This window comes from Camelus ferus, chromosome 32 (genome assembly GCF_009834535.1).
Source record: "Camelus ferus isolate YT-003-E chromosome 32, BCGSAC_Cfer_1.0, whole genome shotgun sequence".
In the NCBI taxonomy this organism is placed as follows: Eukaryota; Metazoa; Chordata; class Mammalia; order Artiodactyla; family Camelidae; genus Camelus; species Camelus ferus.
The window spans coordinates 21,361,625-21,431,907 of record NC_045727.1 but is presented as its reverse complement, the minus strand read 5'-3'; the positions used below and the strand labels follow the sequence as shown (position 1 = coordinate 21,431,907).

General features: G+C 54.0%; 2 protein-coding genes and 1 pseudogene across 3 annotated transcripts; 1 reads left to right on the top strand and 2 right to left on the bottom strand.

Moving 5' to 3' along the window:
* Positions 1 to 41,243: 41,243 nt before the first annotated feature.
* LOC106729565 lies at positions 41,244 to 62,079 on the bottom strand. Of its 2 annotated transcripts, none has more exons than XM_032471603.1 (4): positions 61,668 to 62,079; positions 45,037 to 45,135; positions 43,042 to 43,250; positions 41,244 to 42,552 (listed from the first exon to the last, which is right to left on the bottom strand). In XM_032471603.1, exons 1-4 carry the CDS (start codon positions 61,754 to 61,756, stop codon positions 42,518 to 42,520), a joined length of 432 nt encoding a protein of 143 aa, XP_032327494.1. In that variant the 5' UTR covers positions 61,757 to 62,079; the 3' UTR covers positions 41,244 to 42,517. The 2 variants fall into 2 exon arrangements, with proteins under 2 accessions (XP_032327494.1, XP_032327495.1); XM_032471604.1 differs by lacking the exon at positions 61,668 to 62,079 and adding an exon at positions 46,531 to 46,577.
* Positions 54,956 to 55,371, bottom strand: LOC106729569 (annotated as a pseudogene).
* On the top strand, positions 61,792 to 68,558 carry LOC116660863. The gene is made up of 3 exons (XM_032471210.1): positions 61,792 to 62,004; positions 62,323 to 62,443; positions 66,852 to 68,558. Exons 1-3 carry the CDS (start codon positions 61,792 to 61,794, stop codon positions 67,400 to 67,402), a joined length of 885 nt encoding a protein of 294 aa, XP_032327101.1. The 3' UTR covers positions 67,403 to 68,558.
* Positions 68,559 to 70,283: the final 1,725 nt, after the last annotated feature.

The window sequence follows — 70,283 nt, the reverse complement described above, 5'->3', positions numbered from 1 at the left end:
TTGGCTCAGAGTGGCCTCACAGCAACAGCTATGAGACAGCCTCCTCGCCCCACCCTGGGTGAGGGCTTCCCCTGAGGACCGGGCAGATGACAGCGCCTCCCAGGGTCAGCTTCCTCCATCGGCCCCACCTTGGCAAGGTGTCCACAGCTTCGTCAGCGCTGGCCCACAGCAGGGACAGCATCCTCAGGTCACTCCAAAGGTGGAGAGGAGAAAATGCTCCCAGGACGGAAAGTCCAGGTGCAGCACCGCTCTCCACCGTTTCCTCAACAACCTCCTCGTGAGGGACCCCGGCCCCGTCTTTCCTCGGAGCTCTCAGGGGTGGGTGCAGGAAGCCCAGCGCTGCCCCGCTCCTGGAGGGCCCCCCGCCCCCCGCGCTATCTGAAGGTCTCTCAGCAGCCACAACACCCCAGATAAGCCCTCTTTCCATTAATGAGAGGGGCTCTTGGGAAGGGCTAGGCAACAGGACGTAACCGGGGAAGATCTGTGAAGTCAAGGAGGGGTCCGGGCAAGTTTTTTAGATCTAAGATAAGGCATCATTGCAAAATGTTTACTGCTCCTGTGATGCCGGAAAGGCAATGTGCATGAAAGTTATTTTACTTAAACATCCTGATGGTCGTCTCTGGGGAAGGCTGAAGGATAACGATTTAGGGGTCTGACGCAATACACAAACAAGGACTCAGACCAATGCTAAGCGCCCCAGGCTTTCCCACAGACGGAAGCACGACAGCCAAGCTGCCAGCCCTTCTCTACCCGCCACCCATTTCCAAACACGCGGTGTCTCCCAGAGCCTCTGGCTCTCACGCTAAAAGGAAGCACTGGGCCCAGATCTGATCCTTCTCGAATCTTATGACCGAGTCTGGGGCTGCGTCAGCTTGTGTATGTGCTGCAGCTTGATACAGTCCACGTGCGTGCATCTGGGGCGGCGTCTGTGTTACCGGCAGTCCGGCCCCATGTGAACTGCCTGTGGGTGTGACGCGGGGGCTACCGGTGTGCCTCACCTGTTTGTCTTACAGCTGTTCCGCTGCGTGTCACCCACGTGCCGTCCTCTTGTGCTCTACGGGCTTCTTACGTGTGTTCCCGGTGACTGTACTGTCAGCCTCCCACACACCGCTACCTGGATGGATGCCATCTTTGTCTACGTGACCCGTGTGCTACCTGGGCCCCGTGCTGCTGTGTGATACATCAGTGCTGCCTGAACGTGGCAGTACCTCGCGTCACTTTCACATGTCGCCTGTGAGTGTCACTGCTTATCTGTGTTGCCAAGAGTCTGCTCTGAGCCCTGTGCGCGTCCACCTGTGCGTGCGCTGCAGCTGGAGGCTATTACTCTGCGTTGCCCACAGACCGCTGTGTGCCCGCAGCTCCACGTCCCCCTACGCGTGCCCAACTCCTGGGAGTGGTTTCCGGGTGACCCCCACCCCCCGCGGCCCCGGCGCCCCTGACCCCCGACCCCCAGGACGGGCTCCCTGACCCCCCCTTCAGACGGGACACCGGGGCCAGGGCGACGGGAAGGGCACAGTCCCCGTTCTGGGCCCCGCCCCGCCCCCTCTACTAACGAGGACTCCTCGCCCCAGAGGGGCAGAAACGCACCTCAAATTTGCTCAGGAAAAAGCGGGGCGGTTGGTGCGCTCCTGACCTGCGGTCTCGGCAGCGCAGGCCCAGCTTCAGGCGCGGCTGGATCCAGGGCTCCAGTGGTGTCGTCAGAACTCAGTCTGCTCCTTCTTCCAGCTCAAGCCTTTGCCTTCATGCGGCCTGGCTTCGCTAACAGGCCCCAGTCTCCCCGCCGGGCTCCTCCAGGATCCTCCACAGTGACAAGGTGGCGGCAGCGTCGCGTCCCCGCCTCCTCTCAGGGCCGAGGCTCTCCTGTCGGCCCGGGGCAAGGCCTGGCGCTCCTGGTGATTGGACTGAACGAGGTCATGTGACCGTCCCTCACCCAATCAGTGCAGCCAGGATACAGCCAATAGAAACTGTAAGAGCCTTTCTAATTGGCCCTGGGACAAACCCTAACATTCACTCTGATTGGACATGCTGAGGTCATGTGACCATTTCTCACCCAATCAATGCAGCAGGATACAGCCAGTGGAAGTGTAAGAGCCTTTCCTATTGGTCCTGGAGCAAGTCCTGATGCTCACTGATTGGACACACAGAGGTCATGTGACCAGCTCTAGCCCAATCACTGAAGTCAGGGTAGGGCTTCCCTTGACCCGCCTGGGTCACAGCCCCATCTGGAACAAAGGGTGCTCCAGCTGGATCACAGGTTTGAGCGTGGGGCACAGATTCCCTGGTGAAACTTGGGGTGCTCCTAGAAGGAGAGGTGGATGCCGGGAGCCCGCCACAGGTGTTCTCTACAGAATCTGGATTAGTGCCCTGGAACCCCAGCTGCACGCACCTAGGGACCCTGGAGGGAGAAGAGAGGACTCCGATTGGAAGGGAGGAGCGCTCCCTCATGAAATGCAGAACTCTAAAGCCACCCCGAGGAAAAGATGAGAAACTCGCAGGAACGCCGCCTAGACGTCAGGCCAAACACGGGGATACAATAGCGCTTGCGTCCAGATGAAGCGAGCACACTCCCGCGGTGACAGATTTGTCCTTAGGTGGTGAAGTTGCCTGGACTGGTCCGCCCTCCGTGCTGCTGGGATGAATCCCCATCAGCAGTTAAGGAGCAGGAAACCGAAAAGGCACAGGCTGAGCCCTACACAGCGCTCAGACCTCCTCCCGCCTTCAGAAACGTCTGAGGCCCAGCCTTTCATGACCTCCCCTTCGTGGGCAAGGCTGCCTCACCTGAGCCCCCCGGGAAGCCCTGCCGGACCCCTCCTCTGACCCTATGCACCCTCCTCTGAGTCCCCACAGTGTGGGGCGGAGCCGCATTGGAGAGCTTATCTCATTTCCGTGTCTTGGAGTTAATCTCACCCGCCTGGAGTGATGGGATTGCTGGGTGGAGGTCAGGACCCACTTCTATCCCAGAGCATCTGAAGTCCTTGGCGAGTTCCTCCCCGCTCTGACAGGGTGACCGTGCCCTGGGGCGACTGGTGAGCAGAGCACCCCTGTCAATCAAGATTGACACGAGGCAGGGGAGAGAAGTGGGTGGTTATTTTTAGTCACAGAGATGAGGGGATTTTATGAGACTGCTGCCAACCTTTATGTGCATTAGTCAAAAGCAGCTCCTGTAATAGGAGGGAGTGACAGGCAGCTGGCAGGGTTTCCTACACAACCACGTTTAGCTGGTCTACTGCATGGGCTTGGGTTTCACCCCTGTGTCTTGCATTCCCGGGCTCAGAGCTGGAACCCACACTTCCTAGAACACCCTCTTCTGCAAGGATTAGGGTTTATTAATTATTTACATCTGACACATCTATTTGTCCTAATGTGTTTACTCTTCTCATCATTTCTAATTGCTCTCTCAAATTTTTATTTACCTATTTGTGCACAGTAGTCGACTTTGGTTCCAGATACAAGCTCTTTACCAGTCACCTCCCCGTCCAGCCTCATTCACCCCTCCCCCACCAGTTCTCCCAAACACATGGCTTGACCTTGAATCTTTACTCTAGAACTGCCTCTGGGCGAACGTAACATGAGATGACATACACTAGAGGTCAACCCTCCAGGACTTAAAAGAAATCAGATGTGGGATGTGAGGCAAAGAGCAATGTCATGGACGAAGCCTAAACTGTTGGCCTGATGTGAAGGCAGCGCTGCTGTAAAGATGTGGGTTATACGGAAAAGGACCATTACAGAACTGGGGACACGTCAACCTTGATGGTCACACTACCTGAACTCTTCCTCGGCAGCCACAGAATAAAGAGCTGTGAATATTTCTGGAATTTCAAAAGCCCTAAACTTCTGATGTCCCCAGTGGATCTTCAAGTCTGCCTTAGAGCATCAGAGAATCCCTCTTTTTATCATTTATCAGCAATGGATTCAAATAACTCCCAATGAGCACCGTTCATTCTGTGTAAAATGTCCAGCCACTCCCAGAAATAATTTCATTAGTCACCTCATTGTCAGCCACACATGACTTTATTAAGGTTCCTCTTAGGGATTAAATTTCCATGCTTGGTCTCCAGCTGATGGTGACCTCATTGCAGAATTTAGTTCAATTTGTTTCAGTCCTTTGTGAAGTAAGAGAATGTGCACTTGTAACCAGTAAATGGGTTTTTACAACTTTATGGTTATACATACCTGGGAATATTAAAAGCATTCTGGCTGGGAACTTTACCCTTTTTTTCCCCAAATGTGCACACTACAAGAAAAAAGGGGGTAGGTTTGGCAAGAGCTCTTCTTTCGGAATCTTCTCCAATAAGCTATTACTCCAAGTACACAGATTGCTCATTACGCACCCGCCTTGTTCTCAATGCGCTTGCAGGTTAAATAACCCCACTGAGGCAGCCACCCGTCCTGTACGGCTTTTGTTTTGTAGAGAGAGAACTTCACATATCTTTTTCTTTCACATGCTAGGCCATAAAGCAAGTTTCAACTAATTTAAGAGGACATAAATTATATCAAGCATCCTTCCTGATCACAAAGCTAAGAAAACAGAAATCAATTACAGAAAGGAAAATGGGAAAAGAACAAACATGTGAAGACCCAACAACATGCTAAAAAACCAATGGGCCAATGACTGGTGAAAAGCTAAAAGCTTTGGTTCTAAAATCCGGAAGAAGACAAGGATGCCCCCTGTCACCACTTCTGTTTAACGTAATACCGGAAGTCCTAGCCACAGCACTCAGATGAGGAAAAGAAACAGAAGGCATCCAGGTTGGAAAAGAAGCAGTGAAACTGTCACTTTTTGCAGGTGACTTGATGCACCTTTACATCAGTTCATACTCACTGAACGGACCTTTGGAAATTAGAGACTGCTCTTGACCTTAAGAAAGTTTGACCCTCAAGTCAGACAAAGGGGACAGACAAGCAGTTCACCAAATCACAGCACAACTTCCCATCAGGGGAGCAGAGTGGGAGAACCTTGATTCATGTCCATGATGGTGTGGCTGGTAGAATGATGGCCCCCAAAGGTGTCCAAACTCCAACCCCCAGACCCTGTGACTGTGTTACCCAATGTGGGAAAGGAGGCTTGCAAATGTAATTAGGGGTCCAGAGCTTGAAATGGGGAGTGTATTCTGGATTGTCTAGGTGAGCCCAATCTAATCCATCACTTCTTGAAATATGATAGCCTTTCACTGGTATTAATCCTCTGTGGCCTGTAGCAGGTGACCTTGGCCCTCCAAAGATGCACAGTGAGTTCTTAGAATGATGCTGAGAACTGTGTCCAAGGGGTGGGCACGGCCAGGACTTGGATGGTAGACCTGGACCTTGATCCCCTCCCAAATTTCCCCGACATTCACTCTTTCTACTGACTGTCTTGTGGGCCAGGTCCTCCCTGGGTGCTGGGTGCGAGCACCAGCGGGAAGATCAAGTTCTGCACATCAACCCATGTGTCAGAGATTCCAGGAAGCAGAGACAGTCAGGAGCGAAGAGAGGAAGTCTGCCCCATGTAGATTCCAGGATGGAGGTCATTTTGGCTTCGCCCCCGACATTATCAGTTGGATTCCCGGAAGACGGGTGCGTTCTCACCAATGTGACCAACCTCTGCTGTGTTCCACAGCTGCCGGCCTCACCCCTGGCATCTCCCTGAGTCTGGGAGAAGCCGCAATGATCTCCTGGGGGCTGGAGGAGACAGACCTTCCTGAGAGGTCTGAGGTCTCAGAGAGCAGGGATGGTGCTGGATGGTGGGAGGCGGGAGTAGGTGTGAGGTCCACCCAGAAACCAGGGAAGGGGAGACGCCCTGCTGTCAGGCTGCTGGGGGATTCCTAGATGGATGGCTCATTGCATCTGGAATCAGTTGAGTTTGCCTTCCATGTGTGACTATGAGAAAGAAATATGAGAGAGAGAGGATACTAGCTGACAGAGGATGATGCTGAGGGAACACAGAGAAGGTTGAGCAATGTCACCTCTCCCTCGGGTATAAATTAAAAACCATCTCAAGTGAATGGACCCAACTCAGGGTGACTCTCTCCTTCCAGGTGACAGGCAGGAGAAAGGAGATACGAAGAAATGAAAGGGACTTACTGTTACTGAGATTTTTTCTTCTGTGTTTGGATTCTCAGCTTCCTCTGCTCAACACCGATCGCCCCACCACCCGACAGCTCTGCCCTCCCCCGTCGCTGGCCTCCATTCCCGCTGCTCCGACCAGATCCCAAGCTAACCTTCCGTTCACCCCGGTGACTCAGGGGTGTGCGCTCGCCCCGGCCCCTCCACCCTCCGCATCCCGAGGCACTGCCACGGACCGGCTGAGGGCCCGGGCGGTTAAAGGCGCCTTTTAAGTGACAGTGCCTTGCTGTCCCGTCACACCGGTATTTTGTACACGCTGGGGGCAAGGAGAACTGTGACCCTGCTGTCCGGGAAAGGGCACTTCGGCCAGACCGTGAAGACGCTGCACCCGCAGCGGCTGACGCCCCACGGCGGATCGGTTCTGTCCCCGGAACGGTCCCCCGGGAGGAGCCCCGGGTCTCAGTGGAGCGGGGAGACGCGCACGGAGGGGCCTGCGGGCCGGGCCGCCGGTGAGGCCCTCCTCCCGGGGACACCCCCTCCCGCGGGGCTCCCGTCCGGTCCCGGGCGGACGCCGGAGGGCCCCGCCACGTGCCCCGGGCCGCCAGCCGGGAGCCCCCGGGAGCCTCCGCTCCGGAAGAGGAAGCCGGCGCTGCGGGCGCCCCAGGGGGCCGCGGAGGACCCGGGCCTGGGGTGGGGGTGCGGGCCGGCGCGCTGGGGCCCGGCGGGCGGCTGTGGGGCCCGGGCGCGGGGCGGGCGTGCGTTCCGCCGCTCGGCTCGGCCCCCCTTCCCTCTCCGCCTGGCGGGCGCCTCCTGAACCCCGTCTTGGTGCGTCTGCACCGCCTCTGGGTCTCCCCTCCTGTCTGAGGTCCAGGACCCCTGGATCCGCCCACTTATGTCCAGGGGGACAGCCAGTGTCTGGCCCGGAGCACAGTGGGCGCCCCCGCCCACACGTGAGCGCAGCCCCGCGGCTCGCCGGGGCGCGGCCTCCCGCCGAGCCCCTCCTCGGGGACCCTCCCGCCCCAGGCAGCGCGTCCTGCGGCTGTGGGCGCTTCCTGGGCAAGACACGGATGCCCCCGCCCCGGTTTTCGGGGAGAACGAAGTGAGGGCGAAGGCGGGGCTGGGAGGAGGCTGGACCTCGACTGGAGTCCGGGAAGCTGACTGGGCTGGGGGTGCCTCCAAGCCCAATGCCACAGCAGGAGGACATCCGGTCAGTCGTCCCAGACTGGCCGGGCGCCTGGGGTTGTAGCAGGGCCGCGCTGCTGTCAGCAGCGCCGGCAGAAGAGAAGCTTCCTACTGTGGGAGGGGCCGCAGGCAGCCTCCGCACCAGGGGCTTATTCTAACCAGGAGCCCGCCGGGTCCGGCTGCGCCCCTTCTGTCTACTGAGACCTCAGTCTCTTGTCCTCTCTGTTTTTATGTCCCCTCTCCCTCTTCCTTTGCCCCAGGCCTTGTCTCCACACTCAAGAGCCAGTCTGAAATACTAGCTGTACTTTTACTTCTTTATGTTTCCCCAAACCCTGTTCTCCTGTACCTTCCAATCCCACATCACAAATTACAAAGGAGTAAAATTTATGCAGTCTCTACAGAGGGCACTGACGGGATTCAGGAGACCCCAGCTCTGGGTCCGTGTCCACCAAGATGGGGACAGGCACCTCCCACCACCCCTCAACCTTTCCCACACACTCAGTGGACTGATTTCCCCTCCAGGATCCTGGCGTCTGGGTCATCTAAATAAGCCCAGGTCCAGTCCATTGTTTGAATTTCGAGGGATGTTCAAAGCCAAGGGACACCTCCAAACAAATCAGGTTGTAAACTGTGGAGTAGTTGACATGCGAACATGTTAACAGTTCACTTCCTTGTACTCTGTCAGGAGACACAGGGAGCCGGGTGCGCATCCGTAATGCTGAGATGGCTCTGGATCAGGTGACAATGGCCAGTCATCCAGGGAGCAGGTGGAACTTCTCTCTGTGACCAGGAGGAAATCGCCAGGGTGCGGGTGGGGGTGGAGGTGGGGGACCTTGGCACTAGGTGAACATCCTGTCCGTCCACCTTTCACCTGTTGGTTCCCCTCAGTTATAAGCCTGGCCTGTGTCAACAGTCAGTTCTTCTCAGGTTTATAAAACAATGCCTTACCAAATCCGCCATTCATCCACCCTCAGCGGCTGTCAGGCTCCCGAGAAGTGGAGCACTGGGGGGCTTGTGGAGGACAAGTCAGTCCTACTGGCAAGGCAGGACGAGAGGCTGAGTCCTGACCATTAATCATGTTTCCAAAGTACTGAGGGGTCCTGGCTGTAACACATCAATGCAGATAACATTTTGAGAACAACTGGAAAAATTAGAATATACTCTGGGTATTAGACTGGATTAAGAAACTATTAATTATTTTGGCAAGCATTTTAACTATAAAGGAAAAAGTTACACTTTTGTTACACATACAGACATATAAAAACAAAAAACATCATTAATACCTCAAAATGTATACAGTTGACCTTTGAATAATGTGAATTTGAATTTTGTGGGGCCACTTATACACGGATTTGTTTCAATAAATAAGCACCACTGCACTGTCCGAAGTTGCTTGAATCCGAGGATGTGGAACCGTGGCTGCAGAGGTAACGTTAGACACGGATTGTCAGCTGCACGAGCGGCTTGCGTCCCTCAAACCTGAGCTGTTCAAGGGTCAACTGTAATGAAAACACACTTGCTTCAAACGAAAGATAACTGCAGAGGTTTTACACGCACGTGTGCTCACACACGCACCCACACTCTCACACTAACTCACCGAATGATGGGAGTGGCACAGCTCAGGGTGGAGCCGGATTTTAAGTGTCTGTGATGACCCTCTTGTCGCTCAGTCCTGTCCGGTACCTGCGATTTGACCCCATCTGGGGACCAGGTGCAAAGTCTGAGGTTGAGCCCATGAGCGGTCGTGCTGCTGTTCTCAGCTCTTCCCCTGCTCGAGCATCCTCACGCGTTCCCCTGGCTTCAGTTTTGAACACGTGCCTGCTCTGGCCACTAGCTGCAGGGGAAGGGGCTGTGGGGCAGCTCCAAGCTGGACGCCAGAGCCCTCTGCTGCGTCCTGTTCCCTCGGAATCCCCTGTGCTTGTTGTGGGAGGAGGCCTAGGCCGGCCCACGGCCCCTGGGGTAAGGGACGCAAAGCACAGAGACCCCTCAGCCACGTTCAGCCCATACCAGGCAGTACCCAGCCCTCTGCCCACTCACGAGGGCGGCCCGAGACCAGGAGCGCCGCCCCGCGAAGTCAGCCTGCCCGACCCGACCCTCATCGGGTCTGCAGACCCCTGAGGACAAAGGCTGTGGCTTAGGCCACCAGGGGTCTGGGTGACTCGTGATGCAGCATTCTTGTGGCAGCAGGTGACTGACACAGTGTCCCCGTCCCAGTCTGGGCACCAGGGAATACTAGGTCCCCCTGTCCTATGAGGGCCGGGGCTCCCAGCCCACGGAAACAGCAGCCCTGAGAACAGGTGGGGGCTCTGCTTCCTGGTGTTCCTTGACAATACCAGGCATTACGGGCTAAACTGCTTTCTATCCACTTAGCAGATAATTTACAACTCACACAAGAAACCCAGAGTTATTGCTTATGACGTCTTATGACTGCATTATGGGAAGAATCCATCTTTGCTCAGAAGTTAGTAGGAAACAATATCGTCCCCAGACAAGCCTCCTGAACAGTACTGTGCAGTTGGCTCAGTCACACTGGGCGGTCGGGCTGTGATGCGATTTTGTGATCAGACACCGGGCACATCTGGAAAGCTGTCATCCCGGGGTGGCCTGAGCAGGCTGGTGCCATGGGGCCTGTGGGAAGTAATCCCATTCTCGGTGAAGAGATTTCTGATCATCCAGAGCAGCTCTGAACTCAGAGATTTGGGGCCCCCGAGGTGGCAGAGCCTGCGGCACCTGGCAGGGAAGTGACAAAAACGCCTTAAGTTTACTTTGGTCACCACGGGAGGCAGAGACAAGACCGAGTGGGTCAGGAACCACCACATCGGCCCCCAGATGGGCAGTGGGAGTCGTGACGTCCGAGTCCAGCCAGGACACGGCGGGTCTGGGCTGTGAGCGGTGCGGAGGGGCCCGGGCCCACACATGGCTACGTTCTGCGGGATCAGACAGCTTTTCCAGGTGAGGACTGTCCTACCCCGTCCCTTCTCCCTCCGGCGTGGGCAGCGCCTGCCCGCTGCCCCTGCCGTGTGTGGGCCCATCGCAGACTGACGACCCCCGTCTGGAAAAGTGCTCACGTGCTGAGATGGGAGGGAGGCTGCCCGCCAGCCTGCTGGTCCAGGGGGACGGGAGACGGGGAGCCACCCCCAGACTGCGGGCTGAAGAGAGGCGCCCGCTGGGCCTCGCAGGCCTTCACCTCCTCCCTCCCAGCCCAGCTGGGCGAGGGGTGCCGAGGGCGGCTGAGACCAGCCAGTGGTGACCCTCTGGCTGCAGCCCCGGGACCTCTGCCGGGAGAGCCAGGACCCCCAGGGTCGTGACCGCAGCGTAAGCTGATACGACAGGTCCCAGGCCCAGGGCGCCGTCCCGCTGGGTGGTGTCCCGAGCGCTCGGGTACGCGGGGCGGCGCCTCAGAGCCACGTTCCAGCGCCACCGCCCCTGTGCCTGGCCAGGGCGCTTCCCCTCCCTGTGTGTCACCTCCTCGTACGTGAATAATAGTAATGACACCGTGTGGCTTACTGCGGAGAGTGAACGTCTGAGTACACACGTGGCTTCGGGAGCAGTGTGAGCGCACGTGGCACTGGCACACGCTGCGGTAGCGACTTTGCCCAAATGCTGGGAACCCCGGACTCCGAGCCGAGACGCTGGGCTCGTCTCACAGACCGGCCTTTCCCCCGGCGTCCTCTGCACGTGGCGCACTTGACAGGATGAAGGAGTTGCTGCACCTGTACAAGGACCCCGAGGTCAGACATCCCGGGAACCCCAGCACCAGCCGTCCCCCCAGCCTTTGCCGCAGCCCCGCCAGTGCCTTTCCCACCCCGAGGAGTCTGGGGGGGCGCTTCTCGGGGGCGGCACATGGCTTTGCAGCTCCTGGGGCTGGAGCAGGGCTGGCACAGGGGCAAACCCTGCCCTGCTGTCCTCTGTCACTGAGTGACCGCCTCCCACCCACATCCCTGTCAACAAAGTCACTGACAAATTGATAGATGGGAAGGGAACCCGTCCTCCGTCCAGGGCAGCAGGCGAGGCAGCCAGCTGTGTGTTCCTCGGGTAACATGCTGGCTTTAGTTTGTCAAGTATTTGCCGCCCTGCCCCGGCCACTTGTGAGCAGCGATGCTGTGACTTGGAAATGCCTTCCACCCACTCAGCTCCTCCCTCCAGACAGAGGAGCTGTGGGAGCTGGGCTGGAAATCGCCTCCTGGGAAAACCGGGACCAGCCGCCCCCCTGCCGGGGTGGGGGGGCCCCCGGCGACAGCTCTGCAGCCCGATGCCCGGCCACTCAGTCTCCCGAGGAAGTGCGCGTGTCTCCCGCCCACAGGCTCCCTCCCGAGGGTGCGCCCCGAGCCACAGGCTGCGGTTTGCACAGTGGGCTCTGTGAGTGACGGGTCCTCCTCGTCCTGCGCCCAGACTCAGGCATGGAATCCCCCCCGCCACAGTCGGAGGCCCCGCAGAGACCACACCGCGGGCAGAGGCCCTGCTCCCGGGGCCGCCTTCAGAGGCAAACTGTGTGTGCAGTGACGTGCCCCCCCCCCCCGGGCTGATGAGGCCACACACCGGGGCGGAAGCCAGCGCTCTAGGTCGCCCCCAGGTGCTCCCCGCTTTGTCGTTTCCACATAAAGATCATCAGCGGGAAAGCTGTGCCCGGCGAGGGCGGTGTTCAGCTGCCGCGGCCTGGGGTTGTGGGTGCTCGGCTTTTCTGAGGAAGTCCCTGAATTGTCCAGTGTGCTTTTATTTTCTGCCTTTCCCAGCTTCACCGAGTTCCTCTTGGCGTAAAGTGAAGGGCGCTTCCTGATCGCCTGGGGCATCTGAGTGTCCGTGTGAGGCCGTCACTGCAGTCACGGGAGTGAGCGTGTTCCCCCCCCCCCACGTTTCCTGTTCCCTCTTGTCAGCCCTGCCTCCTGCCCGACAACTGCTGTCACTGTAAAGTAGGGGAACCCTCCCTGGCCCGGCGGAGAGACTTATGTGATCATCTCCACTCTGCACGTAACTACACTTCACAGATTTACAGCGATCGAGGCTCAGAAGGTTTACGTCGCTTGCCCAGAGCCCAGGGCTGGGAAGTGGCAAAGCCAGCATGGGTATTAAAGGCAAGATGACTCTGAAGTCCTTGCTCTCTTTCTTCATGCTGTGTTTTCTCTCTGTTCCATTCACAGTTTTTTAAAAAAATTCAATCCTTAATTCTCTGAGCACACTGCGAACAAAATACTGGTAAACTTTTCACGTAAATTCAGTTTGCTGAACACTAGCTGGGCCAAAGATCTTTTTTAGTTCCCTTTTCCCCTGTGTTTTCCAGTTTGTTTAATTTCTCCTGACCTACTCATAATTGCTCACCCTGTTCTTGGCTGTGTGCCAGGTGCACAGATGTGTCCGTAAGAAGGGTCTGCATCTCTGTTCCTGTGGTTCGCTTTCCCTTACACTCTGGCCTCCACCTCTCTGTTGGATTCTGCTATTTGTTCGTGCATCTTCTCTGTATTTTCCACTAGAGGCTTTAACATGTTACTCAGAGTTGTTTTAGATTCACTGACTTAGTTCCAACAGCCTGTGTCATACCTGAGTCTGTTTGTGTTGGTTGCTGTGTCTCTTGACAGTGGATTTTTTTTCCTCCTCGTCTTTCCCTGTGTCCTGGACTTTTTGGTTGAAAGGTGGACATGGGAATGGACAGTAGAAATGGAGGCAATACTATTTACACCGGGAAATGTACATGCCTCCCATTTTATGAGGGGGCTTTGTTTGGGGCTGGGGTGAATTCATCCAGACAGGAGCTGAGCTGGCGGCGCACCCCCGCCTTCACACTCCTCTAGTGTTACCTTGTGTCTACAGTGGGGACTAAGTTTCAAGAGGCTATCTCTCAATATTCCTATTCCACCCTCAGCTTTAGGATTTACTTATAAGCCTGTGGCGTGGAGGTCTCTCTCTACACGCTCGTCCCTCTCCCAGGGGCCTTCTGCTGCGACTTGTACTCAGTGCCTGCTAACTTCATGATGGGCGATGGGGACCCTCTCTGTTGTCCCAGTTGATTGTATTAGGTAGGCTCCCTGTCGCTGTCTTGAAAATGAGGCGTTCACAGTGACCCTGACCCACTGGCCACCGTGTCATCCACACTCGCTTTGTCAGTCTGATGTGTCTTTGAGGGAGTTTCCTGTCCTCCATCAGCAGAAGGTACCCTTATGATCTGCACCCAGGGTGGTTGTTTTTTTCCTCTCTCTCTCTCAGAAGGATGTCTCTCTGATCCCTTCCCCTTGTCATAATGGGCAGAGACCCATTTGCCGTGGAGATGGCAGGGTTTGCTGATCTCCCAGAGTTGCCTGACATTTGTGCCCCAGGAGTGAGGTGAGGGGGGAGGACCTAGGAAGGGCTTGTTTCCTCCCTGCAGTGACAGCCATGCCCCTCTCCCAGAACGGCATCACAGAGGGAGGCTTCCTCCCATCGCCCATCCTGCCGCCAGTCTTTCTCCTGAGCAGCAGGTCCATGGAGCAGCATGTGCGAGGGGCTGCACCCTCCTCGCCACATGCCTGGCTTCTAGGGTCTGCACTCACAGGCTTGCCCACCCTGAGCCTTTGGAAACCTGTGGACACTTCAGAAGAAATGCACTTATGGGAGCCCTGCGCTGCCCTTGCTCTGACCCCGACAGACCAGGGCTGCATCCCTGCCCCTCCCTGGAGGCGGCTGCCTTCCTTAGATTCAGGTTGGCTAGTGGCCCTGCAGCCTCCGCTCTCTCACGGGCAGACTTCCTGCCTTTTCCTTATTGTGACTGTGGGAACGATGCTCTTTAGCACTTGGGAAACATGACAGGACCCTTTCCTTTAAGGGTCTCTTCATAGGCTGTTGCTCAGAAATCAGCCACATGGACCATGCGTGGAGCATGAAGAGAATGCTGAAAACACAGCTGGCATTGCAGACAGCTGTGCAGCCAGATAGACGTGCTGTGACTACGGGGGCGAGAAGACGGGCTACTGAGGGGCGACAGGCAGGCTCTGCTGCCCCTTGCTGTCTTCTCGGTTTTCATGTCATTTCCCCCATTTTACACATAGGAAGGTTGGCGCTCAGTGCCATGGCAGCTTTTGCCCCAGTCACATGGTCCAGAGCATCAGCACTCAGGCAGGGACTCTGCTTTCTGGATGCAAACCCGGTCAGTGGGGACGCTGGTGAGGACAGACCAGAGGGGAGCCCGCAGCTCCTCCCAGGCGCCCCTCAGAGCCCATCAAGCCTGGTCTCCCTTCTGGTCGGCATTTGGCCATCAAGCTTCACTGCTGTCCACAGAAGCTTGTCAGCTTCCCACAGAATCCCAGGTCACCCAGAGACCCAAGTACCTCTACAGGGTGCATGGGCAGCTGGCCCCAGAGAGGAGGCGCATGTTCCAGAGAAAGACCCCTGAAGCCGGAGGGCAGGGGAGCACACCAGCAGGTGGCAGAAAACAGCTTCAAGAGGCAGGCTGTGGGGTCTGGGTCTGATGGAGGCAAACTCCTCCAGCCACCCCCGCAGTGAGGAGGAGGTTCACACTCGTCACCAGGACTTGCTAGGCAGAACCTGACCCGGCCCCGCCGCGGGCTCCCACCTGGCCTGGGGGCCGTGCTCAGTGCTCACGTGGTGTCGGGGGCGCTCAGGTTCTTCCGGTTTGTCAGAGGCCCCGCGCGCCAGCCTGTCCCATGGGCTTTGCGGTTGCTCTGCCCTCTGTCTAGAACGGTCTTCCCGCCACGTCCGCGTGGCTGTTCCTTCTCCCCTTCCCGCTCTCAGCGCTGCTGTCCCGTCGCAGAGACCTTCTCTGACCCCGTGGCAGCGGTCCCCACGTGGTTCTCCGCCCCATCACTGTCTTGTTCCCGGTGTAGCCGTCATCACTGCAGAAAATCGTGTTGGCTTCCTTCTCATGTTACTGTCTGTTGTCGGCTTCCTAGGAGGGCAGGTCCTTGTCCTCCTCGGCACCATCTGTCAGCAGTGTCAGGGCCACAGCGGATGATGACAGAGCTCTCCTGAGTGAGTGAAGGCAGCAGCGCATCCTGAAGCCTTGTACGTGGCGGGTGGAAAAGCTCTGCTGGTGGTTCCTCCTCCAACCGGAAGCTCCCCGCCTCCTCCCCAGACCTGAGCCGGGCAGGTGCCCCCAAATCAGGACCTCGCCCGTGGCTCCCCCACCCCGCGCCCCTCCTCGCAGCCCAGCTCTCCCTCCCTCCTTTGCCCTCTGCCTCCTCTTCCCTCCATCCGTCCGCTGCTTCTCCCCCCTCCTCCCGGCTCAGCTGCTCCCGGGGACTGGGCTGAGGCGGCCTTTCGCCCGCCCTCAGGTGACTGAATGTCCCCCCGCCCCCGCCCTCCAGACTCACGATGACGTCAGGCCCAGAGCAGCCATCAGCCCTGGGCAAACCCCACTTCTTGGTAAAGAAGCAAAATTGTTTCTGCATCTGCTGGCTCTAAAGCAGATCTGACATCTGTCACGCTGCCCGTAACCGCTTCTCCCGAAGCACACTCAGCTCACATGGACTTCTAAGCCCTCAGCCCAAGTGTGTGACAGAACTTGGTTCTTTTATAACTAAATACAGTTTCTCTCCAGAGCCCTCGCTCTGGCTAATGGCAGAAAACACCGACTCAATTCCAGCGCAATGGTGTCAGCTCAGGGCAGACTCTTTCTCTACGCGGTTGAGACTTTTTCTCCCTCCCCTATTAGGTGCCTCTAAACTGGCTCACACGAGGGCGGGGGTGGGGCTCTCGGTTGTCACCTCGCATGCTGACATCTGCTGACCAAGCTCGTCCCCATTCAAGGTCGGCTCCTGCGATGCTCAGTGTGCCTGGTGTCACATCCCCTGACCCCCGCCCGCTCTCCTGGTGCCCCGGCCCCCTCTTCGCTGTAGGACTTCGTCCTCCGTGGGACCCCGCGTGATCCATGCTCTACCCCGCACACCGGGATGTGAAGGACCACAAGGTCTGTCCTTGGTCCTCTCTGCCCCGAGGCCCCACCAGCCACCTCCTCTCCCCACCCCCATTCTCACTCTGGCTGCGTGGGGTCCCTTGTGAGGTCAGTGCTTCCAGAATCCCAGGCAGGAACCAAACCCAAGTCCCCTCAGTGCTTAGACCCCACACTTACCAGGGGCGCCTGGCCCTCTCCATTTCAGAGCCAACTCGGGGGAAGTGTTGGGTGCGAGGCCCCTCCTGGTGTCTCTCCTCTTCCTCCTGGATTATTTCTCTTCTCCAACCTAGAGGCAATCTCCACCTGTCTGGAGGCTGGGAAACAACCCACTTTGAAGTGATTCTCCCTCTCTCTGCATTACGGCAGAACAATGTATTTGAGGAGGGAAAAAAACCCTAAAGAACAGGAATATTATTCCTTTGTTCTCTGTTCCTCCTGTAGAACTTCCCCCAGAGCAGACGCCTCAAGGGCAACGAGCAGGGGAGAGGGGGTAAAGCGAGGCTCCAACGCAAAAACCCACCAGTCACCTCCTGACAGTGTCGTCCTGCTGCCGGCAGATCAGGGACCTCCCACAGCGGAACCACCAGCCCTGGAGGCCGCTCTGGGTGACCCGGCACCTGGCACGGGTGATGAGAAGCTGTCTGGGGAGCATCCACACAGAGTCGTGAGACGGATCTTGGGGTCCCCAGGCTTCCCCGGAGGAAGAGGGAGCAGCTGGCGGTCCCCAGGCTCGGGGGGGTGCAGAGAGAGACGTGGATCCCGGGGACGCCCTGGGGGAGGAGGAGGAATCACAGAGACCAGCGAGGACCAGAGTCTGAGGGATTAATGGGAGTCATGACGTCCCAGACCAGGGGCCCCTCACCCACAATGTCACAGCACCACGTGGCCCCACGCACCGGTCAGCATCTCAGATGGGCACTTGGGCAGATCAGGCAGAAAGTGAGTTTATGTGAAGGAACCTGGGGCGCCCACTGAGTGGTCGGGAGGATGGTGGTCAGGGTTGGAACAATGACCTGACCCGACCAGACGAGGGACCGGTCACCTTCGCTGCCGCAACCCGGCCCCCAGCACATCCTGGACGCAGGCGGACGGCGAGGGGCTTGCGTTTTCTAACTCAGCTCATACTCATACGTCTGGAAATTTGCCAAACACATCAATGAATAGGGGAGGTCTTGGACATAAATAAGAAAAAAATTGCCCCCTCACCTTTGCGGGACTTGGAGCAACACCAGGGGAAGGGGAAAGCGGACCCTGACCGGGCTGACGTGACGGCTCCACCAAAGACACACAGCAGAGCCTCAGACAGATGAGCTTCAGTTACGGAAAAGCGACCCGAAGTGCTGTTTCCTTGCAAACCTAAGATCGCAGACTGAGGCTCACACCTCACGCGCGTCTTATCCGGAACCAGCCGTCATGACGGAGTGTGTTCAGCCCAGAATCCCAGCTCCCTGGACGAGAGCCCCTCCTGGCCTCCTGGGCACAGAGCCCACGGGGACGCTGCAGGGACACAACCGTCCCTAAGTGACTCGAGCAGCTGCTGGTTGCAGCTGTGGGAGGGCTGCGCGGTCACCGCCCAGCGGAGCAGCCCCACCTCGGGTGCAGAGGAAGGGCCCGGGAGGGCGGCTCCAGGCCCGTGGAGGCCGAGGGCAGGCCTGCTGGACACGGCGGCTACGTCGTCCCTCCGTCAGCAGATGCTGCTGGGGCCCCGCCCCCCGACTTTGGAGGACGTATCTGTGGACCCCAAGGTCACAGCAAGGGCATCGCCTGTTGGTTCAGGCTCACCCTTCAGCCCCTGCAAGTGCGCATTTGGCAGAACTTCCCACCGGTCTGGGGGGCACGCTTCTAGGCTTCTCACCCACCCATGGGGTCTGTCCTAGGTTCTCCTCAACTCCCTGGCTGGGAACCCTGTGGTGGGGTCGGGGGCTCTCCCTTTGCTCCGCTAAGGAGCAGAAGCAGAGTGGGGTGTGGGGGTGGAGGGAAAGCAGCAGCAGGAGCTCCCGAGCCCCCCTAGGGCCCCAGGTGGGTGCTGAACACTGTCCTGCCCACCCCCAACCCTGGGCAGCGGGAGGTGGTGGGCCCGAGCTAGTCAGGGCCCTGAGGCCCGTCTCCCCATGCCCTGCCCAAGGGCTGTGGGCCGTCCCAGTCTCTCAGCCACTCCTGTTGACCCTCAGAGGTCAGCTGGTGTCCCACATCCAGTACAAGGGGGGCGATCAAGAGAAGCCCCTTGGAAGTAACCTCTGAGAACAGCTGGGACTGACCAATGGCTTGTTCTGTGGGGCTATTTTAAGAAAGAAACCCGCCAGAAACAAGGCGGGGCACCAGCTCCCTCTGCATTTACACGGGCGGTGACAGGATTTGCCAGTGCGGAGTCACCGGGGCTCGGCGCTGCCCCCTCACCAGCTCCGTGCTGATACTGGGGGTCCCTGGGCCCCCGTTCCCACATCGGTAGAACGGGGGCTGAAACGTCACCCACCCCACGGGACCCTCGTGAGGATCCACGAGGTCGTTCACACGACACGTTGGCACGGTGCCTGCTCCATGAATGTCCGTCGTTATTATCCGAGGCTTTTGCATCCCAAGGAGAACAGAAGGTGGAGGTGGAAGGGAAGAGGCGGAGGACTCAGTTACGCGATCAGACGCTCCTGAGCCTCAGGCGCCAGGCCAGGCCTCCTCCCGCACCGCGGACACCGCGCTCAGCACCTTCCCTGGCTCCACGAGGCCCAAGCCAGCCCGCCTCCCTGAGGGCGCAGGAACCTGGGCCGAGGGGTCCGTGCGGCTTCGCGTGTGAGCAGGTGTATCCCTCAGGGGACACATTCAGCTGCAGTGACGGGGCCCCCAAAAGAGTGGCTTCAACAAAACGGGAATTCCCTGTTATCCACAGTCCCGGCATAGGCTGTGGACCGTCATGCGGTGACCCCGCCATGGGAGGCCCGGGCTGCCTCCTGCTCCACCAGCCCTGGCAGATCCCCCACCCTCCTCGGGATCCAAGATGGCAGAACACTCATTCACTTCCGGAGGAAGGGAGAGCGGGCTTCAGGGAAAACCGGAAATAGTACCCATAATTTCCCCTCACCTCATTGGCTGGAGCTCACCATGTGACCATACCTTGCTGCAAGGGAGGCTGGGAATTGTAGTCTATTATGGAGAAACAAGTATCCCGCTAAACCTTGGGTGCCCTTTTGCTACAGCACGAAGCAGAGGATTGGACGTTGGGGGCAGTACTGCCCCAGGAGTGGGCCCAGAGGATGTTCCCAAGCCTTGAGGGCCTTTTTCATGTATAAGTAATTCAAGATGAATGAGAGTAAACTCGAGAAAGGGAGTTCAGCTGGGTACAGGTGATCACTGACAAAGTTAGGAAGGAAATTCAAGACAATGATTTCAGACAAACTGGAATTTGAGGTCCATGAGATCCATGAATTATCAGATGATACACACTTGAAATTTAAAAACAAAAAGACAAGTCCGTTGCAACTGGAAGGGAGATGGAAATTGCTTCTTGAAACATTTATGCCACAGCAGCCAGGGAAGCCCACAAAGAATGTTTGATGATGTTTTAAGTAGCTTTTGCGCTGCTGGACTCTCATTAACAGTCATTGCTTTTATGTTTGTCACCATGACAGGACATTTAGTGCATTTCACAAGACCCATGTGTCAGCTGTCCTCCCTCTGCAAGGTAGTGGTGTGGTCCAACCACACCATTCCCTGAAACAGCCTTTCCCTTCCAAGACCTCTGATACCCCCTGCTGACACTCACCGTGGGGCACCCATGAAGCCCTAACCAGCCAGACACAGGACGCCTCTTCTCAGTGTGCACACTGGACCCAGACTTCCTGCAGGAAAGCTGCCATCTGACAGGAGAGCTGGGGTGCAGAGCCAGTCTGACTCTTGTCCTGCTGAGACATTTAAAACGAGCATTCCCCAGCTTCGCACACACAGAAGTCCGACCACTGCGGGAGGTCAGATCTTCTTGTTTATGGATGATTTATGGGCGCAGTAGCCTCTAACTCACCTTTCACTTCCAGGAACAACTGTCCCCCTGAGTATCAGATAAAGACGAAGTTGTCGCAACGATACAGTCCAGGAACGCAGTACTGTGTTTTCAGCACTCAGACATCCACTCCGTCTTTCTGAATGAGCATCATTTGTGCTGCAGGCGCCCGAGTCTGTCCTTGAAAGGCGGCTCCTGAGAGGGTCCCAGGAAGCCCAGACGCACACAGACACCTGTGCCCAAGTCTTGGGGGTGGGGGTGATCTAGAAAGCAAGCACCCAGGTCTGCTTCTAATTAAACATTTCGGGCATGCGACCCGTGTAGTTCATCACTCTCCAGTCTGACGGGAGAAGAGAAATTGCAGCCAGAGAGTCAGGAACTCCTGGTCTTTTCTTCGGGACGGTGAGAAGACATCAGAGAAGTGGCAGTGTCAAGTCACACATTAAGGCTGACAAGCACTCAGTCATCTGAGTTTCCTCCCCTCCCCCTTAACTTCTGTATTTAAATTCTTTGTACACAGCCACACACAGACGCATTAACTGTGGGACCTTGTGGGTTTTCTTGCTAAGTATTTTTTTTTCATTTTTAAATCACTAATCAAATTTAACTGATAGTGTGAATGGGGGGGTCACATATAAATTGAATAATTTTAACCCCAAAATATGCAGAGGTCTCTGATTGTTCTATTTCCAGGGTTATTAGAGAACTTGTTTAATAAATCAATTTATAACCCTGCCAGTTATCACATCCAGTCATGGGATACAGGTTGAAGGTCATTCTCTTTCTGCCCTCTCTTTGTGTATCTGTCATTAAACATAATACCTCATCAGGAGATAACGTCATGGATGTAAATTACAGGTCCTTTGTGAAGAGGAGGCAGGACCAAACGCCCTCTCTGGCCCCCATTGGTCAGGCAAACGTCCCTCATTTTCTTTTTCCTCCAGACGCCTGGGGGGCCCATGGAGGACAACAGGCACCTGCTGTTCTTCCTTGGGGCCTGGAGGCTCGAGCCTTGAGCTCAATCCACCCCCAGCCTAGTGGGTACCAGTCCCTGCTGGATGCTACAATGATTTACATAAAATATTACCTCCTTTCGGTCCCCGCAGTGGCTGTAGATGACCTCAGAGCAAGCCCAGACAAATGTTCAGAGCAGTGGTCGGTCGAGAGCGCCCTTCTCTGGGATCCGGAGTCTCCAAAGGGTCTGCAGTCACACATCCCACAGGAACCAGAGGTGTCTTATGCTCCACAACAAATGTGTGTGAAGCATTCAGCCCCACTCAAATGTGCAGTGTGATTATCTTCCTTCGTCTGTAACTGGATTGCACTAGCCTCTAAAAGCCCCACCTCCCCCATTAATTTGATCATCAGGTAACCCAGTCACTTGGGCTTAAAACAGCCATTTTGGTGCAAACGACCAATCAGGATTAAGATTTACGTTCAAGTTCAGCCCCAGATCAGGCTCTTCTCTGTCTCGGCACCTGCTTCTCCTGGTGTGAAGGTGGCTGGGGAGGTCCGGGGGGGGGGGGGGGGGAGACGACGGGAAATTTCTCCCATGGCTGCCAGACAAAGGCAAGATCTCCATTTAAATTTGAATTCCAGACAGACAAAATTATTTTTTATTATAAATATGTCCTAAAAAGTTCATGGGACACTCTTAGACCAAAAAGCACATGTATTATTTGCCTAAAATGCAGAATTAACTGCACATCTTTTATTTTCATTTGCCAAATCAGGCTGCCCTAACTCTCCCTCATGACATATCTCCCAAGCTTCGGCTGGGTGGGGTCATCTCTAGCCCCTGGAATCTGGAAATCAAAGCCAGGTGATCCCCATCACCACCCCTCTGTCTCCATCCCATATTTCATACTATCCTGAGGGACCTGTCTTACTTTCTTCCTAGCACGTATCACAGTTGCTAATTCCATATTTGTTTCTGTGATTATTTGTTCAACGTAAGACTTCTCCTGCGGGCTGTCAGCTCCATGCTGATGGGGAACAAAGGATCATCTCCACCAGCTTGTGGTGTCCCTGGATATCTGCTGAATGTTTGAATGCCTTTGCTCCAACACCCCTACTTTACAGGGGGGGAAAGGAAACCCCAGAAAGAGGGGCATTAAGCCCCTCTAGTCTGATGAGAATCATATCCTAAGGGATCAGCAAGTCTCTCTCCTTTGACCCAAAGACCGCCATTAGAGTCAGGGTCTCCCTGCCTACACTCGGACCCTCACAGAGGGGGCATCTCCCCCCACCCTGAACCTGCCGTTGACTTGGCCAGAGCGGGGGGCAGCCTCCAGGCACCGCCCTCTGCCCTCCACTCAGGGTTTGTGTGGGGGTTAGGAAACGTGCCCCACTTCCACAGGACAGGCTAGCAGACAGTAGGCCCTCCCCGAGGCCCCGGCCCTGGCGATGGGACTCTGTGCTCGGTCCCAGCCTGGAGTGCCGGGTAATGAAGACGGGCGTGTTGCAGCCTCCCCGGGAACCAACTTTCAGGGCCTCGGCGAGCCCTGATTGAGCATCTTCAGTCCCTGGGAAGGGTCTTAAGCTCCAGGACATCCCATCAAACAAGCCCAGAGTAGCAAGAGGGGTTAATGAGCCTGTATACTAGAGTGTATTTTAGCAGAAAGTAGAAATGCAAAATAATGGCAAGAGTTGAAAAAGACCATTAGAGGGACCACGAAGAAGAGAAAATAAAGCCAACTTCGCCTCTGCGGCTGAACCCCCTAGAGCGCCCTGCGGGGTCTGGCCTCAGGATGCCCGGATGCGGCCCCGGCAGGCTCCGCGCCGAATTCTCAGTTGGTGGCAGCAGCATGGACTCACTTTGGGCAAGAAACGACATTTCTCTTCCCGTCAATCGCATTGAGCCTGTCATTTTGAAAGAGCAAACAGTTCCTTCTTGCTGTTCTCCGTGCTTTTTCGCTAACACTTTACTGCTGGCGGGGGAGCGGGGCGGGGCGGGTGACCGTTCTAGCTCAGGCCCGTTTCAGTAGCAAGTGATGAAACTGGAACTCAGACTGGCTTACAGGAAAAAGAAATCCTATAAATATAAGATGAATTTCTCGTGGACCTCAGGCACCTCTGGGGTTCCTCTCCGCCCTCCCATCCCTGCTTTCCTCCTCTGATCATTGATTTTCCTGTGGGCGGTGAGAGCCGGGGCAAGGAGGTGTTTATTTCAGCCTTGCCCACAACAACAGAGCCGCCCACCCCGCCTGCAAGCTGCCTGCAGAAGTCAGTGCTGGCTGACTCAGGCCTCCAGGGAGGCAGGGGTGACTCACGCGGGCACAGCTGCCTCTGTCTATAAACCCTTCACAAAGCCCCGGAAGGGCCTGGGAGGTTGTCGGGTCCTGCGCATAGAGAACGCGGTGTAGAAGCACGAACTGGATCTGATGTCCCGACCCCGGGACCTGACCTTGGCTAGCTGGGACCCACTCAGATGCACACGTTGTCCCTGACTGGCACACTAGTGTGCGGGGACAGGCCAGGAAACCAGTTACTGGGAACCGGTTTGTTAAAAGTGATTTTTCAAAACATGAGAACCTCAGAGGGCTCTGGCCTGCACAGTGTTTGTTTATAAATGCTAGAGAGCACGTTCTGCTCATCAGTCCCCCAGGGTACCGCAGAAACCCCTGCTTCCACCCGCAGGCCAGGCTCAGTGATGACGGAGTGGCTCAAGTTACTCCCTCCAAGAGCTCCAGTGACTCCTCATCTACTTAGGGTAAGCCCCATGCTGTGTCCTATAGCCTGGGGGGCCCTCCGTGGCCTGGCCCCGGCCTGGCTCTCTTACTCAGTGTCCCCTACCCACTGTCTATTCCACTTCAGCCTCTCTGACCTTCCTACTGTTCCTTGAATAGGCCAGGCTCACTCCTACCTCAGAGCCTTTACACTTGGTGTTCCGCCTGCCTGAACACTGTTCCCACAAACTTCATCCTTTCAGTCTCAACTCCAGTATCACCTCCTCAGGGAGACCACCCTTGACTTTCTGTCTCGTGCAGATTCCTTGCACCAGGTCACACTCACAGTGCCCTCTTTGATTTTCTTCATTGCACTTGTCGCTGTCTGAAATTATTTGCCTATTTGTTTAGAACATAGTTTCTGAGCCCAGTGATTCTGGAACCAGATGCCGGCTCTGAATCCCAGCATCACATCTTCCAGTGTGACCTCGGCCTCTCTGTGCCTCAGCTTCTCATGTATGAATTAGGGATGATGAGAGCACCTGCCTCAGGTGTTATGAGTCAGTTAACACGTGCAAGATGTTGCGAATAGTGTCTGATACATAATAAGTGCTATGGAAGTGTTTCCTCAACGACTGCTCCATTTGTTTGCTTCCCCTGCTGCTGCTCCCAATACATCATCATCCCCATCATCCCCATCATCATCATCATCTTCACCACCATCATCAGCATCACCATCACCATCATCATCTTCACCTCCATCATTATCATCATCACCACCATCACCATCACCATAGGGACCATCATCATCTTCACCTCCATCATCATCATCATCACCACCATCATCACCGTCAGGACCACCATCATCGTCACCTCCATCATTATCATCATCACCATCATCACCACCACCATAGTTATTCCATCACAAGAATATAAACTCGGTGAGAGCAAAGATCTGAACTGTTTCTTCACTCTTCCTGTGTCTAGAACAGTGCTTGGCATGTAGCAGGCAGGTGAGTATTTACTGAAGGAATGTGGCATTATGAAATGAATAACTGTGCAAACACTCCAGCTGCAATGCCGACACAACATGGAGTCGGCTGCCGATTGCTGGAGCGTGGATGTTACAGGATCAAAAATAAAAACCGCCCTTCCACCCACTCTGGATGCTCTTCTAGCCTCGCCTGCACTCCCAGCACCTCTGAGTCACACAGGGCTCCACGTTGCCTCATTGATTAAGTGCCCAGGCCCATTAAGTGATGGGTTTTGCATCAATACCTTCCTGCCCTGGGAGCAGGCCTGGGCAGGAAAGCTCTCTAAATAAAGACATCTAACAATGGGTTGATGACCTCGTGTGAAGGAGGGCCGGGGAGGAGGCTTCCTTTTCATTAGCAGAGGCCAGAGGAAGCCAGGCGGGAGGAGGCGCCAGGGCTGGAGCCTGCGCTGTGCTCTGAGGGGGAGAAGCCTGGCTGACAAAGCCGCCTGCGGGTCGTGTGGGCAGAGGACAGGAGAGCTGACCGGGGTGAGGAGCTGACCGGGCCGGCACAAAGGAAGGTGGGAAGCTCAGTACTTGACTTTGCAGCCTGTCTGCCTGGGGGCTGCAGGGGGAAGGGGGTGGGGGCAGCTCTGGGGCAGCCAGCCGCAGCGCCTGGCAAAGGCAGGAAGTCACATGCTCTGTTCGTAAAGCTCAGCTCACTGGGCTCTGTAACATCAGTAATATTCTACTAACCCAGAAAGAAGAAAAGAAGTATCTGTCCTTCATGTTTGCAATCAAAATTTGTCATTTCTGAAAACAAAAAACACAAAAAGCTGTTGTTTATAAAATGCTCCTTCTTCAAGACACTTGTCAGGCTGCTGATCTCTCGCACATCTTACACCAGCACCTGATTTAGATCCTCCCTCAGGCCTCTCTTCTGTGTATTGTGGAACCTGGAAGCTTCCCCAAGGTCCCACATAATCCCCCTGGGAGGCGGTCTCCTCTGGCACCACGCCCCCCCGCCCCTTACCGCACTCAGTTCCTCAACCTCTGGGACCGGTTTCTGTTCTGCCCATAACAGTCCAAGAGTCGGGACTCAGCCTTAACCCTTATTTTCCACGGAAGGCAGGGAGGGAGGAAAGAGGGATTTGCCCAGATCACCCAGCGTGATCCACGTTCCTGCAGCTCCAGGACCCCCGGCCCAGCCTTCTGCCCACAGGATGCCCCTCCCATCAGCTGGCCGCCGGTCAATCTTGCAAAGCCATCAGAAAAGACCGCACTTAAACTTTAACGAATGAGCCCACGTGCTAGTTCTTCTTTCCACCCCATACCTTTCTCTGGTACATCAACATTGGTTTTACATCTTTTTACAACAAAAAGTTGATGCTGTGAAATAATCAGGTCACCTATTTCATTTTGACCTGGAAAGATTCCCAGCGTAGATTTGGAGGGTTACTGGGAGAGGTCGGCAGGCAGCAGAACTGCCCAGCCTGGTCGAGGGGTGGGGGAGGGAGCGAGGAAGCGTGCGCTCCTCCCCAGAGCAGGGTCAGCCCAGGACGGGTGTTCTGCGAGACCCTGACCCAGAGGCCGCGCAGCCCCCAGGCAGGGCCCCATCCCATCCCCGCCCCGCAGCCTCCTCCAGTCCCCAGACTTCCCTCTACAACAGGATTTACCTTTTCATTCTTTTATTATCTGTTCCCCTGATTCCCCAGGGCCCTAATTTATGGAGCTGGACTGTAAGGATTTCAAAACTGCTCCTGATGCAGAACTTCCTCCAAGAGAGATGTCAAAATACACCCCCAAGCTCCCCAGAGTTGACTATTAAATGATGTCCGCTCGCTCGTGTACACCGGCTGCGTGCAAAGTAGCTTTAACTCAAGGAGTTACACGCACGCACACACACACACTCACAGCTGTTTCTAGATATTTCGGAAAACTCCCAACCATTGTCTTTGAAAAACACCTGAGGGTTTTACAATCTCTTGCAAAGTAAATGATTTTGAAACACTCAGTGACACATTAGCAGTTTGTGCAGCATATTTCAAGACCACTTTCTATTTATTTAATTTATTGGCTTTTGTAACTTGAAGCTCTCACTCACACTCCAAACTTCTTTTGATTCCTGAAGAAAGTGTTAGCACCCGGTCTGCTGAGGGCGTCGGTCTTCAGCCCTGCAAAACCGCCTTCTCCGCGCCTTACCCAGGATTTCACAAGGCTCACCGTTACAAATCATGGCTCAGATTACAAAAAGGCACCTCTCTTGTAAATAATTTCAGGTTCTAAGTATGTAATTATGGGATTTTTTTTTTTTTACTAATTACATAATCAAGGTAGGTGATTATGCCATCAAAATGTGACACTTCATCCACGCTGCAGCAGCTGCTCGTCAATGAGCGTGCACTGGGCAGGCCTGGCTGTGAGCGGGGCTCTGTCTCGGGGACCCTGGGACGATCCTAGGCAGGGAGGCGGGGGGCACGCCTGGTACACTTCCCCCACCCCTGGCCCTCCGCCCGGGCCCAGGGATGCTGAGTTCTGTGGGAGTTGGTGGCGCATGTTCCTCCCCTTCGGAGCCCCCTTAGTGCAAACAACCCTTTTACCCCAATGGCCTGAATCATCCGGCTGAGATCCGTGTAACCTCCTGTAACGACTAATAAGGGGGCCTCGATGGCGCCCGCGCCGACCGGCCCTGCGCTGGGGGCGGCCCAGAGCCGGCTTTCCCCCAGGGCGGGGTCGTCTCGGGAGGCGCTGTGCCGTGGGGCTCCGGCCTCCTGGCTGAGACCCCTCAGGGGCGGAGGGATCGTGTTAACGTCTCCGCGCGGCGGGGCCCGGGGTTCACACGCTGGGCGAGGACTCGCCCCTTCCCACGGGCTCCTGACTTACCCCGAATCCTAACTGAAGGGGACACGTGCCCCAATGCCCTTGCTCGTCCACCACTGGGTAAAGGCCAGCGTCCACGAGCCTGGAATCCTCTACTCTGTGGGATTTCAGCTTTTTCTGTTTAACACACCTTTGGAAGTCGGTGCTCGATTAATTAGCCATCCCGGGCCGGCGCCCCACGCGTAGCTTGGGCTTTGAACCCTGGAGGGAGGCTGGTGGGGATGAGGACGGAGACTCCAAGGGGTGGATCCTCAGCCTTGGGCTGCAGCTCCTGAGCTGGCTCCTCACCCACCCACCCCTGGGGCGGATTTTTCGCGTCTACGCGGGGGTTGCGAGGCCAGCAGCTGCCTGACCCGATGCTCCCTGACAGTTTCAGAAGGAAATGACACTCCCTGAGATTAAAGGAAATGATCCTGAGCTGGCATCACTTCTCCTTCCTTAACACGACGAAAATGTGCATCGTCATGGGAACTCTCGCCCATTCGTAGCAGCTGTCACCCAGGTGCATGTGATGGTCACACGTTTTGACTGCTGGTGTCTTTTCGCTGTGTTACTGCAGGAAGGTCCCAGCGTGTGCTGTGAGTGTCGTTTCACCATCAACAATAGGACATGGAGAAGGTGAAGGGGGGCCCGGGGGTACAGGCGGACGATGGTGACCTCACAAAGCCACCAAGTGCAGGATCGGCTCCCACCCGCCCCAGCGTCAGCCGCCTGGGCCGGTGACCTGGGATCAGAAGGGGGCGTGGGGGCAAGGGACAGTGAGGGGCAGTGCCCTGACCTGGCAGCAGCAAAGAGCATCTCCTTCAAGCCCTTATTAACAGAAGCACAGGTGAGAGGAAAGGTTTCCATGGAGCCGTATCAATGATGGAGAAATACAAGTGATTTGTGATTTTGATTTATCATAAAGAAGACTTTCCTCTGAGCCTAAACCTCGAGATTCCCCTTTAATGAGGAGAACAGCCATTAAATTAGATCTCATGGACTCTGCCTGGATGTCTCCTCAACCCCATGAAGGTGTCCCTGGCCGGGTTCATGTCCTGTCAGCCGCGGCTCTGGAACAGCCTCTGTGGACTGGACACTCGGGAGGCTCTGTGGGGAGGAGGGGCCTTTGGATCTGTGCCCCACCCGCGTCCCCCTGCCCCCCCAGAACGCCCCTCCATCAGTGAGTGTGAATCAGGGAACCCAACTTTTTAAACATTTGCCCAGGCAGACATTTTTTAAAAACATAATTCTCCTGAGATGAAATCACTCATTTAAAAAGGGAATTAATGTATTCTGAAGGCAAGTATAAATTAGCAGGGGATGATTCACACTTAGATCATTCTGGTCCATCGATGAAAACAGGGGACGCTGAGGCTCATGTGCAGACAGGACTGCTGGCGCCATCTGAAACCCGCCTTGTGCTGGGACGTCTGCTGTCCAGCGTGACTGAGCTTCCGTGGCCTCTGCCGTGCTAGTGAGAGCTGCTGGACGCGCACGTCACAGAGGGGAGGGCCTGGGGGCCTGTCTCACCCAGACACGCACCCAGGGAGGAGGGTGCCAGCTAACAGAGCCAACGTTTAAAAGCTTCCCGTTTGCGTAGCTGCGTCAGTAACGCACACTGACGGCAGGGAGAGGGGATGAGAAAACACAGGGCATCAGAGAAAGAGAAAGGATCACCCACGATTCTACCATCAGTCAGGTTAACTGGTAACAGCCCCGCATCTCCTCCATTTTTAAACTTTGTCTTAAAGAAGCACACATACACGCAGGTGATTCATGCGACCTCATTTATACCTAAATGGGACCGTGTCCTAAATGACATTTCATCATCTACCCCACCACTCAATACACCGCACACACCGCTGCGTGTGACTAGTACACACGTGCACGACCATCTGGCTCCTGCAGTGTCCCATCGAGCGCTGTCCTGAAGCCCACTGGACGGTTCCCTCTTCTGGCCCCTCGGGGTTCCCTGAGGCCTTGCTACCACATGCGGAGGCGTGATGAGCGTCCCTGGGCCGCACGCTTGCCCTCGGCATGACCCCAGCCGTGGGTGTGCACTGGGCACACAGAGCGGGGAAGCTGTAGCACTAGGCCTCCAGGCAGAGGACTGGGGAGGGAGGAGCGAGAAGGGGGCACCCGAGAGGCGTGACAGGTCGGGGAGATGGCAGAGGAGACGAAGATAGAGGAAGGGAACTATAAAGGTGTTTCCAAACCACTCCCGGGCTCACCCTAACCTGCCTACGTGAGCTGATACGAGTCAGCACACCAAAGGCTTTGAAGACCGTCTACACCACAGACCAGCCCCAGGCTGACCGGCGGACGGCGCACACGAGGGACAGATACACACAGCGCTTCAAAGCCTTCGAGAACCGAAACTGAGCTGCAGCCCACGCGGCAAGGGCAGGGATCTGCTGCACCGACCCAGCCAGGTCAGCCGCTGCTGAAGCAAGTCAGCCTTCCCCACAGAACTTAAACAGGATCCAGGGTCACCTGACATAGTACCTAAACTGTTCCGGATACAACCTGAAATCACGTGCCATCAAAAAGCCAGAACCATCTCAGTATCTTGCAAGAGGAAATTCTAATCCAGAGATGCTAACGCCAGGGGGAGGGTGGAGCTCAGGGTAGAGCACGTGCTTAGCACGCGGGAGGCCCTGGGTTCACTCCCCGGCACCTCCAGTAACAAATAAATGAACCTACTTACCTAACCCCTCCCACCCCCCCCCCCCCCGAAAAAGCGATACCAGCTCCAGGTGACACAGAGGGTGGAATTACCAAACCAGCCTTGAAAGCAACTGACGGGGCTCCGAGGGGAAAAGCGAGCACTCTTCACGCAAGCGGCAAGAGCTTCAGGCGAGGCACAGAAGCGACGGAAGACTCAAGTGACGACTCAGAGCTGAAAAATGCAGTAACCGAGAAAACACAATCAAGCTGGCTGGTCTCAGCAACAGAGTTTACAGGAGAAAGGGCAGCGCTGGATAACAGGTTAATAAAAACTACCCATTCTGAGAAACTAGGAGCGTAACGCTGAGACCCCTGCACAGAGGGGCGGAGGCCTGTGGGACGGCACAAACGCAAACAGACAAGACCCCGCGCTCGCGTCGTCGGAATTCCAGGAGGTGGGGAGCGCGGCGCAGGGATCCTTGCTGGCGCCTCCCAAATCTGCCGAAACGCACAGCTGCTATTCAAGCGACCGAGGGAACCTCAAACGGGAGAAATTCAAAGAAATTCATGCTTCCGTTTGTCAGAACGAAACTGTGGCAAAGCAAACCCAAAGAATAACCTCGAAATAGGCATGAGTACCTTCCACGGGCTGTTTCCCTGAGTGCATAACTCATCAGAGTTTCTCATCAGAAAACATAAACTCAGGGGCCATCGGGACAGCACACGGCTCCAGCATGTAGAAAGTGGTGTCAAGCAGAGCTCCGCATCCAGGGAACACCCTTCGGTAAAGGTGACCCAGAGACGATCTCAGAAGCAGGAAACCCAAGACGTGTTGCCGGCAGACCTGCTGGGAAGGAAACGTCGACGCAGGGCCTCAGACAGCAGGCAAAGAGACCAGAGGAAGCCCAGGCCGTCACAGTGGAGGAGAAGCCGCGGAAGCAGGAAGGACCTGGGCCCCGAGACGGGCTGTGCACTGAAACAGGAGACTCTGGTTTCAGCTCTGACAGCACGGAGCTTGGAAGCGGTCACTTCTATCCATAAAACGAGGGAAAGCTGAACAGATGAAAAATCGGGGTTACCTGGACCCACCGGAGAAGTGACATCACAGGACAAACCAGCACGTCTAAGTCTGGAGGGAGGAGGAGGCAGAGGGTCAGGCCAGGGTCTGCTCGCCTGGGCCAGAGGCACGTGGGGACACCAGCTGGTGGGAACACTTTTATGACACTGAATATATATATATATATATAATATATATATATATATATATATATTATATATATATAAAAATTTACAACAAGACAGAATTTCCAGTCCTAGGTGTCTACCAAAGACAAATGAAAGCATATGTCCGCACAGAGACTTGTACACTCGCACTCATGGCAACAGTATACGTGGTGGCCCAAACCCCAAAACAACTACACGTATGTATGTACGTGTGACTGAATCAGCACGCCGTGCCACCAGAAATCCACACAGCACGGCAAACAGACTACAGGTCAATAAAAAGAAGACAAGAGAACAATTACAACAGCCACCAAGTGGAGAACGCGGACACAGAGGTGCTCTGTGTACACACCAGCACGCTGACTGGCAATAGAGTGAAGTCCTGGTGCATGCGACCGCAAGGCGAATCGCCACAGCAGGGCGCTAGGGGAAAGCCTCCAGGCCCGCGAGACCGGGTCAGGTACCATGCCGTTCCTGTGGAGTGGCGGGGAAGGCGGATCCACCAGGATGGACAGCGGGCTCCTGGCTGCTTGGGTCTGGGGTGAGAACTGAGCGTGACAGAAACTGACAGATCCCTGGGCGTGCTGGGGGCGCTCTCACACTTCGTCAGGTGAGGGTCGCGCGACGCTTTAAATTGACTGGAAACTGCAGAATTGGGTGCTTAAACAAGTCAATGTCATGGTATGTAAACACCCCAAAAGGTGTTTAAAAATACCATGCACACCAGAATGGCCGAACTTTAAAAGACTGACCGCTCAGAGAGCCACTGAGGATGTGAACCATCCAGAATGCGTATGCACTGCTAACAGGAGTGTGAAACGGCACAACAATTTCAGAAAATAGTATGACACTTCCTTAAAAAGTTACAAACCCATTCATGTGACCCAGCCACTTTTAGATTCTCCCCCAAGAGAAATGAAAGCAAATGTCTAGGAAAAAAACACATGCACACATGTTCATAGCAGCTTAGCTTGTAACGAGTGAAACCTGGGTGTGACTCAAAGTCCACCAACAGTTGCATGGAAAACAACTTGTGGTCCATCCATGCGGGGAAATACTCAGCAAAGAAAAGACGAGGGTATGGCAGCCACGTGCGTTTCTGAGTAAAGCAGGAAGACCAATGGGTGCACAGAGCGGGGTTCCACTCACACAAAGCCTGGAAAACGGAAACACTTTGAAGTGACAGCAGTTGTCGGGCAGGAGGCAGGGCTGACAAGAGGGAACAGGAAACGTGGGGGGGGAACACGCTCACTCCCGTGACTGCAGTGACGGCCTCACACGGACACTCAGATGCCCCAGGCGATCAGGAAGCGCCCTTCACTTTACGCCAAGAGGAACTCGGTGAAGCTGGGAAAGGCAGAAAATAAAAGCACACTGGACAATTCAGGGACTTCCTCAGAAAAGCCGAGCACCCACAACCCCAGGCCGCGGCAGCTGAACACCGCCCTCGCCGGGCACAGCTTTCCCGCTGATGATCTTTATGTGGAAACGACAAAGCGGGGAGCACCTGGGGGCGACCTGGAGCGCTGGCTTCCGCCCCGGTGTGTGGCCTCACCAGCCCGGGGGGGGGGGGGGCACGTCACTGCACACACAGTTTGCCTCTGAAGGCGGCCCCGGGAGCAGGGCCTCTGCCCGCGGTGTGGTCTCTGCGGGGCCTCCGACTGTGGCGGGGGGGATTCCATGCCTGAGTCTGGGCGCAGGACGAGGAGGACCCGTCACTCACAGAGCCCACTGTGCAAACCGCAGCCTGTGGCTCGGGGCGCACCCTCGGGAGGGAGCCTGTGGGCGGGAGACCCGCGCACTTCCTCGGGAGACTGAGTGGCCGGGCATCGGGCTGCAGAGCTGTCGCCGGGGGACCCCCCCACCCCGGCAGGGGGGCGGCTGGTCCCGGTTTTCCCAGGAGGCGATTTCCAGCCCAGCTCCCACAGCTCCTCTGTCTGGAGGGAGGAGCTGAGTGGGTGGAAGGCATTTCCAAGTCACAGCATCGCTGCTCACAAGTGGCCGGGGCTGGGCGGCAAATACTTGACAAACTAAAGCCAGCATGTTACCCGAGGAACACACAGCCGGCTGCCTCGCCTGCTGCCCTGGACGGAGGACGGGTTCCCTTCCCATCTATCAACTTGTCAGTGACTTTGTTGACAGGGATGTGGGTGGGAGGCGGTCACTCAGTGACAGAGGACAGCAGGGCAGGGCTCGCCCCTGTGCCAGCCCTGCTCCAGCCCCAGGAGCTGCAAAGCCATGTGCCGCCCCCGAGAAGCGCCCCCCCCAGACTCCTCGGGGTGGGAAAGGCACTGGCGGGGCTGCGGCAAAGGCTGGGGGGACGGCTGGTGCTGGGGTTCCCGGGATGTCTGACCTCGGGGTCCTTGTACAGGTGCAGCAACTCCTTCATCCTGTCGAGTGCGCCACGTGCAGAGGACGCCGGGGGAAAGGCCGGTCTGTGAGACGAGCCCAGCGTCTCGGCTCGGAGTCCGGGGTTCCCAGCATTTGGGCAAAGTCGCTACCGCAGCGTGTGCCAGTGCCACGTGCGCTCACACTGCTCCCGAAGCCACGTGTGTACTCAGACGTTCACTCTCCGCAGTAAGCCACACGGTGTCATTACTATTATTCACGTACGAGGAGGTGACACACAGGGAGGGGAAGCGCCCTGGCCAGGCACAGGGGCGGTGGCGCTGGAACGTGGCTCTGAGGCGCCGCCCCGCGTACCCGTGCGCTCGGGACACCACCCAGCGGGACGGCGCCCTGGGCCTGGGACCTGTCGTATCAGCTTACGCTGCGGTCACGACCCTGGGGGTCCTGGCTCTCCCGGCAGAGGTCCCGGGGCTGCAGCCAGAGGGTCACCACTGGCTGGTCTCAGCCACCCTCGACACCCCTCGCCCAGCTGGGCTGGGAGGGAGGAGGTGAAGGCCTGCGAGGCCCAGCGGGCGCCTCTCTTCAGCCCGCAGTCTGGGGGTGGCTCCCCATCTCCCGTCCCCCTGGACCAGCAGGCTGGCGGGCAGCCTCCCTCCCATCTCAGCACGTGAGCACTTTTCCAGACGGGGGTCGTCAGTCTGCGATGGGCCCACACACGGCCGGGGCAGCGGGCAGGCGCTGCCCACGCCGGAGGGAGAAGGGACGGGGTAGGACAGTCCTCACCTGGAAAAGCTGTCTGATCCCGCAGAACGTAGCCATGTGTGGGCCCGGGCCCCTCCGCACCGCTCACAGCCCAGACCCGCCGTGTCCTGGCTGGACTCGGACGTCACGACTCCCACTGCCCATCTGGGGGCCGATGTGGTGGTTCCTGACCCACTCGGTCTTGTCTCTGCCTCCCGTGGTGACCAAAGTAAACTTAAGGCGTTTTTGTCACTTCCCTGCCAGGTGCCGCAGGCTCTGCCACCTCGGGGGCCCCAAATCTCTGAGTTCAGAGCTGCTCTGGAGGATCAGAAATCTCTTCACCGAGAATGGGATTACTTCCCACAGGCCCCATGGCACCAGCCTGCTCAGGCCACCCCAGGATGACAGCTTTCCAGATGTGCCCGGTGTCTGATCACAAAATCGCATCACAGCCCGACCGCCCAGTGTGACTGAGCCAACTGCACAGTACTGTTCAGGAGGCTTGTCTGGGGACGATATTGTTTCCTACTAACTTCTGAGCAAAGATGGATTCTTCCCATAATGCAGTCATAAGACGTCATAAGCAATAACTCTGGGTTTCTTGTGTGAGTTGTAAATTATCTGCTAAGTGGATAGAAAGCAGTTTAGCCCGTAATGCCTGGTATTGTCAAGGAACACCAGGAAGCAGAGCCCCCACCTGTTCTCAGGGCTGCTGTTTCCGTGGGCTGGGAGCCCCGGCCCTCGTAGGACAGGGGGACCTAGTATTCCCTGGTGCCCAGACTGGGACGGGGACACTGTGTCAGTCACCTGCTGCCACAAGAATGCTGCATCACGAGTCACCCAGACCCCTGGTGGCCTAAGCCACAGCCTTTGTCCTCAGGGGTCTGCAGACCCGATGAGGGTCGGGTCGGGCAGGCTGACTTCGCGGGGCGGCGCTCCTGGTCTCGGGCCGCCCTCGTGAGTGGGCAGAGGGCTGGGTACTGCCTGGTATGGGCTGAACGTGGCTGAGGGGTCTCTGTGCTTTGCGTCTCTTACCCCAGGGGCCGTGGGCCGGCCTAGGCCTCCTCCCACAACAAGCACAGGGGATTCCGAGGGAACAGGACACAGCAGAGGGCTCTGGCGTCCAGCTTGGAGCTGCCCCACAGCCCCTTCCCCTGCAGCTAGTGGCCAGAGCAGGCACGTGTTCAAAACTGAAGCCAGGGGAACGCGTGAGGATGCTCGAGCAGGGGAAGAGCTGAGAACAGCAGCACGACCGCTCATGGGCTCAACCTCAGACTTTGCACCTGGTCCCCAGATGGGGTCAAATCGCAGGTACCGGACAGGACTGAGCGACAAGAGGGTCATCACAGACACTTAAAATCTGGCTCCACCCTGAGCTGTGCCACTCCCATCATTCGGTGAGTTAGTGTGAGAGTGTGGGTGCGTGTGTGAGCACACGTGCGTGTAAAACCTCTGCAGTTATCTTTCGTTTGAAGCAAGTGTGTTTTCATTACAGTTGACCCTTGAACAGCTCAGGTTTGAGGGACGCAAGCCGCTCGTGCAGCTGACAATCCGTGTCTAACGTTACCTCTGCAGCCACGGTTCCACATCCTCGGATTCAAACAACCTTGGATCGTGTGGTACAGTGGTGCTTATGTACTGAAACAAATCCGTGTATGTGTGGCCCCCACACAATCCAAATTCATGTATATTCAAGGGTCAACTGTACATTTTTGAGGGATTAATGATGTTTTTTGTTTTTATTTGGCTGCATGTGTAACAAAACTGTAATATCTTCGTTTATAGTTAAAATAGCACCATTCTTGCCAAAATAATTAATATTGTCTTAATCCAGTCAAATACCCAGATTATATTCTAATTTTTCCAGTTGCTCTCAAAATGTTATCTGCATTGATGTGTTACTACCAGAACCCCGCACTACTTTGAAAACTGATGATTTAGGTCAGGACTCAGCCTTCATCCTGAGGTCGAAGACTTGGGTCTCCTTAAGGTGAAAGGAGGGAGCCGCGGGTCTGATGGGGGCGGCGGCAGGCGCAGGGCCAGCACGTGCTGCTCAGGGCTGCCTGCTCGTTTTCAGCTGCTGTTCCTTTTGTCCCAGGCTTTAAATATTTGGAATATTTCCCTGGACGCACGAGGTCCTGGGCTGAAGACAGGATGAAGACCCAGAGGTGGTGCAGGTGCCCAGGACGTGGTTCAGGAGGAACCTGCCCGGGTTGAGAGGGAAGGGAGGCCGAGTGAGCGCTGGCGCCGCCGGGGCCTGAGCGCAGGAGGACGTCCGTCTGGGGGTTGGAGGAGGTGGGAGCGCCGGCCTCAGCATCACACCTGGGAGGTGTCAGGTGGCCTCGGCAGGAACAAGAGTCACCACGGTGTCACCCTGTTTGCACCTGATTCCACCCTCCGTCCTCCCGAGCTGCTCCACCACCCCGGTCAGCTGACTCCTTCCTCACTGGAGCCTGACAGGGACACCCGGTTTGTATAAAACGTCTGACACCCAAACACAAGGGAAGGGGCCTCAGGTCAGTGTCTGAAGTCACAGCAGCTCAACCCGCATACTGATGATAATGATGACCACGCTAGTCCTGTCACTCACTAGGATGTGTCCTTGGACAAGTGAATGAACCACTGGGCCTCAGTTTCCTCATCCACAAACTGAGGATAACCGACCCCACGTCAGGATAAGGACTGAGGGAACTGGTCCTGTAAGTAGAGCTGCGAGCACGGCCAGCACAGAGCGAGCAGCGGTAATGCTGGGCTCCCCATCTGCACGCTGGCAGGGGAGCTTGGAGCCCTTTCCCTGGGGCGGGGGCCATAGGGGACCCGGGGAGCTCGGGGCCCTTTCCCTGGGATGGGGGCCAGAGGGGACCGTGGGGAGGCCACTCATTCCCGGGCCGCCAGGGAGGGGGCCCTGCTCAGCAGGAGGCTCTTTGCTCCTGTTGGCGGTCAGTGGGGAAGCCCAGCCCGTGTCTACTACACATGCTGTTCTAATTCTATGTCCTGATCTTGCTACAGCAGGAAATCTTGTAGGTTTAGAGGCTAGATTCTCGACAAGAAAAGATAAAGGTGTCTCCAGCAGGGAGATCAGATGGAGAGGGAGGACTCTTTGTTAAGAGGTGTCACCGCAGCTGCCTTGTGGGGAAGACAGGCTTCTGTGCTTCAATCTCCTTTCCTTCAAATTCAGTCTCTCTCAGTTGCCCACATCACATGCTTGTGTCCTGAGCCAGGGGCCCTACACTAGCACGGAGCCGCAAGGCACGTCAACCAGAACAATGCCACGGCCATGTGGCTTCTGTGGGCTGTGATGTGGGAATGTTGAGAGATCAGGGACTTCAGGTGATAAACACCTCCTCCTCCTCCTGACCCTGCGCCTTAAAGCCCACCATCAGGGCTAAGATCAGGCTGTCCCTGGACACCCTGGGGAGATGCTCGGGGCACCAGGCTGGGTGAGTCTACGTGACTATGACCCTCAGGACAGTGCTGCGGGTGGTCAGCGTCAGGAGCGGACAGCAGCAGTGCTATGAGCTTCTGGAGGTGGGGAGACATGATGCTAGAAGGGGCTTCATGAGGATGCGGACTACGAGGGAGCCTGGGCATGTTGACAAAGGCTTGGGGGGAGGGAGGGAAATTCTGGGAACAGCCAAGGTGAGGACAGAATCCCAGGGATGGGGAGTCAAGGCTCTCGAGGCAGATCAAGGGCACGTGGTGCAATACAGAGAGTGTGTAAGAGAATGGACACGGGGCCAGGCTGCTGGGTCTGAGTCCACACCCGACAGCTCATACCTGTTCAACATTAAGTGAGTCCCTTAACCTCTCTGTGCCTCAACTCCATCATCATTCAAATGAGGCTGGCGGTGATACTGCCTCACAGACTTGCGATGATGTAAAGGAGCAATGGATTGGAAGCACTTAGAGCAACGTCTGGACTTGATGAGCCACATCACGAATGGCTGTGATCACGGCAGTGGTGATGATAATGGTGACAACGAGCAGGACGGAGATGATGACAAAGATGGCGATGATGATGGTGATGACCACAGTGATGTTGATAAGGATGGTGATGATTGCAACGGTGGTGACGATGAAAATAACGATGATGAAAGAAAAGAGCCCAGAATAGACATAACGTCCTCCCAGAATCACTCTTCAGGACAAACCCTGAGACCCAAGGCATCTAGAAGCCACTGCTCAGCTCCAGACACAACATCAGAAAAAAGCAACTCTCAAGGACTGGGTCAGAGGGCTGCTGGGAAATCAGCATTCCTCAGAAGAACAATAGGAAATGTGGTTAAATAATCAAAATTAAATTTCTTTCAGTCTAGACATAAATAATTAGATTTTATAGAATTATAATCTGAAGTGCAATATACTATAGAATGTCTGACTACTTCTCAAATCTGATTTTCTTCCCTTGTAATTGACTAGTGGGATAGACTTGACAAGATACACTGTTTACAACTGATCAGGGACAAAAGCTGATGTCCCCAACGTCTCAAATCTCAGAACATCCTGCTGATGCACAAATGATGCACACCATGTCACTGTAATAGAAAAGAACCAATCTGACTCCATTTTAGATCTGTTCCTTTGACTTTAACCCTGTGCTGTGTTTCTCGTGGTTAAGTCATACTGATTTTTCACTTTTTCGTAAAGGGATGTTGCCTAGAGCCTGAAATACATGGGACAGGCCATTCCTAAGGCTCTGATCTTTAAGGGTAGAACACTTTTCCATTCATACAGAGATAAAAAGTTGCAGAGCAGAAAAATAGTATGTCTTGTTGGAAGTTTACAGGAACACCACGACCTGACCTACGTGGGCAGCTTCAAGAACAAAGGATTCCGACACCAAGAAGTTTGCAACAACCAACCACACCCCCTCCCCCTTTTTAGTATAAACGGAGCCTGAATTCTCACTTAGGGAAGATGGTTCTCCAGGACGTTAGTCTGCCATCTTCTCGGTCTGCCAGGTTTCCAAATAAAATCATTATTCCTTGCCCCAAGACTCGTCTCCTGATTTACTGACCTGTCACGCGGCAAGAACGCATTGGGACTCAATAATACCACTAACCTGGGGTCACAGCGCGTGGCTGACCTGCTCTACCCTGTGGAGGATAAAGGTGCACACCGACATCACACACCGCCCAGGGTTCACTGCTGGTCCCCAGCAGCCTGGCTTAAAAGCCATTAGCACTTGGACCACACTGTCCGTAGCTGTGGGGAGCAGAGCTGAGTGAGCCTCACTGACAGAGGAAGGGGGACCGGTATCTCATCCGGCCCGGAGCTGTGACTGTTCATTACAGGATCCAATCTCCCAAACCAGGCTCCCAGGGGCTCCTGGATATTTATCTCATTTGCAAGCTTTTCTGCAGCATGAGGGTGCAAAGCCTAGCAGCTTTGGTTCATTCCTGCAGTTCTAGGGACATGAGAAAGGAGCAGCTTTGGGCCCAAGCAACCCCTGCCTGTGTGTGGTTCTGTGTTCTCTGTATAAATAGGAACGTTTCTGAATTTGCACACAGGAGTCATGTGTGGTTGTGGGTGTGTGTGCATCTGTGTGGTCATGTCTCAGTTTGCAGGTGTGTCTCCGTCTTTGCCTTTGCCCAGGATAGGTGTGTTTGGTGTCTTGTGACCACGACGAGTTTTCTCTGGACAAGGCGCGGCCTCCTGGCCTGGCTTCTCCTCCCATCCCTCTGCAGCCCATCACCAGGACACACATTTAAAGGACAAACCAGACCCCCTCACTCCCTGGTTAAACCCCTCCCACGGCTCCCGAGTCAGCAGGGCCGGCAGCTGCAAGGACGGGTTAAGGAGGGCACATGTCAGCGTCCCACCCCCGGGCCTTGCTGGGAGAGGCCCCTGTGTCAGCAGGCCTGGGCGGGTCAGGGCCGCGCACTCCCACCCACCACCCACCCCCCACCCCCAGCTCCAGGTGAGGCCCCGCTCCCGCTGGGAGGCCAGGGCGGACGGCAGGACGCGCTCAGGCCCTTCGTGGGCAGAGACTCGGGCTGCGCGGCTTGGGGGGAACACACGCCCGCCCCCCGCCGGGGCGGCTCCAGGGAGGGCCCCGCCCCGGGCCCCCCAGCCGCCCGCCGGCCCCCCAATGCTCCGTCCCGCCACCCCCACTCCAGGCCCGGTACCTCCGCGGCCCACGGGGGCGCCCGCAGCGCTGGCTTCCTCTTCCGGAGTGGAGGCTCACGGGAGCTTCCGGTGCGGAGGCTCACGGGAGCTTCCGGTCGGCGGCCAGGGGCACGTGGCGGGGCCCTGCGCTGTCCGCCCGGGACAGCAGCCCCGCGGGAGGGGGTGGCCCCGGGACGAGGGCCTCACCGGCGGCCCCCAGGCCCCTCCGTGCCCCCCGACCCGCAGCCCAGTGCTGCGAGGACTTTCCCCCCCATCCTCGGGCGGGGCCTCGCCCCCGACGCCACGTCCGCACGGAGGCCTTCTCTGACCACCCCGGTTCCAGGACACCGCGCCCAAACCGAAGGCTGCCAGTACTGAGCACGTTCCAGAGATGCTTCACACCCGCGCTTCCCCCTACAGCGCGAAGTTACAAGACGTCCTGCTGCTTCAGCAAGATGAGTCTTCACTGACCCAGACTCCGTGACACGGGAAGATCCCGGCCACGGACGCGCCGTGCAGGCGCGGGGCTCCTCCAAGAAGGACCGCTCTGGGGACAAAACTGAGCCTCTTGGTCAAATATACGCGTGGTGTGGGGGGGCCGGGGGGGCTTCTTCACAAGATCCCTTTGAAGTGCTTTTTCTCTGGTGCGGCCGGGGCTGGAAAGGGGCTGAGCCAGCACGCGGTCCTGCACGCAGAGGGAGTGGGCAGTCAGTGTAGAGAGCTCACTGTGTGCATGTGGACCAAGGAAACGGAAGTTACGATATGGCACGCGGTGGGACCCTGGCACGTACTCACCTAGGTATTAAATCCAGATACATACACTCAGTTTGCAGAGAGGGAGTGGGGGAGCTACTTTAAACCATTTGGGTCAGTCCTGTCAAGGAGTCTGTGTCGCAAATGCAGACGAACCAGAGGCTGGGGACCTGCTGTCCCCTCATCTGTCTCCAGGGGGTGACTATCCCACCATTCTGAGGTGATTCAGTGTTTAAAGTTGTGTTTTTCACTCAAAATGGCCCTACGGATGAGGCATGTATTTCATCTTATGCTCAGCAGAGAAAAAAATGAAAACCAAAAACTGATCTGGTCCAATGCCGGCCTACTCATGATTTTTAAGACGCTCTGTTTAAACCTAAACCCTGTGTAAGATGCGGGTCCCGTGCTGTCATTACGTGGGCTGCCCCTGTGTTTGTGTGGCGCCCCTGCACTGAGCTTCAGCCTGGCCGCTGAGGCTCCACCAGCTGGGCGCAGAACACGCTGGTGTGAGAATCCTGGCTCCACCCCTCCCTGGATGTGTGGCCAACTCTGTCACCTCCCAGTGCCTCAGCTTCCTCACTGGTAAGTTGGCTGATAGTGGTACCCACCTCACTGGGAGAGGACTGAATGAGATCATCCATCTCAGCCCCTTAGCGCAAAGGTCTGTCACCCAGGAGGTGCTCCAAAAATGTGACGGTTATTAATTTCATGTGCACAAGATGGACCTAGCGGTAAAAGATGTAGAAATAGTTTGGGAATTTGTCCTGGTATATTTCAGGCACTTGTGAATGAAGCACTAGCCTGAAAGGCGTTTATCACCTGCTTTCTCATAGCTAGGACCCTGGACTCAAATATTTCTTACTGTTTAATAATATTTTTGTTCTTCGTGTGGCTGCCTCAACCTGTATTTCTTACTGACTTAGTCCTAATGCTTAAGCCTAGACTTTAAGAGAATAACAGAAACTGAAACTGTCGCTGTATTATTTGTTCTTTTAGATTAAAATTTATTTTCGGATTCCCTACAATCTTGCCTTTCACACATGCCTGTGGGTTATTAAAGGGTAGTCAGAGCGTGCCTTTCATTTCTTCATATCTCCTTCCTCCAGCTTGTCATCTGGAAGGAAGTTTGTCATTTTCAGTCAGCTCACAGGAGATGATTTTTAATTTATACCTGAGTGAGAGCTGACATTGTTTAACCTCGGCCTCCTCCGTGTTCCCTCAGCATCCCCTGTCGGCCAGTATCACCTCTTTCCCTCCCTCCCTCCCTCCCTCCCCCTCTCTCTCTCTCTCATTTTTCTTTCTCATAGTCACACATGGGAGGCAAACTTAACCCATCCCAGATGCAGTGGCCCATCCCCCCAGGAATCCCCCAGCAGCCTGACAGCAGGGCGTCTCCCCTTCCTTGGTTTCTCACACCTACTCTCCCACCTCCCACCATCCAGCACCCCTGCTCTCTCAGACCTCAGACCTCTCAGGAAGGTCTGTCTCCTCCACCCCACCCCCAGGAGATCACTGCGGCTTCTCCCAGACTCAGGGAGATGCCAGGGGTGAGGCCGGCAGCTGTGGAACACAGCAGAGGTTTGTCACATTGGTGAGAACGCACCCGTCTTCCAGGAATCCAACTGATAATGTCGGGGGCGAAGCCAAAATGACCTCCGTCCTGGAATCCACGTGGGGCAGACTTCCTCTCTTGGCCCCTGACTGTCTCCTAGGACCTTGCTGTGGGTCCCCTGCCACAGGACACAGGACGTTCTGGGATAGAGCCCAGAGCTGGTGCAGCTGGCGATGGCAAGGGAAGAGCAGAGAAGTTCCCTCGTACAAGAGGGATGACGGGGTGTGGCTCAGACCTGCCGGTCAAAGGGAAGCAACCCCCCGCCCGCCCGAGAACCTTGCAAGAGCGCGTGAGAAGCACAGAACAGAAGGACTAATGTTCTTAGCAAAATAAACCTTCAGATGTGTCCTTTCCACAGGACACAAAAGCACACACACAACAGCCCTGTAGGAAGGAAAATCACTTCAGCAAATCATACGTACATTTTCCAAATCTAGGTCCTTTCCTCACCATTTCTAGGAGGCTGTCTGTTGATTCTCTGCCCAGGTTGCTAAGCCAAGCACAGCCTGGCACTCGGCACGTGGGTAATTAGCTCTCAAGATTCTGGTTCATGGTGCTGGCGATTTGGGACAGGAGTCACCCTGTCCTACTGCAGGGTAAACCCTGACAGCTGGGTTTTCTCTTTGTGTAATGCAAGCGCCTGACAAGCTTTGACTGCCAAGACACCCACTTCAAAGAGGCATCCACTTTAAAGATAAACACAAGAGCCAGGCCACCCCCGTCCACTGGGGCTCCTTTGATTTTAAAGATTTTGGTTGAAGTTGGTAACTGACCACTTGGATGCTTGTTTTTTTCTCTTTCTGAGCTTTAAAGCCCCACTCTTACTTTTTAATGTACTTTTTAAAAAAATACTATTTTTTGTTGAAGTCTAGTCGATTTACAGTGTTAATTTCAGGTGTACAGCAGAGCGATTCAGTTATCCATGTATATACATATTTTTTTCAGATTCTCCTCCACTACAGCTCACCACAAGAAACTGAATATAGTTCCCTGCACTATATGGTCCCATTTTTATTTTTTTTAATTCACCAATAAAGAGTGAGCCCTTGAAACCCCAGGCACCCACCCTTGGCCCCAGGAAAAGCAGAACCCCAGTGCTCTCTCTCTCTACCTATGACCTCACGGTGTGGCCCCAGGTGTACCATGTACCTTCCAGAGCATGGAAGTAATAAACCATTTTTCCCCAAAGTTCCCTGATGGCCTAAAGGGCGTCTTGTCATCATACATAAGGACCATGAGGCCCAGTCATAACTGGGTCACTGACAGGCTGAGACCGGGGGGATGCTGGGCCTCTCTTCGTGTACTAATTACCTACGTGTGTGTCCTTCGGTGGGGAAATATCTATTCACATCTCTCGCCCATTTTTAAATTCGGTCCTTGGCTATCTTGTAGTGAGTTTCAGAACCTCCTTGCTCACTGTGGACCCCGGACGCTTAGCAGGTGTGTGGCTGGCCGACACTTTCTCCGCTTTGTGGGTTGTCTCTTCACCCTCTTGATAATGTTCTTTGAAGCACAGATTTTTTTCAATTTCCATGAAGTCCTATTTCTGTTTTCCTTTGTCACCCACGCTTTTGGGGTCATACCTAAGAATCCACTGCCTTCACGTGGCAGGCACTCTGGGAGTATCAGCTGCAGGATGAATAAGGCTCCATCTTCCTCAAGGTCCAGGAGGCTGTAGCAGTGACCCCCAATGCCTGGGCTGGGGTTGAGCCACACCCATGCAGCACTACCCTCATCTTCCCATAGTGCCCTCCCCGCCCCCCCCCCCCAGTACTGCACGCACCACACTGATCACAGTGTCCTTGCGATGGTACAGGCCTGTCCTATATCCCCATTAAACGTAAAATCATGACAGTTGCTGGAACTCAGTCCCCATATAGATAGAGTTATAGGTAAACAGTGCCTGTCTCCTAGGCCGGTGTAAGGACTGAGATGACTCAGTGCCACTCAGTGCTGGTGCTCCCTACCACATAGCAGAGCTCTCACCAGTGTTGGTTCTTTCCACGCATCAACTCCAAGGCCTTTCCCCCAGGGTCTGCGGGGTGAGTTATCATGTGATCTCCAGGCAGGAAATGTTCTTCATCCCTAGTGGTCAATGGAAACAACTTGCATTAATTTACAAACCTGGACACTGACCAGTAGCAGACATGAAGTGGTTCTGTGTAAAGTCCAAACGGGGTTCTGAGTATTTGCTTCACTGAATCTTTTCTAAATTTATTCTACTATGTATACCTTTAAATGTGAGTGTCCTTTCTTAAATTTACCCTGTGCTGACAAAGATTTTAATATTTATTTTTCCTGAATATTTAACTTCATCAAATCGTTGTGGATCTCCGCTCCCCTCATCTTTCTGACCTAACTGAAAGTCTACCCGGGTTGAGTAGCAGATTCTCTGAGCATCAGATCCTTTGTTTATAAATAGGGAACCCTCCACTCAGAGGTGAGAACACTCAGCAGAAATGCTTTAAACCAGATTCATGAGTTTTGAAAAGCCACAGAAAAAAATGCCCCTGAAAGTCCAGAGTAGAGATTAAATGGAAGACAATGCTGAATGAAACTGCCCGGCTCTGAAACGAAGAGAGAACACTAAAGCGCAAATAAACACACAAATGAAACTTCTAAAGACTGATTGGAAGTAAGCAGAGTAAACACATTAGAACTAATAAAAGAGATTTACCAGAAGCAAAGAATAAATTAATCCTAATCTTTGCAGGATAGGGTGTTAGAGAAAATGCGGGCTCTGGCTCCGAGCCCTGGAGTGCAAGATACCAGGGCGATAGCTAAGCCTGTGCAATAGATTAGCTACATGTGGTTGAGAAGAAACCTTTGCCTGCTGCCCGACCCTCCCGTCCCACTATGAGAGCTAGTTTTGGTTAGCGCATGCAAAGCAAAGGTGTGCGGCAGTCACGTACAATCCCCTCATCTCTGTGACTTAAAACACTGTCTGTTTCTTGCCTGCGCCTCGTGTCCATCATGGACTGACAGGGGTGCTCCGATTGCCATAGTTGCCCCCAGACCTGGCTGCTGCTGCCCGTCACCCTGTCAGAGGTGGGAGGAGCTTGACAAGGACGTCAGATGCTCTGGGAAAGAAGTGAGTCCTGACCTCCTTCCAGCAATCCCATCACTCCAGGTGGGTGAGACTAACTCCAAGGCACGGGAATGAGATACGCTCTCCAATGGGGCTCCACCCTGTGCTGGGCGGGCTCAGGAGGGAGCATCAGGGGCAGATGAGGGGTCCGGGAGGGCTTCCCAGGGGGCTCAGGTGAGGCAGCCTTGTCCATGAGAGGCTGAGCCTCAGACATTTCTGGAGGTGGGAGGAGGTCTGAGCGCTGTGTAGGGCTCAGCCCCTGCCTTTTCGGGTTCCTGCTCCTTAACTGCTGTGTGGGTTCGCCCCAGCAGCACCGAGGGCAGATGGCAGGGCAGCCAGTCTGCGACTTTCTCCACTTAAGGACAGACCTGTCACCACGGGACTGTGCTCACCTCCTCTGGACACAGAACTGTGGGCACAGTTGTACCCCCATCTTACAACTTACTTTAGGAGCCTCCACCCCAGAATCTCTCCTTCTGATTCTAAGGCTTTGCATCTCATTAGGCAGAATTTCCAGTTTCCAAATCGAGAGGCGAGTCCCAGGACTGGGGTTTCGCTCCAGCGCACACATCCGTAGTCTGCATTTCCCTGATACCTTGAACGGCTGTGGATGATTCATCAGCTCCCGAGTTCATGAATGAGGTTAAAAATTCAAATTTCATTAGAGACTCAAGATCTTCCACAGTTCAGTATAATTTATATTCCGCTAATGCACAAAGCCCCCAATCTTCATGCTGATACACTCAGGGCTAAACCTTCCAACTACGAAAGTACCATTTTAAGGAGCGCATTACAGTGAGCTCAGAGAGGCGTGAGCCCGTGGCTGGGCTGAATCTGCAGGACCAGAGAAAGGGCAGGACGCAGGGCAGGGTGGCCGAGCTCTGGCCACAGCTGCCCAGCAGGCCTTAGTCCCAGCCAGTCCCAGGCTCTGGCCGGTGTCAGCGGGTCTCAGAGATGAGTGTTAATGGGGAGGGTATAGTTCAAGTGGCAGAGCACATACTTGGTAAGCATGAGGTCCTGGGTTCAAGCACCTCCTCTAAAAAGACACGTAATTACCTTCTCCCCTAGCATAAAATAATTAAATACAATAATAAATAAATAAAATTATAAAAAAAAAAAAGTGTGTCCAAGACCAGAAGTGGGGGCCAGGCTGCATCCTTCTTCTTTACCCATCAGGGTCCCCATGTGGAGATGGTGGGGGGCCTCCAGGGCACTGACCCGGCTTCTGTGGAGGACATCTTCCTGTGTCCACCTCTCCTTCTAGGAGCACCCCAAGTTTCACCAGGGAATCTGTGCTCCACGCTCAAACCTGTGATCCAGCTGGAGCACCCTTCGTTCCAGATGGGGCTGTGACCCAGGCGGGTCAAGCGAAGCCCTACCCTGACTGCAGTGATTAGGCTAGAGCTGGTCACATGACCTCTGCGTGTCCAATCAGAGTGAGCATCAGGACTTGCTCGAGGACCAATAGGAAAGGCTCTTACAGTTCCGCTGGCTGTATCCTGGCTGCACTGATTGGTTGAGGGACGGTCACACGACCTCGTTCAGTCCAATCACCAGGAGCGCCAGGCCTTGCCCCGGGCCGACAGGAGAGCCTTGGCCCTGAGAGGAGGCGAGGACGGGACGCTGCCGCCGCCTTGTCACCGTGGAGGAGCCTGGAGGAGCCCGGCGGGGAGACTGGGGCCTGTTAGCGAAGCCAGGCCGCATGAAGGCAAAGGCTTGAGCTGGAAGAAGGAGCAGACTGAGTTCTGACGACACCACTGGAGCCCTGGATCCAGCCGCGCCTGAAGCTGGGCCTGCGCTGCCGAGACCGCAGGTCAGGAGCGCACCAACCGCCCCACTTTTTCCTGAGCAAATTTGAGGTGCGTTTCTGCCCCTCTGGGGCGAGGAGTCCTCGTTAGTAGAGGGGGCGGGGTGGGGCCCAGAACGGGGACTGTGCCCTTCCCGGCGCCCTGGCCCCGGTGTCCCGTCTGAAGGGGGGGGGGTCAGGGAGCCCGTCCTGGGGGTGGGGGGTCGGGGCGCCGGGGCCGCGGGGGGTGGGGGTCACCCCCGCCGGGACACCCTCTGCTCCCGCCACCCTCCCCCTCCGCTCGAAGAGGCCGAGATGGGCGCTGGTCTAGTCCACGGCCTGAGCTGCCGCCGACCTGGAGTCTAGTCCTCGCGAACGAAGGGACACGGGTCAGGGAGGAAGGGGGTCTGCCCTCGGCTGGGCGGGGGTCCCTGCAGGGCCTTGGGGGCGGCGCTGCAGCGGAGGGAGAGCCCTCTCGTGTGATGTACTCGCGCCACAGCCAGGAGTTCTTGGCTTCCCCGGGTCAGAAGCGTGAGTGAGCTGGGCTTTGAGGAAAAAAAAAAGAGAGGCGGGTTTCAGCCTCATGATGACAGGGGCGGGCTCTTGAGGACCTGGAGCTTCAAGTTTTCTGTGTCTTTCTCTCTCTTGCCCCTCACGCTAAGTTGGGGGAGATGCTGTGTTACTGAGGGGTCGCGGGCAGCACTCACAGAGGTGACACGCCTGGGTTACACTGGCAGTGCCCAGGTGCAACACACGGGTAGTAATCATACCAGGAACACACGTGTGACAGCTGTAAACATCACCCCGAGTAACATGCAAGTAGCATGAACACAGGACACACAGATGTCACAGGGGCGGCACCACACAAACCAAAACACACAGAGAATCCCGGGGAATAACCCGTGACAGCTCACTTGAGAATCACGCACATTGAGCATGTGGAAATGTCCACACGGAGCAGCAGGCTCAGGTGACGCAGAGGTGCCGCACACACAGGCTGGACGCAGGCAAAACACACAGACCGCGTACTGCAGTGGCGTGCACACACAGGGACAGACCAGGAGACCCCCAGGACCCCAGCGCACGGGGGGCATGCACAGATAACACGGGGTCCTGCTGCAGTCAGGTGACACAGGCCGCATGAACACAGGTAACGCGGCCCACCTAAGTGAGCGCAGCACAGGGGAAAGGCTAGAACTTGAGCCGGGCAGTGCCACACAGGCAGAGCACACATGCACACACAAGATGCACACTCAGGCTGCACGGGGAGGCTCGTGGTGAGTGACACACGGCAGCAGCAGTGCAGCCTGAAGGCGGCGCACACACAGCCCACACCCAGGCAGCACAGAGGGGAAGCAGCCGCAGAGAGCACAGCCGCTGGGAAACACACACTTAGCACGGAAACCAGGGAGACGGCACACGGAGGGTTCACACGGGTAACACACACACGCAGCATCACACGTGAAGGACGTGCGTAGGTGATGCTCGATGGCAGCCCGCAAGTCACACCCACAGGCAGGTCACACAGGAACCAGACGGGTACGGCACAGGCAGCTCCCAGTAGTAGCAGCCACCGTGCACAGGACACACACCCAACGTGGGCTGCGCACCTGTAACACGTACACAAGCTGACACCAGCTCTGGATTCAGACATAAGATTGGAAAAGGCCAGCTAGGGGCCCAGTATCCCTTCTAACCTGAGAGTCACGTGCTCTGGACTAGACACTTTGGGAATCACGTTCGAAATCATGATCCTTCCATCCTTCACAGAGAACGTCAAGATGTTTGAATGAAATAACCCACCTGAGTCCATTCTTTTCCAGTTTTATGGGTGCAGTAATATTTTGTAGCGAAGCCTTTATCTCTTTGATTTAAAAAAAAAAAAAAGAGCTTATGCAGAAGTTCCTTGTTAATTTACTTCATAAATCCTCCCCAGTTACGTCCTGCTGCCAAGGCTTACCCAGTGCCCCTTCCATTATCAGGAGGGACTTAATTGGGATGTATAATTGCCAAGCTGGGATGTGGAGAGGCCCCCAGCTCCTAGGATGCCCTGGGCATCCCCAGGAATCAGGATATGCTGATGTGAGATGAAGGAACACTGGTGTTTGCTGCATCCACTGCTGACAGCTCAGAAAAAAGACGAGGCCAGGGACCCTCACGAGGAGGTTATCAATGAAAGATGGAGAGTAGCGCCGCACTTGGACTTTCCGTCCTGGGTGCATTTTCTCCTCTCCACCTCTGAAGTGGCCTGAGGATGCTCTCCTTGCTATGTCAGCACTCTTGAAGCTGTGGACACCTTGCCAGGGTGGGGCCGTTGGAGTTAGTTGACCCTGGGAAGTGGTGTCATCTGCCAGATCCCCGAGGGGAGCCCTCACCCACAGATAGGGTGAGGAGGCCGTTTCACAGGTGTTTGCCTGTGAGGCCACTTTGAGCCAAGTTCCCTCCCTCCCTCCCCTTTCCTTCACACAGCATACACAGGTTAGCAAAAAGGAGGGGAAAGGACTTACATTCTGGGTGAAAATCCATTAAATTTCCCGGTGTTCCAAGTTCTCTGCTGCATGGCGCTGGCCAGAGTCCAGCTCTGCCGCTGGGACTCAGGAACCATGACCTGTCCCTGGCAGCGATCGTGCCCTGTGGCTGCAGCTCAGCCCTGGACTCCTTGAGAAGGGAAAGGTCCTTCTACAAACTTCCCTGAGAGCCCAACTCAGCATGATAGGGCCAAGACCCCTCCCCCTTTGCACCCTAACTCCAGATGCCCCAGTGCTGCCCACTATGGGACGGGCGTGGGAACTGGGCTGTTTTCACCATGGGAGCTCTGCCCAAGCTCACCCTCAGTTCCATTTCTAGACCATCACTGGTCCCCAGTGTTCTCAGCAGAGCACAGAGAACTGAGAAAATAGGCTCTGTGTGAATTAAAAAATGCAGTAAGGCTCTCAAAAGACATCAAAGTCCATTTCAGTTTTCAAGAAGAAAAAGGATTTGTGAAGCAGCTTTGCAGTTAGCCTACAGTATCAGCACCCAAATCCTTTCAGCACCATCTCCATCTTCTCAGTTGTGAGGCGTGGTCTCAGCACAGAGTGACTCCTGCCTTAGTTTTCATTAGAAGCTTATAACGTTCAAAAACATTTAGAGGGAAGAGGACACTCCCATTTAGGAATAATTACATGCCCATTGACTGTACTCCATGGTGTGTATGACCCAACCCCTGTGCCAGCCACAGGCCTTGCCTGGTCACCAGCCTTGGTGCTGAGGGGTTTCAATGATGAGCACCCTCCCAGGCGGGCGGTCCAGAATACGGACCATCACACTGCAAGAACAGAACACCACAGGTGACTGTTCCTGACGAATTAGATGGGAAGTTCCCAATAAAATACTAGAAAACCAAATGCGGCAGCACATTAAAAAGATCTCTTAACATTACCAAGTGGGATTTATCCTTTGGATACAAGGATCACTCAGCACATGCAAACCATCCAGTGTGATACATCACATTAACAGAAAGAAGGGGAAAAAAATCATATGATCATCTCAATAGATGCAGCAAAAGCATTTGACAAAATTCAACATCAATTCATGATTTAAAAAAAACTCTTTAAAAGTTAGGTATAGAAGGAAAGTACCTCACATAATAAATGCCATATATGACAAGCCCGCAGCTGACATCACGCTCAACAGTGAAAGGTTGGAAGTTTTCCCTCTAAGATCAGGAACAAGACAAAGGCACCCATTCTCACCATTCTATGTCAGCATGGTACTGGAAGTCCTAGCCAGGGCAATCAGGCAAGAAGAAGAAATAAAAGGTATCATAATTTGAAAGAAAGAACTAAAATGATCCCTATTTGCAGATGACATGATTTTATATATAAAACATTACAAAGACTCCAAAAAGTTATTAGATCTAATCAACAAATTAGGTAAAGTTGCAGGATACAAATTTAACATAAAAAGTCAGTAGCATTTTTACTTAGTAACAACAAATTATCAGAAAAATAAATCTTAAAAATACCATTTATAGTAACAGCAAAAACAATAAACTACTTAGGAATAAATTTAATCAAGGAGGCGAAAGATCTCTACACTGAAAATTACAAAATATTAACCAAATAAACCAAAGAAGACACAGATAGATGGAAAGGTATCCCAAGTTCATGAATTGGAAGAATTAAATACTGTTAAAATATCCATATTACCCAAAACCATCTATAGATTCAATGTAATTCCTGTCAAGATTCCAATGGCATTTTTTACAGAAGCAGAAAAAATCCTAAAATTTATATGGAACCACAAAAGACCTCAAATATCCAAAACAATCCTGAAAAGAAAAAAATCTGAAGGCATCACTCTTCCTAATTTTAAGGTATGTTATAAAAATAGCGTACTCAAAACACTATGGTACTGGCATAAAAACAGACACACAGACCAGTGGAACAGAATCGAGAGTCCTGAAATAAACCCGTGCATATGTGGTCAACTAATATTTAACAAGGGAGCCAAGAATACTCAATGCAGAATTAGTCGACTCAATAAGTGGTGCTGGGAAGTTGGATATTCACATGTACGAGAATGAAACTAGAGCCCTATCTTATGCCTCACAAAAATTAACTCAGCATGATGGAAGACTTAGCTGTAAGGTCTAACACCATTAAACTCCTCGAAGAAAATGTAGGTGAAGAGCTCCTTGACGTGAACCCCGGCAGTGATTTTTTGATGATGACGCCTAAAGCACAAGCAACAAAATCAAAAACAAATGGAACGACATCAAACCAAAAAGCTCTAACCAACAAAACCATCAGCAAAATGAAAAGGCAACCTATGGCATGGGAGAAAGTGTTTGCAAACCATCTGGTGAAGGGTTAATCTAACAGGTGGGGGTCACAGAGGAAATATGAGGTGAGACACAGTTCTCACCAGAGCTGAGAGTCTCATTGGGGAAGGCACTTGTGCCCACACATGCGTGCACACATGCACACACGCACACGAGGATAATGAAATGGATAGTTCTAGGTCGAAATGGACAGACTGGGAAAGGTGTGGCCCTGCAGTGGTCGAAAGAGATCTTGCAGTCTAGAGCCATGGTTCACGGGGGAGGGAAGGCAGTCAAAGCAGGCGAGATTCTCTGGGACTTGAAGGATGGGTGTTTGCTGTTGCTGGGTTGCACCACTGCAGATCTGCTCCATTGGGCCGCCTTCTTCTAGTAACTGAACCTGCATTTTCCTTAGTGAGCCATCATCCACCCCCATGTGCTATCTGGTTCCTCTCCTGGATCTAAGATGGCTGCGTCACCCAAGCCCAGCTAGCTGAGTCATTACATCTCTAGCCAGAGATTGGCCCAAAGATGAATGTGTAGCACTGGGTGGACCAATGAGACTCAGCCCTGGGTTTTTCCTTTAACTGATTGAGAAAGAAGAAACTGAGCTTTCCGAGAAGATGCAAACATTAGTGAGACTCAGATCCAGGCAGCTATCTTGGTACCACGTGGGGAGAGCCAAGGCACAAACGGAGAAGTCAGATCTGCAAGATGGGAAGAGGAAGACAAATCTTGATAATGTCACTCGCGCCCCTGGAGTGAGCATGCCTGAAGCCATGGCCCTGGGTGTTTTTGTTATGAGGCAGTAAATTCTAGTTTTTACAACAGACTCTTGAAGTTATGTTTCTGCCACTTGAGATTGAATTAAGACAAAATAAATCTGCCTGGTATTTTCAATGCCACACCAGAGTCTGTTTGGGGACTGGGAGTTGGAAGAAAGCTCTCACACTAAGAATAAACTTCTTAAAACTTGCTCTGGATCAGCCATCAATCATTCTGCAGAGGGAAGGCCCTACATTCAAAAAACAGCTCTGGGAACTCCAGCTTGACCATAGGGAACCTTCATCTTTCTCTTTCTCTTCCAGAGGACACTGTAGCTTAGAGGCATTTATAAGCTGATGTGTTTATGACCCTCAAACAGGGAGGTAGATACCCAGCATTTCCTGCCCCAGTTGTCTGGGGAGTTTGTTCTGAAGGGCACACATTAAAAATGGGCCTTTCTCCACTTCCTCATGCACAGGTGAATTATGAGGATCTTTTCTTGCGAAACTGACTTTATTTCTGAAAAGAAAAAATAACCCACTCCTAGCTGCTCAGAAAGCAGTGCATCCTCCGAGGTCTATGAACGATGCAGCCGCTGTGAGCGCAGCATCCCCCCCTCTGCTCGCTCTGCCAGTGGAAGGCTCAGGAATCCCAGCCTGGGGTCTGGAGCTGATCCGCATCTGCATTCATGGTCCAGTGCGAAGGAACTGGACCCAAGGGCAGGGCTGGTGCCCAAACAGGTGCAAAGAGCTGAGACTGCAAGCTTCCTCTCTATGAGGAAGCTGACGTCCCTGAGGCCCCACTTATGGGGAACAGGACCCACGGACTCCATGCACACAGCACAGACCCAGCTTCAGGCTCTGGAAATGCTGTGAGGACCCCTGCGAGTACTGAGGCCTCCGTCTCCAGAGCAGAGGGGCCGGGGGATGAGTGGAGGCGCACTGACACTGGGCATTCATTGATCCAAATGGTTTGGCTCCCAAAGAGCCTCCGAACCAGACCCTCTCTGGAGATGAAGTCCAAGGCTTTCCAGAGCATCGGGGCGTCAGGACCAGCAGGGGAGGGACAGGACTGCACTGTGCGCCTCCTGCTGGAGCTGCGGCTCCCAACCCTGCAGACGAGAGCAAGTGTAGGGTCAGCCTGAGTTTTTCACACGTGGCTTTCCTTTATCTCCACTGCGAATTCAGTCCTTCCTGTTTTGTCTAGAACACCATCTGTCCTCTGCAGTGAGGACAGTCTTAGACTCTCCCAAGTCCTACCTTGATTAAAACTTTGAAATTGCAATGAAAGGGAAATGGAAAACAGAGCTTCCCGGCAAGACACTCAACGCCTAGAGCTGACGCCTCCCAGAACCGTCCGGTAACAGTCGCTTTGCCAAGTCAGAGTACATCTGCAGTCCAGGCACGTTGTCCCCAGTTCTTTGTTTTGGTTTTTGGGGTTTTTTTTTTTTTTGCTTTTTCGCTTTTTTTATTACTCAGAAAAGCTTCATTTTTTTATTGAGCTTTTTGACTCTGTGCTTGTGCTTTCAATACTTTCACGATTTCCTGCTCCTCAGTAAGGAAAGCACGCTTGACCCTGTCACAGACACACTTAGCACCCGTGGAACCACCATAAGTCCGGCTGACATGCTTTTTTTTTAGACAGTCTCATAAGAGCTGTAGGTCTTACAGCGCGAACTCCTCGAAGTCATCCTGGGCACAGGCCACGTGCGGATTTTGATGCTTTCCCATCTTTCTTGGTATAAAGGTAAACAACCCTATTACCAGGGGTTCGGGACAGCCTGCTTTTGTTAGAGGCTGTACTGTAGGACAGCCTACGACGGTATGTCAAACGCTGGACCATTCTGAATGCCTCTCGATACAGTCCCCGGAAGAGGGGAAAAAAGCACGTTTCCCTAGTTCTAACCGCATATAAATACAAAACTCTTCCATAGTGGGATTTGATGACCATGAATTTATCCCACTACCCTCCTACTTTCTCGGTCTCCAGATGCTTGTGGGATACTCTGTGTAAGGATGAGTAACCAGCTCAGAATGTCAGTGGTCTGTGTGTCTGAGAGGCAGTGGGATGGTTTTATTTGATCCCAACTGTGGGGCCAGACTTCCTGGTTGAAATCCAGGCTCTACTTATCTGGAGCTGGATGGTGTTGAGTGAGTCAGTTTACCTCTCTGAGGCTCAGCTGCCTCGCTTGCAAAATGGGAATGACAGCAATCCTTACCACAAAATGTCACTGGAAGAACTAAAGTAATTTATCATTCTTCGTAAACAGTAAGCACTCAATGACTGCTAGGCGGATGATGGAGGGGGAGGAAGAATTATCAGCTGTACAGTATTTAAGACAAGTAAGCCAAGTCTTAAGAGCCTGTTGATCATTGGTAAGTTAATGAACTCAATCATTCAACAAGTGATTATTGGGAAGATTAAATAAGATAACGTGCAAAGTTCTTAACCCAGCCCAACACGCACACAGGGAAACAGCAGTGCCCAATAGATGTTGACAGGGAAGCTGATAATGGTGATTATGCTGGTGACGTGATGATGTGGGAGGTGGAGGATGATGGATGAGAATAAGAAGAATCCAAGAGTGCGTTTAAAATAAGCAATTGCACGTGTGACCCTGCTAGTGACAGCTGGAGATAGATACATTTATCCACACAACGAAGGAATCAAGGACTCACTAAGTACCAGGTACCGTGCTTGGAATTTGTCCTGCTCAAGTCCAAGGACGTTCTCCACAGCTTTGATGGTAGCGGCAAAATAGCAAAACTGGCCCAAGCCCCCGTGGGCAGGAAAGTGATGAGACTGGTAGAATCTTTCCCCAAACTCACAGCTGCAGAACAAGCTACCGACGCTGCAGAGACTAGATGAGTGTGTGTGTTGTTGAGGAAAAGTTCACACGTGGAAGAATGAGGAGCGTGGGAGCAGGCTGGGGCAAAGAGTGGGAAAAGCCGAGGCTTTGGAGCCTAATGACACCCAATTCTATTCCCAAGCCGGCTCCAGACCAGCCGTGCAGCCTCAGGGAACTAGCTAAACCCCTCTGAGCCTTCCTGTTCTCATGAAAACTGGTGATGAAATCCTTCCTCACTAGGCTGTTGTGAGGATTAAACAAGATGTGGCCGTGTGTTTGTAAAATAAGTTACTCAAGGTAGGACGCCAATCCCTGCAGTAATTTCTGCTGTTACCAGCCACCTCAAAGCCCAGTCTCCTTTTTCTCTGTTACCGACTGAACTGTGAGAGACCAATAAGACTGTGTGTAAAATTTCAGAATCCAGGTCCCATCTTAATGAAATACAGTTTTTGGAGTTCAAGCTTTGTCTCTCCGGTGAAAATAGAAACTTTTCAAAGCAATCAGGCTGTGCTTTTCTTCACCAGGGCTTTTGCTGTGGTGAGTGGAATCCCCTGACTCCCATGAAAACTCGCTTATTTGAAGCTGCTGGGATTTTGTGAGCTGCTCGTTACTGCGGCGCAATACAGCCCGGGACGCGCCTCCGGGTGCCTTGGCACAGTGTGATAAATCTTCCCGGCAGGACCCAGAATGGCTGATTAAATTCCACCTTCGAGCTGAACGCGAGCTCCCAGAAGAGATCAGATAGCATCACAGAAGAAAACAAAGCAAACACGCTTGTTCCACCCCGAGTGCGAGCTGAGGCTCATGTCCACTCTGCTGGTGTTGAAACCCTCGGGCGCTCCTCACTGATATCCTCCCGGCTTCCTCACGGACTTGTAGAAGACGGGGTTTATTGCCATCCACCTCCACTCACCGCACACTTCCCAGCACGGGGCCTGGCCGTCTGAAGGACAGTCAGTGGAAGGCGGTCCTTCGGCGCCACTCCCAGCAGCTTCAGATGGTTTGAAGGTCGGAGTAAGAACAGGATGGAAATCTATGGGGAAGCAACCTCTCGGAGGGGCCCTCCCTGCAGCATGAACTCCCCATGCCCTGGGTCAGCCCCCAGCTCCTTCTTAATTAATAACTGCAGGTTAAGAGAGCCCAGCCACCTTCAGAATGTGTTTACTTAGGCCTGAAGCCAATTCTGACCCAATCAAGGAAAAGGACACAGTGCATGAACTGCCAGTGAAATTAATTAAGGGGAGGCTGGCAGGGAGATGGACGGGAGTGCAGGCCTGCTGGAACCCCGCCCAGCGCTCCGTCCGCAGAGTGCTCGCAGCCGGGCCCGCAGGCTTCGCGTCCTCCAGGGGCCGTCAGGGTGACTGGACCTGCCTGGCTCCAGCCACGCGCCATCAGGAAGGGATAGGGTCCTGGGTTCCGGGTGCTCAAGGAATACCAGATGTTGAGTGTTGGCATCTAATCCCAGTTTCTTCTCAAAAACTGTGCAGACCAACCAAACAAGCAGGACTGAGCTGGCAGGTCACTGTCTCGTGACCTCGCCTTCCAGGCTGTGAGAAGAGCACACCCCTCGCCACAGAGTGAGTCCCACAGAGGCTCCCAGTTCAGTTTAACTGAGGTTAATCTGCTGAGGCGTGTGGTGCTTGTGGGAGGGGGAGGAGGGGCGAGGACCAAATATCCTCGAAACACCCCCGTCTCAGAGTGAGACCTGTGGGGGTTGCCTTGAAGGACCCCTGCAGAGCTGACCCCAGACTCCCTGGAGAAGTGACAGGGAGGAAGTAACTTCAAGGCGGACCCCTTTTATCTCCACGTGTCTTTCCCAGGATCCCCAGCCCAGAGCAAAGGTCTTCGACTTCACTGAGTTCCTCTGTTCAACCTGAGGACTCGCAGCATGCTCTGTAATCACCGATTTCCCTCCTGAGCTCAGCACCAAGACACTGTTGTCCAGCGTCCCACCTGCCCAAGGTCCTGAGACTGCTCCAGTCACCCGAGTGTGATAAATGGGCCCCTGGGGTGATGACAGGGGTGGGGCCAGGGGTGAGGCCAAATTAGTAATTTAAAAACTCCCAACAAACAAAAGTCCGGAACCAGATGGCTTCACAGGTGAATACCACCAAACATTTAGAGAAGAGCTAACACTTACCCTTCTGAAACTATTCCCCAAAAATGCAGAGGAAGGAGCACTTCCAAACCCATCTATGAGGCCACCATCACACTAGTACCAAAACCAGACAGAGGTCTCGCATAAGAAGAAAATCACAGGCCAGTATCACTTATGAATATAGATTAAAAGTCCTCAACAAAATACTAGCAAGTCAACTCTAACAATAAGTTAAAAAAAAAAAAAAGGGTCATACACCATGATCAAGTGGGATTTGTCCCAGGGATTTTTCAGTGTCTGCAGATTGATCAATGTGCTACACGACGTTAACAAACTGAAGAATAAAAACTGTATGATCACCTCAACAGATGCAGAAGAAGCTTTTGATAAAGTTCAACATCCATTTATGATTAAAAAAAACCTCTCCAGAAAGTGGGCCTAGAGGGAACACACCTCAACATAATAAAGGCCTTGTATGACAAACACACAGCTAACAGCGTGCTCAATGGTGAAGAGCTGAAAGCATTTCCTCCAAATCAGGAACAAGACAGGGATGCCCACTCTTACTACTTCTATTCAACATAGTTTTGGAGTCCTAACCACAGCAATTAGAGAAGAAAAAGAAAAGGAATCCAAATTGGAAAAGAAGAAGTAAAACTGTCACTGTCTGCAGATGACATGACACTATGCATAGAAAACCCTAAAGAAGCAACCAGAAAACCACTAGAGCTCATCAATGAATCTGGTAAAGTTGCAGGATACAAAATTAATACACATAAATCGGTTGCATTTCTATACACTAACAACAAAATATTAGAAAAAGAAGTTAAGGAAACAATGCCATTTACCATTGCATCAAAAAGAATAAAATACCTAGGAATAAGCTACCTAAGGGGGCAAAGGACCTCTACTCTGAAAACTATAAGACTGGTGAAAGAAATAGAAGGCAACACAAACAGATGGAAAGATATACTATGTTCTTGGATTGGAAGAATCAATATTGCCTACCCAAGGCAATATACAGATTCAGTGCAATCCCTATCAAATTACCAATGACATTTTTGATAGAACTGGAAGAAAAAAATGTTAAAATTTGTATGGAAACACAAAAGACCCTGAATAGCCAAAATAACCTTAAGAAAGAAGATTGGAGCCAGGGGAATCATGCTCCTTGGCTTCAGACTATACTACAAAGCTACAGTAATCAAAACAGTATGGTACTGGCACAAAAACACATAGATCAACAGCACAGGAGAGAAAGTCCAGAAATAAACCCACACATTTATGGTCAATTAATCTACAAAAAAGGAGGCAAGAATATACAATGGAGAAAAGACAGTATCTTCAATAAGTGGTGCTGGGAAAACTAGACAGCTACTTGTAAAAGAATGAAATTAGTACATTCTCTAACACCATATACAAAAATAAACTCAAAATAGATTAAAGACCTAAATGTAAGACTGGATACTGTAAAACTCCTAGAGGAAAACATAGGCAGGACACCCTTGACATAAATCGCAGCAATATTTTTTTTGAACCAGCTCCTAGAGTAATGGAAATAAAGGCAAAAATAAACAAATGGGATTTAATTAAACTTAAAAGCTTTTGCACAGCTAAGGATATGATAAACAAAACAAAAAGACAACCTACAGAGTGGCTGCAACTGACAAGGGACTAATTTCCAAAATATACAAACAGCTTATACAGCTTAATACCAAAAAACCAAGCAGCCCAATAAAAAAATGGGCAGAACACCCAAATAGCCTCCTCTCCAAAGAAGACATCCAGATGGCCCACAGGCACATGAAAAACTATGCATACCGCTAATTGTCAGAGAAATGCAAATCTAAACTACAATGAGATATCACCTCACACCAGTCAGAATGGCCATCATTCAAAAGTCCACAAATGACAAATGCTGGAGAGGGTGTGGAGAAAAAGGAACCCTCCTACACTGCTGGTGAGAATGTAAATTGGTACAGCCACTGTGGAGGACAATTTGGAGGTTCCTTAAAAAACTAAAAATAGATTTACCCTATGATCCAGCAATCTCACTCCTGGGCATATATCTGGAGAAGACTATAATTCAAAAAGATACATGCACCCCAATGTTCATAACAGCACTACTTACAATAGCCAAGACATGGAAACAACCTAAATGTCCAGCAACAGATGAGTAGATAAAGAAGTTATGGTATATGTATACTATATATATACACATATACTACTCAACCATTAAAAAGAATGAAACAATGCCATTTGCAGCAACACGGATGGACCTGGAGATTGAAGTGAAGTAAGCCAGACAGAGGAAGAAAAATACCACATGATATCACTGCTATGTGGAGTCTAAAAAAAGACACAAATGAACTTAATTACAAAACAGAAACAGACTCACAGCCATAGAAAAACTCATGGTGTCTGGGGCAGGAAGGAGGTAGGAAGGGATAAATTGGGAGTTCGAGACTTGCAGATACACACTACTACACACAAAATAGATAAACAACAAAGTCCTACTGTAGAGCACAGGGAACTATACTCAATGTCTTATAGTAACTGATAATGAAAAAGAATATAAAAAGGAATATATGTATGTATATGTATGACTAAAACATGATGCTGCACACGAGAAATTGACACAACACTGTAAACTGAGTATACCTCAATTAAAAAAAAAAAAAAAGACCATCTCAGGTGAAGCAGTTGTCAGGAAGGATTAAAGGGCCTTCATCTTCATAGCTCTGCCCCAGCCCAGTTATCTTACAACCACTAAAAAACATGGTAATCCCTTCCTTGTCAGGAGCACATCTATTGCAAAAAGAAATATTCAAATTTTTAATGAAAGATATAAAAATTTTAAGTAATAAGATAATACAGGATGAAGCAGAGACAGTTTGTCTGCCAGCATCCATTCTCCCCTTCCTTCTTCCCAGAGTTTCCCCCTCCCTCTAGTGGCCCCTCCTGTTCACTCCAGGAAAACCAGTGGTGGGGTATATATCTTACCTCCAGTTCCTCATCAGAGAAATTGTATTTACAGCTCAAAGCATAAAACAAACCCGTTATCTTCTCGCATAATGAGGACCGTGAAAATTAAAACTATTTGGAGAAAGTCAAAAACAAGCAGGAGGTCTCCAGCGTCTGGTAGATGCCGTACAGCAAGCGCCGGAACACCAGGTATCAGTTACGCAGCCCAACCTTCCCACAGGAAGGGAGGCCTCACGTACTCACCAGGACACCTCAGGATGCACAGGAACAAAGTGAAACAACGCGTCTTTGCCATCAATTGTCCAGTGGGGCTCTCCTTCCCCTCCTGCCATTCTGGGCACAGAGGGGTGCCAAGAAGAACCTGAAGATGAAGGCACACCTGCTCTACCCCATCTTATCCCCACCTACCCCAGCCCATCCCGTAGTAGTAGCCGCGCTTGCTGTCCTCCGAGCCGAAGACCTTGATCACCATGCTGTAGAGATGCAGCCCTTCCACCAGCATCCACGCAAAGGCGCTCAGGAAGAAGTAGTGCAGGAGCACGGCCAGCACCCGGCACGGGGTCTAGGAGCAGAGCAGAGGGTAAGCGCCCTCGGGCTGTGAGCAGGGGTCCCGGCCTCCCTGCATCCGTTTCCTGGGGGCACCTTCTGGTCCCATGGCCTCATCTGCTTTCTGGGAAGTCAAGTCCTGCCTTTCCAAGTGGAGCGATTTGGGTGGGACACGTGATTCAGGAAGTTGCCAACCAGTGCGCCAGACCCCCTCCCGGGCACGGTGATTGAATCAGGAGAGGGCAGGGAATCAGGCCCAGCCAATCAGCATGAACACCACCCCGCAGCAGGATTGGTCAGGAGGAGGCACGTGACCAAGCCGGCCCAATGGGGTGGGTTCTGAGGTGGGCAGAGCTGCCGGGAAGCCAGTGAGCCAGCCTGGGGGGCCACGCGGGCCAGGCAGCCTGTCGGAGGGGCCAGGAGCCGTCGTGGGGAAGGCACCTCGGGCCGGCCAGGGCCCTGGCGCAAGGCGGGTATGGAGTGCCCCTGTTTAGACCTGAGGGAGGGCGCTGATGTGAGGGCAGGGAGAGGGAGTGCCCAGGCACCACGCCTGGGTCCGCCTGGGACGCGGAGAAGGGCGCAGCCTGGGAGGAGAAGCAGATATGGAAGGAGATGAGCCGGGGAGCGGGGAAGCAGAGGGTGAGGGAGGAGGGAGGAAATCCTTTAAAGGGAGAAAAAAGAAACGAAAGACAGAAACTTGTGACTGAACCATACTTGGCTCTGCGTTCGTTTTCTGCTCCCTCCCCTGGATTTCCTTCAGGAGAAGTGACCATCCCCCCACACCCTGGACGCAGCCAGGGGGTGCGTCCATCGTGGTGTCCCCGCCCCTAGCCGAGAGGTGGGCGTGTGCTCAGGCTGTCACTCTCACGTGACTGTTCATGAAATGTTCATTTTTAGCACGGATAATTTCAATCCCTTTTCAAATCAACTTTTCCTGCCAACGAATAGATGTGATCTGCTCCCACAAAGACACCCACGGACTGTCTAAATTTGATGTCACCTACACCGAGTGGTGACAGATGTGGAGAAAAAGTTATATTTAATCAAAAATAACTCTGTGACTTCATTTTTTAAACTTGGGCTTAATTAAACCGCTTTGCTTCCTCCCTCTCGCCTACACTCTCGCAAACCCACTTCCTGCTGAAGCATAGCTTCCTCTGCCCACTCCCGCTGCCCAGCGGACCCACCCACGTGCCGGCGGAAGACAGCTTGGTCTTTCGTTCTCAGCGTGTGACGGATCCAGAAGAGGAAGCTCTGCTCAAAGTCATCCAGGCTCACAGTCACTGTCACACAAAGACATGATGCCATCTGAGTGCTGGAGAGGTAAATGACACTAAACACAAGGGCCCCAGGACATCCTGCAGCCGCCAGCTCTCCAGGAGACGGGGGACAGGAATGTTCCAGAGCAACAGCTGCAGAGCCTGAGCTGGGACTGGTCTCCAGAGGCTTTGTCGGCGCCGAGTCCTCACCTGCACTCCGTCCGTCCACCCTGGGCTGGCATTTCTAAGATGCTGACACCCTCACGGGACATCCATAGACAGCTTCTCACCGCCTACATCTGGAACACAGGCCCCGGGCACTGGGCTCCATCAGGTCGCTGTGGGGACAGCCCCCGTGAAGCCCGCCTGAACCTTTGCGAGCCTGTCTCTGCCCAGCCCCCCAACAGCCTGGGGAGGCTGCCCCAGTCATGGCGACTCGAAAGCTTCTTTCTGGCGGCCTGGGCAGCCGCTCTTCTTGGGCTCCTCAGCAGCTCTGAGCCCGGGAAGGATGTCATCTGGGGGGACATGCGGCCTGAGACTCCTCTCAGAGACCGGGACACAGAACACATGGGTGTGGGAAGAGCTGAGCCCGGGGAAGCCAAGATCCAGACTCGCCCGCCCGCACCCAGGGCCCCCACCTCCTGTGAGCTGGCCTGACTGCCAGTGCAGGGACCAGCGCCTGCATGAGGCGACGCAGTTTTGTGTGACCCTGACACAGCCCGGAAGCCCGGTGCACACACTTTCTACACGACTTGTGAGGGTCCCAGAGCCGGACATCACTGGGCCAACCTTTCCAAGGTGAGCTGTGTGCAAAACATCCTCACAGCACGGGGCAGGGTGTACTCTGAGGATGACTCGGGTATCCCCCCATCCCCACCCCCACGCTCAGACAGAAGGACAGCTGAAGATCGCAGCTGTGGCCTCAGAAACCATAGTGGCCTGAGCACCCTGAGCAGTGAGGACACAGCGGCATTGCTCGGTCCCTGTCCCCCTGCCTCCCTCACGGAGCCACAGTGGAGAGCAGCTCCGGCACGTCCTCTCTGTCCCCCAACTCAAATGTGTCCTTGAATTGGGCAAACCCTGGACGCTCATCTCGGCCCTCAAAGGCGACACACCTTGGGGGGCAGTCCGTGTTCCAGGACTCAGAACACTCGTGATCCACCCAGGCGCTGAGCGGGCTCTGGGCATTGGGGAAGCAGTGGCGGGATGTGAAAGCCCCTCACCTGGCCAGCTAAACGGAGCGTCACTTCTGCAAAAAAGGAAGTCCAAGAGGCTCCCAAGGCTGAGCGCAGTCACGTGTGCAGCGTTTATGAGCAGCTGAAGAGAAGCAGTTGGGGGCCCACTCACCCCGGGCTGCTTCCAGAACCTCAGTGTGTGGCCAGGTCATCCAAGGACACCCCAAGGGCCCTGACCCCCGGCCCCCATGCCCTCTCCCCTGTCCAAATGCTGCCTGAACCCCCACCTTCCCCAGCCCTTCCAGGCCCACCAGCTGACAGAGGCCCCTTTGGGCTGGAGTCCGTCTGTCCTGTCTGTGGACAGACACGTCCTGACCACACGTGCACAGATGGCCCAGGAGGGGCTGACACGTCCTCACCCTCAGCTGTCGGCCGGGCCTCAGTTCCAGACGGGCCCCAACCTCCCGACCTGTCTCTCCCCTCCACGCGCAGCTGAGTGCAGCGGAGACACCGCAGGGATGTGTCAACCCCCGGCCACCGGGACCAGGCTGGGAGACACCCTCGAGGCCCCCATCCAGAGGCCTGGGGTACGCGGTGTCCCCGCACCTGCGGGGAACTCAACTTTCTCCACCTTCATGGTCCCTGTAGGACTCGGCCCAGGGAAGGGCCTGCTGACAGAGGGAGTGGAATTCTAAATGTGACCCTCCGTGGTTTCCCCCATCCCCTCTCCTGCGAGCCAGCACGGCTCCAGTCAGAGAGGAACGGGGTTGCAGACGCCTGAGTCTCACGCTCATGGCTGACACTCGGCGGTAAGCCCTCCAGGCAGGCGAAGGAAACACGCAGACAGAAAACTGCTTTGAGGCTTGAAGAGAAACAAAACCTGTGACATCACACGGGGAGCTGGAAAGAGGACAGCCTGACTGAAATCGCACAGAAAGCGTTTTCTGATCGTCCCCAGCCTGTTCCTTGGCATTTACAGCTGTGAGTCTCAGAGAGCAGAGGGATGGACGAGGGAAGGAGGCGCAGAAAACAGAGGCAGGAACTGTGAGGATGAGGGCAGCGGTGGGCTCTTGTCAGTCTGCAGGCGGGGGCAGGGCCTCCCCGGGGAGAGACTGATCCCTGGGTGCGTCATAAAACCTTTCTTCGCGACCTCTCCTCCCTCTGCCCAAAGTAAACCCTCAGACTGTCCTGAAGAAGCAAGACCTGTCATTTCATACACAGGTGGCCACTCCGCCTGCTGTTCACACTGATCATTGCACATCTTGGTGATGCTGGGGTCGCTATGGTGTGTCCTGGGGACGTGAGGAGGGGTAACTGTGATGGGGCCAGAGGACACTGTGAAGGGACCTGCCAGGAGGGCAGAAAAAACCCTGAGAGTCCTCCGTCATAACTAGGAATCCTCCTGCAGGACAGATGAGAGAATTGACCACGGAGGCCCACCCGCACCTGGCTACACCGCACCACAGTGACCCAACCTTGTCTCACATGACCGACAGACTGGAGCATGAGCCAATCAGAATAGACCATGGACCACACAGAATGGAATATGGATCAGTCGGAATGGACCATAGGCCAATCAGAATGGAGCATGGGCCAATCAGAATGCACCATGGGCCAATCAGAATGCACCATGGGCCAATCAGAACAGACTCTTGTCAAGGACCCACCACAGACTTAGTGAGTCCAGCTGAGTATTTGTCCTGGTGTCACAATACCAGGCCGCCTTGCTTGTCCCTACACCCCAAGGAGGTTGCTCAGGAGAGAGAGGTACTCGGAGGAGCCAAGACTGAGCCCTACTCCTGCCTGCAGGATGGGACGCTTACTTCCAAAGAGGACTGTGTGGTGGGTGGTGGCACAGGACTCCAGGGGTGCACCGTGTCTGGCTGTCTACGCTGGAGCCTCAGAGACCTCAGGCAGCTTCAGGCTTCAAAGCCAGCATCTCTCGTCCTCTGACTGGAGCTGACTCCAGGACTGGCTGATACTTGGAGCTACAAAGTGATTTCGATGTGTCCCCAGGAGCTGACGGTGTAACTTGGGTGAATTGATTTTTAAGTCGATTGACACAACGTAAAAGATGATTAGTTCTCACTGGTCCCTGAGATTGCGGGGAAGACATCATTTTAGCTGCATACAGCGTGGGTTTTGTGAAGACTGTAAAGGCTGTTTTTCAGGTTACTGTCTAGGGATAAATTTATAGCAGTGTCTGCTGGTCCCTGAATGTACAGGGCTCCTGGTCTGGCTCTGAGCAAAGAGCAGAATGGGGAGGGTCATGGGGTGTATCCCTCATGCCCCAAACTGCCCCTGGCTGATGTCTGGCCCAGGCCCTGCTCCATGCCCAGAACAGCGCAGTGATGAGCCCCACTGACCCTCATCCTTCTCCCTGCTTATCAGTCATCGCCACACACCCAGTTCACCAGGAATCAACCCTGTGTTCACTTTCTCTCAAGGATCCTCCAGTTCCAGGAGCACAGCCCTGAGCTCCAAGGACCCATGTGAGGCCCTGCATGAGAGAAGGTCTGGGGTCCTGCGCAAGCCCTCCTCTCTCTGCTCCCTTCCTACCAAGTTCTGTCACTGGGAGAAGAAAGGCACTGCCCAGTCCTCACCTCAGATCTGTGAGGTCACAAAGGGCGAAGCTTTCACCGCAGAGTGTGTGGAAGGCACTGTGTGTCCACAGAGAGTGACCGGCCACTGGGAGAAGGATGGAGACCCCAGGGACAGTCCCTTGTCTGCAGCCTGCAGCCCACGGTCGGAGCTGGTCACGTGGCATGTCACTTGTAGAAGACTGGAGCCGGGGAGCATGTGGGCACCAGGTGAGGACAGGCTCTTCACCCACCACTGTCTGCTGTGCTCAGGGTCCAGCTGTCCCTCGTCTCCTGGGCCCTCCCTGCAGAGGGATGAGGCTGGAATGGGGCGCTGGCCCCGTGTCTCAAAGACCCTTCCTGCCCGACTGCCCTGCCCATCACAGGCCATCACAGCCCCTCACACCTGGACCTCCTGAGGGGTCCAAGCAAGAGGTGACGGTTCTGTCCGAGAACTGGCCTGTGGGGCTGGAGGTGGCCAGATGGAGGGTGGCGTTCTGCCAACCGTAAGGATTCCAGAGGACTGTATGTAGAGCTCGAGCCTTTGGCTTAACCACCTGGAAGGGTGGAGACGTCCTTCTCCTGGATGGCAAGGAACATGCACGAGGGGATTTTGCATGAAACGCACCCCAACTCACGAGACTCAGGCAGGGGCTTGGCTGTGGATGGCCCACCGCTCAGGAGTGCGGGTCATATCAGGAGTGGGGGTCATAGGGGAGCAGCCAGCTCTCCCGGGTTCAGGGTCACCTGGGCAGGACACAGGAGCATTCTGCAAAGTGGACAGGATAACCCCTGGCCCTTCCTCCCTAGCAGGAAGCTTAGCGGGGAGGGTAGATAAGAAATAATGTAGAAAGACTTGGAGGCTTAGCCAAGATAAGGCATGAGATGATTCCAAGGTAAGATTATTATCATCTTAATTGGATGCAATCAAATGCAGGTTTTTGTTTTAATGATTTGGGTTTTAAGATGAAGTATTAATTTACGAATCATCTGTGGCAGTAAATAGACCTCCCTGCTGAAGACTTCCCTAATTACCCGTAACCACCTGTGACTGATGCGCCAACAGCAGGCGCCAACAGCAGGGACGGGAGAGCTGGGATAGCAAGCACCATTCAGTCCCACTCAGGGACCGGGACCACTTCTGGGCTTGGGCAGAGCCACCTTCACCTCCCATGGTGCACTTTTGCCGTCTGAAGGCAACAAGCAGGAGCCAGGAGAGGTGCGGGCTCCATGAGGCCCCGCTGTCCAGGCCTCTGTCTCTGCGGGCTGAGCCATGCCCCTCTGGCCATCCCAGGGGGACTGTGTGACCCTTCAGGTGTTCGGGCCCACACAGAGCATGGAACGCTTTCCCCCCACCGCCCCTCTTGCTGAGCTGGGTGGATGCCTTCAAGGCATCCCACTGCCTTTCCTGTGACACAAGTCTTGTCAAGCTAATTAGCTGTGGGGGATGTTAGGTGGTTTTTGTTTTCAAAAGTAGTCAAACAAGTGTATATTATGCTTGGCCGAAGGCTAACTTCCTAATTAAAGCAGACTGCAGTTGGATCATCAAACAAAAATAAATAAATAATCAATAAATATGCGTCTTCACATATGCTCAGAGAGGAAGAGCAAGGGTGAGATGAGACCCAGCAGAGCAACTGCCAGCCATGAAATGAGTGCGGGGTGCAGGTCCCGGAAGCAACGCGGATGCAGACAATGGGGCAATTACTGCCGCAGCCCTCAGGGTGGGGGCGTGAGAGGGGAAATACATCTTGAGTCTTCCAGGAGGCAGATTTCTGTTTGTTTCAGGAATTCTTTCTGCCTTCTTTCTTTGCCTTCCTCTAACAGAGTCTGACCTGCATCAGAGCAAACACAGGTCGCAATGGCTCAGTCAGTGCCCATTTTAAGTCCAGTGTCCTGGGCCCTGTAGGGCCTGTCTGTGAGAGAGCCACCAGGGAGAAGGGGCAGGGACCTTGGAGAAAATCTGCCGGATGTGAGTGGGTCCCTGGCCTCAGGCAGTTTGTCCCCTGGTAATCAAGAACAGGCCACCAGAAGCATGTGTGACACGGGGCTCCCTCCTCCCCCGGAGCCCCTTCTGTCCTCCCACCACTCTTTCAGGTTCTGGCCGCTCACCTGCTGAGCTCGTTCCTCTGTTCCCGCTCATCTCACCAGGTGGCTCTTCCTCCACAGCTCCTCCCTCCTAGACTGAGTAGCTTCCCAGCGGGCTGGGCGCTGGCCCTCTCCAAGGTGCTGAAAGCTGCTGGGACGCCAGGACGGAGACGGCGTTTCTGCCCCGCGGTGAACACGTGAGGATACACGGGCAGAACTAAATGTTATTTTAATATTTCCTTCATGCCTTAACTCCAACCGGTAACAGCTTGAAAATATGTAATTGAAAGAGGTTCTGTCGAAAAAGGTGCTTTTGAGCTGAAGCCTGGGGAGATAGTGACCTTATCTTAAATATCCTCGGAAAATACAGACTCTAAGAGACAACACATCTCTAAATCCACTTGGATGTCTGCAGACTGTAAGACCGATGACAATGGAAATAAGGCCAATGAGGTTGTCAAGCAACTCAGCAAATGCTGTCAGACCCCTTCTGATCAACCGCTGTGCAGGGCGTCTGGGTGCTTATAAAGAGATGTAAGGAGAGGCTTCAAATCTGGGGCACCCTAGATAAATAGTGAAGCAACATTAGATATAAGATTATTAAAAGTGAGGTAGCCTGTGTTATAGCACTGCCACCAGCTAGCTGGTAAATTTAGGAGGTGGCGGGTTTTGTCAGCGACTGGCTTCCTGAGAGTTCACTGTCATCCCTGAGTCTGGGCAGCGCTTGTGGTTGAAAGCATGTGAGCAGGGGAACAGGCTGGGCATGGCTTCCTGGCGTGATCTACACCTGCTGAGTTCACCCGAAGATTTACTTTTGTTCAAAGAGTCCCTGGAGATTTCAAATGGGATCATCCACGAGCAGAATAAATTCTGAGAAAATTGGTAAACCTTCAGCCATGTTTATCAAGAACAAAAGAGCGAGCTCACAAATAAGTAAAAGCAGAAGCGAAAGAGAAGGTGCAGCTGACAGCACAGAAGAGCAAAGGATCGGAAGGGATTACTGTGAATGACTGTGTGCCAATACAGTGCACAACTTGGAAGAAATAGACGAAAACCTAGAAGTGCACAGTGTCCCAAGACTGAAACGGGAAGGAGTAGAAACATGAACAGACCGATTGCCAGTACTACAATTGAATCAGTAACTTAAAAAATTCCCAACAAAAAACAGTCCAGGACCCCACAGTTTCACAAGTGAGTTCTACCAAACATTTC

Bases quoted from the DNA above. Each gene is read 5' to 3' on its own strand.
- LOC106729565 (XM_032471603.1), bottom strand. From the start codon at position 61,756: ATGGCAGGAGGGGAAGGAGAGCCCCACTGGACAATTGATGGCAAAGAC. The intron at 45,136-61,667 runs GTGAGTACGTGA...ATTGACCACTAG, and splicing joins GTGCATCCTGAGGTGTCCTG to GGATGAAGAACATTTCCTGC. The intron at 43,251-45,036 runs GTGAGAGCTCTG...CTCTTGTACGAG, and splicing joins CGTGGAAAGAACCAACACTG to GGAACTTCTCTGCTCTTCCC.
- LOC116660863 (XM_032471210.1), top strand. From the start codon at position 61,792: ATGAAGGCACACCTGCTCTACCCCATCTTATCCCCACCTACCCCAGCC. The intron at 62,005-62,322 runs GTAAGCGCCCTC...TGAGGTGGGCAG, and splicing joins GTCTAGGAGCAGAGCAGAGG to AGCTGCCGGGAAGCCAGTGA. The intron at 62,444-66,851 runs GTATGGAGTGCC...CTTTCTCTCAAG, and splicing joins AGGGCCCTGGCGCAAGGCGG to GATCCTCCAGTTCCAGGAGC.